Consider the following 71460-nt stretch of genomic DNA (forward strand, 5'->3'; position numbering starts at 1 on the left):
TGAAGCCATGACAGTAAACAATGCAACAAAAGTGAATGTTGATGCAAGGATGCTACAAATTCTAAAACATGGATGCTTCATAGACATCTTTAATGGAGCAACACTGTAAAGCCAAAATCACCTAGGTGGGCACCTGAGGTTATTGATATTAATTCAGTATATGATCAAATGTGAAATAAATTCACAACCTATCCTTCTTTTAATAAGTAATGGTTATGAATAAGTATTCTTGCACAATATTCTGACGTAACGGTGAATTGACCTTTAACAATTTGAGTGTAAAATGTCATCCCATGTGTGTAAAATGTAGAGCCGACTGATTTATTGGCAGGCCAGTATTACTGGTGAATATTAGCTATTTGCTGATCTATCAGTATCAGCATTTATAACTACCAATATATTAAAATGTGAAAGTACAGGGGAGACAGGAGAAACACCCTTCAATCATAAGTGTGGCTGTTACATGCTTTGTCCACCAGTGGGCACTCTGTAGCATCCCTGTTGACAACAGGTGTTTAAAACGCTACAAACACTCAGCCAATCTGAGAAGAGTCAAAACATAAATGAGCAAATAAATAATTATAAATATAAAATGTTAGGGGGAAAAAATAGCGATTTGTCAGGATATCAAATTTTTATATAAATTTTTAAACCACCAAACATCATTATTTATTATTTATTATAATATTTGGTGAGTTATTTGGTAAAATGGTACCACCATTGTTAGAAGATTACTGAGTTATAACCAAAAAAACATTTTGTCAAGGTGATCTTGACCTTCAAATACCAAATTCCAACCAGTTCATCCTTCAGCCGAAGTTCATGTTTTTGCAAAACAGTTTTTTTCCTGTGACTTTACAAGAATGCTGCCATGATGAGATATCAGCGACCCTGAGATTTGAGTTCATGCATGAGTTTGAGTGGATATTTGAGCAAGGTTGGAAAAGATTATCTTCAGGCATTCAAGAAAGACACATTTCTGTACAACCTAAAAACAGTCATAGGTGTCAAAGTTCAAGCTTCTGATTATGTTACATGAAAGTAAAGTGATAACCATTATGTTCTTTATTTTTGGTTGAACTCAACAAGTCCACAGGTGTCATTTTTGCCCTATAAAGTTGGTATTTTTCATCATCTTTTAATTAAAAAACATAATGAAGATATTAACCAATTTTGGAGGAAAAACACTTACAGTCCTTTATAAGAAGTTTTTTTTCACATTTTAATGGTTACGTGAGAACACGTGTTGGGGTAGTGTTACACTAAACATTCAGCATGCATAGTGTACTTATCGGCTGACTTCAAAGTTGCAGCTATGCACCTGTTTAATTTTGTAGTTCTTTCCTACCGGCAAATTACACAAAACATAAATCCAGATTTAACTTGTATCTCTCTAACTTTATGTATGAACAACATGACTGATTGGCTTTTATGTACATATGGAGCCAGTTCACAACAATAGTAGTCTCAAGGCACCTAAAGTTAAGCAGCGATGGCATATTTTCACTTCATTTCATTTTGTCTGCCTTGAACAAATAACTTCTCTGTTAAAATCATGAGTGTGTCAAGACCATCACAAGTTTCACACTTCATTTTTATCTTATTAGACAAATTTTAGATTTTCAAATTTGTTTATCTGCTGCAAATATCACATCTCAGCATGGCTTTGATCACAATTACAATCAAACTTGTTACATGCAGCCACATATAGATGAAACAGTGCTTTCATGTATTTGAGAAATATGTGTAACCGACACAGCACAACTTCTTTCGGTTCTTTATGGCAATGCCACTGTTATTGTTTAGAAAGCTGTACTTTAATATAAACAGATCACAACGCCATGGAGCCTGCGTCTCCTTACTGCTGCTGCCGACTATATTCTTGCACGAGCTATTTCTACTGTAGTTTAAATCATTATTTATTAATCTGCAAAAGTAGCATATTCAAGTTTAGGTTGGACATGTTTTCCTTGTTAATGTAACTTGTGACACAATAATACGCGCCACACGACTTAATTATTTCTAATGATATGTGCCTGATACAGACAGTGACATTGTGGCATATGAGCGAGAGCACTTTATGGTTAATAAAGTGTTTTGATCATCATATACAGGACTCGGGGAAACAGGTGCAGATGAAACAACTGGAACACATGGTGGAAGCCAGAAGCTCAGCACACCTGTTCCCTTCCTGCTAAACAGCCTCGCAGTGGATCGTCTCTGGAGCACAAAATAGCTTCCATCTCACACACACAGCACACATTTCTCCAATTCCAATTGCTCAGAGATGGAGAACAGACATTTGTCCCTTTTAGGGCCAATAGCAATAGTGATAAATGAAAGCAGGACTCTTTCTCTATGCTGCTGGAAGATCTTAATGCATTTTCCTCTGGTCTGTGTAGACAGAGCACTCCGCAGGGAGGGAGGGGAGGATAAGTAACTATAGGAGGTGGTAATGGTGTTGGTATCGGCTGGTGTTGTTTGCCCTAGCTGTATTGAAGTGATGGTCCCCGAGGAGCCTGGCACAGGGAGCTGGGTTTGTCAACCTTGTCTGAGGGACTTAATATGAAAACAACACTAATGAGAACCATTTCCATTGCTCTGTTTATTTTCAGAGATGCATTGAGCAGGGCATACGCACGGCTCAGTGATCGCACGTTGCATTGCATTCATTATGGGGCCCTGGATGGGCTACTGATACATTACACACAAACACACTTATAATTGCATTTTTTTATTGTTCAGTGCTACTTTTAATGCTGCACTGAAGCAAAATGGGCTCCATCTGACCAAACACAACCGTAACGTTATGCATCTGGCTGGCATCTTTTATCCTTTTTAGAAACACTTACTAAAAACTAAAAATCTGCCCAGAAAAAACCCCACTACGTCTGTACACTATGTCTGTCCATTCTATAGTATGTGAGGAGGAATTCTCTTCATCAATAAATGACAAGCTTCAGAAGACAAGTATCATTTCCTCAAGCAAAATGAATCCTCCCGCGTCCATCTATTCACTCACAGACATGCCATTTTGAAAATCTCTCTAAAGTGACATTACTCTAGAGATTGAAACCACTATTTCATTGAGCAGAAAATTGCTATTGAATTTGGGGCTGAATAATTGGAAGCTATGTTCCAATGCAACCCACAGAAAAGGTGGAGTTATGTTTTATTGTCACACTCAAACCAATGACATTCTGAAGCTGAGCAGCACAAATGGTATGGGTATTGTTGGACGGGACATTGCTCTCCTTTGTATATGAGCCATATCAAGCAAGGAGTTGGAAGGCAATTTGGAAAGGATGCAATTCACTTTGAGCTGAAAGAAGGCCATGGATGGCATGAAAAGATATCAGCATTTTAAGGGAAAAAATCTGAGCATTCAGCTGTGTAGTTCTATGTTTGTTAAAGCCTAGACCAAACATTCATTTTCAAACATGTTTGCTGTATTGAAAACCAAAGAGGGCAACATTTTTCATCCAAATATATTTTTTTCCTTGCAAGAAAATACATTGTAGAGTCTACAATTATAAAAGCCTGAATTAAATATTTTCATACATAAGCTGCTTCTGATTGCATGTATCTACATCAACAGCGGGCTCTACTCCTTAAAAAAATAGCACTTGTGAAAGCGGCCACCATTTAATAGAAGAATAACTGTTTCTGCTATCCTCTTTGCTGTATTTTGTTTTTAGTTTTGTGGCACTTCCTCTCCCTTCCTGCCCCTCCTTTTATCCAGTGATCGTTTTGTGAACCCTTTACCCTGTCATTGGTTTAGAGACTCCAAATGACTCTCTGTTTCTGCAGAAGACTAATTCATCCCCTTTCCTCCCTCCCTTGGCCACTGGCAATACTGATGACCACCAGAAAGACGCACACACACAAGCGTGAACACTTTTCATACAGCTAGACGTCGGCGCATGCACGTATACACTCACACATACACGCACACACTGATGGCTGCTGTGGTGTGCTGGTGTAATGTGCTTTGTTGTGTGAAGGTATCAATCAGAGGGGAGCAGATTATTAGAGTGTCTGAAAGAGATCAAACAATGTTGCCGTCTGCACCCACACATGGCTGATTTACAGGCAGGCAGATAAAGTACTGCAGCTCTCTGTCAGGGGCTACATGACGGCTCGCCGCGCTCTTAGGATAAATTATTGCAGAGGCCCGCGGTAATGTCTCTCCACCTAGCAACCAGCCGCTCCAGCCGCTGCCAGGGGAGCCCTGCTCGTCTGCCATAATGGCACTGTGTCCGGGGTCAGCAGTTACTGTATCGTTGCAGAGTAGGAGGGATATACACACATGCACGCGCACGCACACACACACACACACATATATATATAGAGAGAGACACACACACATCCTTGAATGCAAGCGCGTGCAGGTTTGAGCACTGTTTCTCGTTTGTCTCTACACCTGCCATAGGAAGCAATGCCAAAAGACACTCAGGGATGACTACAGGAGGACTGAGTGGACACAGGGGAGGTGCCGATGTCTCGCTGCAATTTTGCAGCAGAGCAACATTTTGAAAAACTGACACCAAGGTTCCAAACAAGACAGCGCTGAGGGGAGGGGGGTGCCATTATCAAAAAATAAAACTTGGCAAAAACATTACAGAAAGCCATTTGTAACACTAAGTCTGATCTCACTTGTGCGATTGGCCAAGAGGCAATTGTATAGACGCGTTATTTCATAGTACGCTCCAGCTGCTGCTGTCCTTAGGTTGGCATGTAGGCCGGCACAAAAACAATCACTTTGTGACTGATAAAAGCCTCAGAGGCATATTGACATATACCAGTGACTTTTAGAACAAAACACAGTACCTATTTGATCCACTTTCTGAAACAAGACTACATATTTTGAGCTGTGCTTTAGTAGACAGTGACAAAGATAGATACATATATAGAAATATATATATATATATATATATATATATAGACAGCAGGAAATTGAAATGAATAAGTCACTAACCTGAAGTGGATTTCACTTACAGATGACACATAACTATTTTATATGTCGCTGAGCTCCTGGCCTTTTATTTATTTCAAGATGGCATTTTTTTTTCTGAACACCGAGCAAGGTCAGAGTAAGTAAAATTCATCCGAGGAATTGGCAGGAAAGAAACAGGGCTGCAAAAAGAAAGCAGAAAAACTATAGTGAGATGCTAAAAGATAGATGCTGTCGATTGAGTGTAATGAATATTTTAGTGAGGTTTTCTCCATTAGAGCCTTTCAACAGTGTATTTCTATATAAAAAGAGGAGGGAAACTAAGAAATAAAAACACAAACAACTAAAAAATACATTTTTCCTTTTTCTTGAACCATGGCGGTCCACATCAGGAGTTCAGAAACTGGCTTTGGCTAGCCGCTCTGCCATTTCAGTGATGACTGGGTGATCGCCTCCTCCCTGCCCCCTCCCCCGTGTTATCTCGCTCAAAGCAGTGCCATCCCTCCATTGTAATAATGCCGCTTCCCAGCAGCCCTTGGAATGACCTTTCTTTAATTAACTGCATCTTGATGAGCAGATCTACATAGAATGTGAAGGTTAATTAATGAAGTATCACTGCTTAGTCTTAAAACCATCACCTAGCGGATGACAGCCAGCCCACCACTCTCAATTTTACCCCCGATCTCATTAGCGATGTAAGGCCAATGGACAGCTCGGCTCTGGCCAGTGGATCTCAAATAAATTGTATCAAAGATGGGCCCTTTGATATCCTTCATATGGCTACGTAAGACCATATTCTGACTCTACACTTTGAATAATATATGAGAAATACTCACAAATACACACTCACATTCTTGCATCACATAATGTGTTCATGTTTTTCTCTGAGGTATGAATCTAGTCAGCAAACGCATAAATAATTCAAATGAAGGTAAAATAATATTTCAATTAAGATCCATGTAATCTGTTTCCTGCAAACAAATACATGATGGATGGTGATGGATAATTCTTGTATTATTGCACAGTTTCATCTTGATAAGCTTTCGGTTTCCGTGTGATTTCATTTCAGGGCACATTTCAGCGTTGCTTATCATCGCAATTTGGAAAGAAGATCCACATTAGCGAATGTTGCCCGACGACTAAAAGTGTCTAAAGCTGGTAAAAGATGGGACGATGATGACTCGGGGTCTACGGTTACAGCGAATTTCCCAAAACTGGCTGCACTCACACAGCTTTTTGTCTATCCATATCCATCTATCACGCGGGAGGATGAGGTGAGCTATCGCCCACGTATGCTGAGCACTCCTAGCGCAGACACTAGGTGGACATGCAAGACTATCCATCACCGTGGAAGCTTGGTTTTGTTGCCGTTGATTACAAGATTTCCCTTCTGGGTATCACCGTCCAGGAAAGCCACCTGGGCTCACTTACCTCCCAACTTGCCCTGGACATTGGAAAAATGACCCGAAAGTATCCAAGATAAGAGAAGTTTTCTGACCCCTTTCATTCCGAATAAAAGCCTCATTCCAAAGGTGATGATTTCATTCATTCATTGCACCCAATCAAATGGTGCACATTATCCTGCTGTGAACATTATCCTGTTTCTTTCCGTGTAACGCTGTTGTCTATTTAGATGCACATGCAAATCTCCATCAGGAGAACCGCTACTGTCTCTGTATGAAAATTCCTCCTGAAAACAGAGAAAAATGATTGAAGCTCCCTCTGTAACCTTGTTCCAGCCCTAAAGTCAAAGCATTAATGCATGACTTGGCGTCGGGTAGCATAAGAAGCACAAAACAGCTTCCACAAAACAGCAGAGTTTGACAGGTGCGTGTTTATCCTTTTTATCCAATATCTGCAGGATAAAGAATAAAATATGACAAATATACTCAGGCCATCTGGATACGGCTAAACAAGCAAAGCTACCAGTCTCTATTTGTGTCTGTTAGCACTACAAAGTTATTGATTCTCACCATTTACCACTACAACCCTTTGACAGCAGACACAAGCTCATATGTTAAAACTGGCATGGCTGACTTCATGACAAGCTAACAAAGAGTGATAACCCCCTGGTGTCTTGTTGCTGTCTGTGGTTTTATGGAACACAAAAACAAAAGAATAACATATAAGCAGAAATCTCTCCACTGCTTTTATATCCGTGCCTAATCTGTATACTGAATGACAATGATTTCCAACCCTCATTTACGGATCGAGTCATGAAGAAAGACAGAGTGAAATCCCATTTTGTTGCCCTTAAATTGTTAAGATTTTGCCAGAGTAAACTCGATCCCTAATTGGTGTAGCTTTTTGCTACCAGTGATATAGTGTCACACCGTCACTGATGACTGTCAGGTAAACTTTCTATATAGAAGTATTTCTCCGTTGAAGCGTCTATCTGATTTCCCTTTCAGCACCTCGAATGACACCCCACTAAAAGCTGGCACAATACGCTTCCCGCACACAACGCTGTCACCAAAGACAACTTGGGAGAAGCGAGTGTTTTGAGAGTTTGAAACAAAATAGCTGGTGCAGCATTTCCCCATTTCCATCTGAAATCCTTGACACCAGAGGATTTACAGTGAAGTGAAGTGAGGTGGGTGCTGTATGGAACGAGCTGTGGGGGCTGCGTTAGCCGGGGTGGGGGGTGGGGGTCCGCACTACATTCGTGCTGACAGGGATCCTCCCTGTAGCGCATGCTTTTTTTCCATTAGTTCCTTACTCACTCTCTTGCCCTCCAGACCCACAGAGTGAGGAAGATTTAAGTGGCCAGTCAAGAGAAATCCCCAAGGTTTGGCAGGTGTGAGGTCTGGCTTCATTATCTACAGACACCTCTGTCCAATTATGAGCCTTGCTCCCTCTGTGACGATGATGATGCTGTGTGTGTGACTATAGGTGTGTGTGTGCACGTGCGTATGTGTGTGTGGAGGGCATGAATAAGCCGCCCTCATTGTTATCTGTCTAACTATCAAGATTCTCTCTTCCATTGTGACATCATTGACAATTTCACACAAAAAAATGTATGCACGCGCACTCATACTCACACATCACAACCACGGACACACACGCGCACACAGCATGCACATGCCTTTTGTTTAGATTTAGCTCCATAGATCGGCCTAAACCTGAAATATTCGGCCCATGGCCTCATTTCCTCCTCTGCTCTACTTGGAAGAAGAAAGCAACACCTGAAAACTACTCGTGCGCTCACAGTAACGGTCACTTCCCACCGAAAATAATTAGGACTCGCGATAAAGAATAACCAAAGGCCCATAATAAATTACACACAACAATCCTGTGATCAAAAGTCTCACTGGTTTTGATACATCTCCATGGTTTCTCCATTTTGCTGACCCACTGGTTCCAAAATGTCAGCTACTACAAACTGGAGCAGTGCCTTGTAAGCTGCTTCAAACAAGCACAGGGGTCTCTTTCTCTGGACTGCTTTTGGACACCCCCTGCTGACACTAAAGTGAAACACAACCTACAGAACCTTCTTTCCAAAGCAGACTGCACTGATAAACATGACAGAACAGATGACAAAAATATCATCTATTTTAAGCGACGTGCACCTTAAAGATGGAGAGAAGAAACCTAATTATTTATTTGCTACTAAGGCCACATTTGCATTAATGCATGCTACCACGCTAGATCTTAATACTTGACAATACAGACAATTCTAAACTACATTATTTTTAAAGTGGGGGGGGGGGGGGTTAACATTTTTGTCTTAATTTATATCCCAGCATGTTCCTTGGGATTGCACACACTCCTCCCAGGGCTATGGCCTGCTATTGTCTATGAAGCCACATGTACCCTCTCCTCTCTGGTTTGCATGCACTCATATGCAGCCCTATCATCTGCATCACTTGGCAGATACAAAGAGCATAGCACTGATTTGCGTGTGAGCATGTGCGCCTTTTGTGTGTAGCACGGCTGCACTTGCTTGCTGTGCAAATGTGTGTGTTTGTGCGCATGCTTGTGTACAGTGTCTTTTTTTTCTTATATGATAAAGTGGGAGTGTCAGAGGCATCTGATGGTTCCCAGACTTTGGCTCTGTTTTATCTGATGCTGAGATGGCAGCTGTTGACCAAAGGAATTCATACATGTGTGTATAATTTGTCTTATGGCTCAAAACAAACTCGGGACATGGGACATCTTTTAGCCATTCAATTTGACACGACACAAACCAAAGGTCGCCGTGCGTGTTTTGGTTTCCTGAGTTAAGGACTGTCTAGAAATAGAACGGACAACAAATCTATCTTATTTTCTTGGAACTGTACAAATAACAAATCATTAACATATAAGAACAAATGCGGGTTGAAGCAGGTTGCAGCACAGCTCTGAACTCACCAATTTATTTGCCTCCTCTTAATGATGATAATCTTAGGACTAGCGGCAGCAAATGAGCTTCGCCTGAAAAAAAAATTGCATGAATTAATAATGAGCAAAATTACTCAAACTCTGCACACCACAACCTGCCGCAGCACGGTGGGCAGTGGGCCCTAAGGTGACAAAGCTGGGTAAATATTTTATGTCTAAATATGATTTTGGGGTCCTGAGTCTTGTGTCTGACAATGCTGCCCTTATCCTTGCAGAACATGGGTAAACCATTAAGCTTAGAGGAGACTTGGAATCCATCGGCAGCTCTTATCTGGATGCAAGCAAGAGAGATCAGGTTTGCGTGCAGCAGTCGGCTTTTGAGGCTTATGTCTGTGAAGTGAGTCGACGGTGTTCTTTGGGTGCCCTCAGGTGGAAGCCTGGTATAATTGCTGTTGACAACCTACAAGTCATTGTGCAATTAAAGCATCTGCCGCTCCTGTGTGGCAGTGGGCTGTGATGCCTTGTGACAGCTCGTAGCCATTAAGCAACTGTAAGCAGCTGGCGTGCCTCGGTGGGGGAAAATAATGTGACAGAGGCACTCCCCCCTATTGTTGCCCTTGTCTCATTGGGGAAAAGAGGGACATTACATCACTCACCAAATACACGGGTGTCTCAATGAATGGGAAAGGGGCATGTCTACAAATTAGGACTGGCACAGCTGGATGTCCAAATGATAGTTTGTTTCTGAATGCAAAAACTGAAAGTGCTTTTATTGTTTTCTAACAAGAGATGGAAGCCTAGGGAAAACACAATCAAGACTATGCAGTGTGCTCAACCAGGAGCTATTGGAAATTAATCAAATAGTGAACTGATTGATTAGTTCAAGTGAAAACAATGACAACAATTAGATAATTCAGTTTATGGATTTTTTTTTCTTTTGTTTTGGGTTTTTTGGGGGGATGTAAAACAACAAATTTTCATTGGTTTCAACTTGTTACATGTTTTTCTTCTTCATATCACTGAAATTTAATATCTCTGGATCTTAAATTATTTTGAGCAGAAACTGAAACATATAAACTGGGAAAAACTGTGATGAGCACTTCTTGTTACTTTCTGATATTTCAAATCATTAAGTGGAAAAACGATCTGCCCAAATAATAAATGACTACAATTGTTGTTTGGGAATATTTTCACTGCGGTTATTGCAGTGTTTCTGAACTTAACGAAGTGACCAAACTGCTCAATCATATGAGAGAAAGAAGAATCCTAAGCTTCGAGTGTGAAAAGTGAGAAAAACAGATTTACAGTTCTAGATCAAAGTAGGGAGCATTTTGGCCAGTTCTTCACTGCTGGGAGAAGGGCGGGAGGGACATAAGTCTTTTTTTTTTATTACACCACCACTAAATCATTTGGGTGTCACATGTAAATGTGGTCTTTTGATGTACATTTAAGTATACTGAATTTGCGAGGGAGGGGGGGATTTATGTGAATGCAATTTGCACACTCTTTAGTCAGATGCAATTATTTATTTAATTAGCTCATTTTCATGTCTCCATGAAAACCTTCTGAGCTGTGTCATCAAATTTCAAACTGCTAAGAAAACAGTACTTTGTTAATAATATCATCAATACATTTACCATATCACTAACTGAACATTTATGGATTATACGTGAAATCATAAGTCAAATAGGGTGATAATCAACTAGTCACATTCATGTGGGTAGGCTATGAAAGGCCTTGCAAGTCTAAGTGTGTGTGTTCATGTGTCTAGTGTACTTAAATATGTGTGTGTACCTCCTGTCTGTCTCAAGGATTTGCTGTTTCAGCAGGGAAGGAATCAGTCCTATGCCTTTGCCATGCAGGAAAGTCAGCGTAAGGAAATTCCTGAGCTTCACAGTGGCAATCAGGCAGTTAAGGACCTGCCACTGAAAATGGAGCTGTATGTCAGTCACTTTCATGGCTTATTCACACTAGCACAACTGCTCTGGCATAAAAAAAAGAGGCATTCTCATTCACTCACACCAACAACCAAGCAAATTGCCCTTACTTGAAAATGGTAGAGCATGTATATTTAAGTAGCCTACCATCTGAAAGCTTACCTTGCACACGAGCAATACTCTATTAAGTCGCTGCAGGCACCACAGCAAGTGTTAAGGCAATATTCTGCTGCCTAGAGTAAACAATAAAGCTAACTGCTGATTTCCGTGCCTACGTAAGTTAGAATTTGACATTTATATGGCCCAACAAATAGTTTCAACATGCATGTAAAAGCCATCGTTGCCTCTCTTTGTGACATTTCTAATAAGTAGTAACCGTTTTGGTGGCTTTCTAGGAACAAAGAGGTAAGCTAATAGCTACTATCCTCTCCAAGTCAACTAATGCAGCTACTCGTTAAACCTTTAAATAATATACTTTCTGTTTTTAAAGAATTTTAAATTTTGAAATCAGATTTAGTTTTGTTCAGCATCTGGAAAGCAGAGCCTGAAGACCTCGAATGGGCCGGGGGCACCACCACACAACGATGTTGCGTTCAAGTGCTCATAAATACGCAATTTCAGCTTTTAAAATCCCGGTTTGCAAAAGAATTAACACAGTGTTAAATAGATATTGGTTTATTCTAAATAGGACAGTCAAACACTAAGTCAGATAGCTTTATTAATAGTATTATTTAATGACTTATAAGTTGATTTGGGTGATCAGACTTTGTAGTTTGATTTTCCCACGTTTCTCAAAGCAGCATATGACGACACCAGCAAAGTCTTGTGCGGTTGCCGCAAACCCAACGTAGAATGTCGTAAAACGTGGAGTCGGCAGAGAAGTGAAGTGCTAGTTCTATTGATATGCAAACCGTGGTAGATTTCGCAGTTGGAAATAGGTAGTGATGTTTCATTGGCTACTTTTTGACCCCAGTCGGCATGTTTTAAAACTACAATGGACGCAGCGAGGACACAGAAAATGAGCTGATCTCCAGCAAAACCACCTCGAAAATGGCTGCATACACCGCTGAAGGTAAAACAAAACAGTTGCTAAAATTCATAACTGGAAGACAAATCTATGATATCACGATTTAGCTCCAAATTATTGTAGCTATCTTGTAATCACTTTCACAGATGTACATTATGCAACGTCCTATGAAGTCGTTATTTCCTGTTTTGTGTTCTCTGCCATCCGAAGTGGCTGCAGGTCATTCTGTGGTGGTGGAGGTGAGCCCAGATATCCACATCTGTGGCTCCTGCAAAAAGCAGTACAATAATTATAAGGTCTTTCTCGCCCATAAGCAAAATGAATGTTTCCTGTCCACACCTGACACCCCAACCACTACTGCCACATCCACTCTCACAGGTAACATACTCATCTTTCTGCTTTTGCTGTCCATAATTTGAATGAAAAATTTACTTTGCCTGTCAAATTATTTTCAGACTCCAGCACTGAGTTTATTTTTGAGGAGACCTACCAGACCTGTGTTGTGAGAGGTGTCAAAAAGATGACCAAAGCCCCAAAGACACCTTCCAAAAAACTAAAACCTGCCCTGACTTCAAAGAGACACAGCTGCTGTTTCTCAGGTTGGTGCCTCTTGCTGCTGATGAACACAGATCTTCAATCTCTAACAGGAAGAACTGCACTTCCTGCCACTCAAGCCCCATACCATTAATAGCTGTAAAAAGTATTTGCCTCCTTCACTTTCCTGTTCCATATCATCAAACAAACTTTATTAAGTAAAATACGAAGAAAACCCAAGTATATACAAAATACAGTTTTTAAATGCTAATTTCATTTATTATTTATTAGAATAAAAAAAGCTATCCAAAGCTGCCCTGTGTGAAAAGATAATCAAGCAAAGTAATCCATAAATAACAAAATTACACCCAAGAGTGCATCGATGGAGCATCCAGGGGGTCACAAAAGAACCCATCTAAGCATCTAAGGAACTCTAAGCCTTACTTACCTCAGTTAAAGCTAGTGATCATTATTCAACAATAATAAAGAGACTGTGCAAAACTTGACTTTAGGAAAATATTCTGTGGACTGTTGAGACAAAAGTTTAACTTTTTGGCAGGTTTGCATCCTGTCACAGCATTTCATAAACAACATCATACCAACAGTCAAACATGGTGGTATTGTGATGGTCTTGGGCTGCTTTACTCCTTCAGGACCTGGATGACTAGCTATAATTCAAAGAACCATGAATTCTGCTCTCTACTACAAAATCAGTTTGGCTTATGCAGCAGGACAATAATCCAAAAAACACATTGGCAAGTTCAAAATTCCATTCCAGTTTTGGAAAGTGCTGTAAAACAGCCACCGCTGACACAAAATGCTGTGCATCAGCAAAAAATTGAAAAGAGAGGCAGTAAAGTAGAACTAAAATGTACAAAATGACACAAGTAAAAACAACCATAAAAGAGTTTTATAAACGCACCCCCACAAATTTATGGGCACAAAGCATCAACAGAGTGACAAATAGGCAAAAGAAGAAGAAGAAAGAAATCGGGAACTTTTTCACAGCACTGTATTTATTTAGTACAGTGTTGATTGGACTTTTCACAAATGCAGAGGCTGCACACAATTTAAGAAAATGTTTGTTTTGTTTTTTTTACAATCTACAGGTTGCACTTTCAAGACACAGTATGGCCAAAAAGACATGGAACGGCATCTTAAAACTCACACCGGTACGCTAATGCTTTCAAAATATGTTCTTCAGTTGCAAAACCCCTTTAGAGTAAGGTTTAACCCCAGTTGTTTTTCTGTCTGCCATCCAGGTGAGAAGCCATTTGAATGTGAACTGTGCCACAAACGCTTCAGTCGGCGGGACAAGCTGAACATGCACAGCCGCTCGCACACAGGTGAGAAGCCACACAAATGTAAACACTGTCCCTATGCAGCAGCAGACAGCAGCAGCCTGAAGAAGCACCTGCGCATCCACTATGATGAACGGCCATTCAAATGCCAGATCTGTCCTTACGCCAGCCGCAACTCCAGCCAACTTACCGTGCATCTCCGCTCTCACACAGGTAGGTAGCCAAAAAAATCCAAAATTGTCAGCAGCTGTGTGACAGTTGTAGCTTAGAGACTGGTATTAAAACTGGCTTTATTTTGTTTATGTATTTATTTTCTAAGGGGATGCACCTTTTCAGTGCCAACAATGCGATGCAAAGTTCAAAATAAACTCAGACCTGAAGAGGCACATCCGGATTCACTCCGGCGAAAAGCCTTACAAATGTGACTTTTGTGAGTACTGCTGCGCCATGAAAGGAAACCTGAAATCGCACATTCAGATCAAACATGGTACGGAGAACTCCTTTCAGTGCGTGCACTGTGATTTCAAGTGTGCCAACAAGACTGCTCTGCGACAACACTTGAGAGAACACCAACCCACTCAGCCCATTCAGTGTTCCAAGTGCACTTACTCCTGCTCCAGCAAGGGGGCGCTCAAGGTCCACGAGCGGATCCACTCTGAAGACCGCCCTTTCAAATGTGACTTCTGCAACTTTGCCTCTAAGCAGCGCAGCAATCTTGTCATTCACAAGAAGAAGTGTCAGTCGGATAAGCTTGAAAAAGGCAGCGGTGGGAAAGGAGGCAGAGGTGGAGGCAAAAATTTAGGCACCGACTCTCCGAAGCCTGTCAGCTCTCGGTATCGAGCCAAACTAGATGCAGCTCGAGCCTTTTGCTGCGACTCGTGTGACGCTTCGTTTGTGAGGGAGGACTCCCTGCGGAGCCACAAAAAGCAGCATCGGGACACTCAGAGTGTGTTGCAACTCCAGCTCTCTACCCCAGCAGAAGCAGTTAACTTGGTTCCCGTTACCATGTCACAAACCAGCTCTGAGCTCGAAGTTCCTATCCCGTGTAACCCAATGCCTCCTTATAGTAATACACAGCTTAAAATCATTGTATCTCACCCGTTAGGCCAGGATAACCCCTTGCTCTCAACTGGTGGGGATGGCCAGAATAAGAGCAACATGGTCTTGCTTAGCCCAGAAAACCAGGACATGGTAGTTAACTCCATGATCCAGCAGGTCAACCTGCTGGCGCCTGTACAACCACTCGGTTCATCCCAAACCACAGAAGCCACTCTTGAACCCCAGACTGTCCTCCTGACTCAACTCAGCACCGACGATGCCAGCAACCCGCTCCACCAGGCCCTGATGCAAACGGCCATAACCGCTCAGGACTCGAGCAGCAGCACACAGACGTTCATCACCACCTGCTCTGAACTGGAGGGGCTCAATGCTTTGATCCAGGAAGGTGGCACAGAGATTACAGTGGTTACGGAAGGAAACTCTGCTTTGGTGACCACAGCACCTCTGCCTGATGTGGACATGTCCAAGCCAGCAGAGATGGTGACGGTTGAGGAGAGTGCCTTACCCTGTGAGGAAAGTGCATTACTGGTGCCAAACATCAGCCTGGGCAGCCAGAATGTGGTCATCCACGGCATTCCACTTATAGTGTCTCCTCAGCAGAGCACGGTGGATCAGCTCTCCCCTCATGCACTCTATTCCAATTCACACACACTCGAAAGCATCCCACAGTGAACAGCGTTGTGTGTTTCTGAAAGTTAAAAAGACAGTAACTGCATCATAAGCTATTTCTCTGCTGATAGTAACTTGTAGATCTAACGGTAACCACTAAAATAGCAAGACTGTTGGCTTTGGAGGTGTCGTTTGTTTAGTCTTAACATTTTAGAATAAAACATCAATTTTAACATTGTTTCATGCACTGTATTTTCAAGTGTTATATTTGCAGGCATCAAAAATTGAAATTAAACCATATTTCAGTTACAATATTTAATTGAAATCAGGTTTAATTTAAAGCAACATCATACAAAAAAATAAAAGAATAATTCCGCAAATTAACAAAATGTGAAAGTGACTGAATGTATTTGTATGATGTATTTTTTATGTTTGTCCATTAGGTGGCAGCAGAGTGATGAGAGTATATAATGAAACTTGCTCTGCTTTATGGAGTATTCAGACTGTAAGTGTACTGCTGCCCCGTGGTATTGATTATACATATTCTGTATGTATAGCTTTTGTTAAAAATAAATATTTTTTTCAAGCCCTCATTCTGAATCTGAAAAAGTAGATGTCAATTGTAGAAAGCATTAGGCTGCATATCAAGGTCTTAGCTTCTAAAAGGCGACTCGCATTCCCGATAGATTTTTCAATAAAGAGCCAGTTTTTTTGCTTGCTGCTTTCTATTATTCTTCCTATTTTTACATTCAGACTTAAGCACTTAGTATTTGCAGAGAGCGGATGCTGCACCTGAATAGGATTCTCCTGTGTAAACACTTGACCATTGATTTCTTTCTGGTCTCTGAGCACTAATGGCTCTGCTGAAGCAGACTCTTACATTTTCTCGCTCAGCATGGCCACAAACTCAGATGAAGTGGTTTGATGGTTTAAAAAACATGTTTGCCAGCACTGTAGGTTGAGAGAGTTGGTGTCTGTTTTAGACAGGGGACTCTAGCTAGTAAGGGTATTACTGTAGTGTGTGTGCTTTAACACTGAAAATATATGAAGGATGGCTTTTCTATAATATCCCCATACTACTAATTTTCTTGAGAAATGCTGCACTTTTTTATACCATTGTGTTTCTATAAGATACGACTGCTACTCACTTGAAGGTTTTGTCTTTTTGAAAGTGCTAGCCAAGAATTGTTTGATATGAAATGACTGCTGTGTCTGTCAATAAAGGAGCAGGAGACAGCTACCTTAGCATAAACACTGGATATGGAAAACAGCTAGCCTAGCTGGGTAAGAAAGCATAGTTACTTATTTTGTGAATTCTGCTTTGAACTGAAAATTAAGGGTGCTAATTTGAGACATCCTTATGAAAGGGTTAGGCGTATTGTTTTAGAGACTTGGGTGTATCCAAACTATGCTAATTGTGTGCTGATTGGTTTGAGTGCTAGCTTTAGCCCACATTTGCTAATAATTGTTTTACGTGTGAATGCAGTATTTGACCTATCAAATTAAAATGCTACACTTATTTTCTGTTCACGCAGGTCCTCAAACAACAAACATGGTAGAAATCTAATCGTTTGAAATATAATCCATTGTATAACCCAGGATAACTTAAAATTTCAACTTCAATTATTTCCAGTGACAGAAAAAAGCTTCCATGGATAACAGTGCTAACTTTTAATAAATATGACGCCACCACCAGATGCCACAGAAACTACTACTAAAATCTTATTCGTAGATGGTGGTTACCATGTTTGGTTTTTGTTTGTGCATTTATGTAACTTAAGCAAGCTCTTTAGATTGTTTGCTGTGCTTTTTCTACTATTTCTCTATTTTCTACCTTGAAATTAAAAGACAGATCAAAATACTCATTTTGCTCCTAAATAGAAGGGAAAATCTGAAGTTAGGTTCTGTTTCTTGTATTATTTAAGCAACATAAAGCCAGCTTATAGTGAAGAATGTACCACAAAGAGAGCAGCATGCAAACACTAAATCTGCATCAGTTCTGCACTTGGGTTGCATTATGAGTGCCTGCACTCAAACTCAGATTTTTCGAACCACTCTGTGTCACCTCTTCTTCAGGTGGAACTAGGGGGGAAAAAATCCTGAAATTCCATTATGCATGAAGATGAGTGTTATGTGGGAAAACCACAAAGCACTCTGATGTATCTCTTTGATCTATTATCTAACAGACTTCCAGGCCATAATCCTAAGCACCCTTGAGGAGGACAGACCCTTTCTTTCCCCCTTCTCCTCTTCCACATGTGACGTCATAGCTGGGTTAAGTGCCTTTTCTATGGGTTACAATGTCTTAAGAGCCCTACTTGGGGAGAAGGTTTGAAGAGAGTTGTTATATTTATTTATTTTATTCTGTTTACATTTTTTGGAAAAATAGTGAATTGGTTACAGTATAAATCATACCCAATTTGGTCTCTAAGCTTGTTTTCATATTTCAAAGCTAACTAGAGTGCATTCTCTTGGCAAATCCTAAAGCTTTGCTTGCTTTTCTTTTTTTGATAAATGCTAGGATGAGTTTAAAATGAAGCTCTTCATACTGTATAGCACTTCTGTGTTCCTTCCTTCCTGTGTTTGAGATGCCAGCCTTTGAATGGGGGCCATAAATGGCTTCCCAAAAAGCAATTTCCACTCACAGCTGCTTAAAGAAATCGTAACTTGTGATGCATTCCTTCTGGACATAAATAGATCCAGAAAGGACCAGGTGATGGAAAGATGGACAACAACCAGAACAAGATGACACTTTGGCAAAAAACTGCCGGTGCTCTAAATAGTGTGAAAATGGTAGTAAAATAAACCTAAATGAATTGAGTTTGTCCACTTCTGTCATCAGAGGTAGCTATTAATCAGCCACCGAGTCCAAACAGTTTTTCATTCCTTCAGATACAATCTGTCCCTCGGTTCAACAGTGCATCTCTGACCTTTGGTTTGTTTGCACACAATTTGCAATCCCATCAGTAAATGGCATTGAATGCCTTAATGAAATTAACTGATTGGCGAAGTATTGATATGGATTTGTTTTTCCGATGCAGGCATCTTCTGGCTGTGACACTATTGACATCTTAAGTGAATTTTGATTTCTTAGTGCACTGGAGGCTTTTATCTTGTCTGTGTTCAATTCTTTTTGTCTTTCTGATAGAAATTCATGATGAAAGCGGTATGTGATCAGCCGAGGGACAAAAAGACACCTCAATTTGCTTTTCTGAATGCAATGTGATTATTTGCTGAGACATTATTAGGCTATTGTAGCGTCTACGAGAGGAATCAATAGTATCACTTTAGGGCAAACTCTGGATTTAAAATGACTTTGCCTCTGTGGGTGGTTGTATATTTCACGCTGCATGTTTGTTCTTCTTTAATGAACTCGGGCACAATTCAAAGCTGCTCATATTTGTTCCTGTGATTCTTGAGTTTTTCACACTCTCTCAAAGCTTTGACACTATTTTGTGGTATTTATTTAGCATTTGAGTGTTTGGGGTGTTGTTTTTGTCTTTTGTCGTCTATCTTGGGCTGTCAGGAAGCATTACTCTGACAGGCCCTTTTGTTGTTGTTACTTTAAGATTGAAAGCAGAGTTTAAAACCAGTCCTCGGGGTGGGGGCAGCAAAATAAGTATAATTTTGAGCCAATAGGCATGGCTTCAGTGGGAGCACAAGAGCCCATAAAAGTCCTTTAGTGGACAAAAGAATGCTACAGTATCTCCTGCTCTTCAACACAGAGCCAGTGCCTTTTAAAATAATGTCTTTTATTCCTCTGTGACAATGTGGGCTTCACCGTTTTGCAGCGATAGCTGCACGTAATCTTGTGAATGCAAATAACCCGGCTATCAGCTTTTGTGATTCAGGAACAAAGACATTTAGCTATTGTTTTCCTGTCTTGTTTCTGTGCCGCTAACCCTATACAAATGCATGTTTTAATGATTTTGGCCGTGCACATCAGTGCCGTATATTCAAAGGGAAACAAGCACTCAGTTGTTTTCTTTTATTCCATATATGGTCGGATGCAGGTTTTGCTGGGAACCCGAGCCAAGTGTTAGTCTTGGGCCATCAGGTTTGGCTCTGCGCAGATATGGGATTTGTTTTTTTATGCTCGGTTTTGCGACAACCTTTGATCATTCTCATATGTCAGCATGTTGCTTTGTGTGTTCTCTGTCCGCATAGTCTCATAGTTTGCAGAGCAGCACAGTCAGTTTTTGTGTGCTTCAACATTTGTTTTCATCAGACTGCCTTTATACGGTGATTTGATTGTTGTTAAGCATTCCATAATTGCAGTCATAGTAAGTTTGATAATAAGAGTATTTGTACAATTACTGATGTGTTTATTATAAGGACACACTGGTTGTTAGTCCCTGGTAGGAGTTGCTTTTTACACATGTGGCTTTTGAATCAATACTTATGTGTTAACTGTGAATATTGTCCTCAAAGAAGGAACAAAACTGTTGCATAAGCAAACAAACCTATTTACAATTTTAGAAATTCCATTGGTTCTCAGCAGATGCCTATGAGCAAGCAAAATATTTTCTCTGTTCACGCATGCCTTATCCTAAAACAACAAACACGATGGAAATCTAATCTTTTGACATACAAGCCATTGTTGTGTGTGCGTGTGCGCGCACATGCTTGTGTATGCGCTTAAGTCTTTGTTTACCATGTGTGCTTTCAGAGTGCTTAATGCGCACAGATACTGCTGCCTCAATAATTCTTACACAATGGGAAACACTGAAGCCTTTGGTGGATCTGAAACACTTCACCTGAGAAATGTGGGGGTTTTAAAACTGCATCCCCGTCAAAAATCTCCCCAGTTTTTATTCTTTTTGTGTGTTTGATGTATTTTACTTAATTAAAACATTTTCTTTTTAATGAACTGCAGAAATACTTTTATATTTCTAAATCTGTTGTGGTGGCCCTACATACATTTATTGCATCCTACCTATAATTTCTTCAGTGTATCTTGTTTGTGTAATAATCATTGTTGATCATTTACTGCACTGCAGGAGTCACTGGCAGAGCCATAGAAATGTTTGAGATGCTCAGGAATGGAATGGTGAAGAGATGAAGGGTAAGATTTAGACTCTTTACTAGTATTAATATTACAATTAATACGATAGAGAAGAAGACATTTCCAGTTTTACTGTTACTAGTGAAAAAGCTTTGGTGAACTGGGGATGGCCAGCCTTTTTTAACCTTTAAATAAAGTTGTCTTTGTGCCACCATAATGTCCACCCAACCCCATGGAAAGTCATAGCCTGTCCATATTTGATGTTTGTTTGACCCCATAAGGGCACGAACCTTGGCTGATCCTTCATCTGAGGACAAAGCTTATGTTTGCAGTGACATCATAAATGCCTGCTCAGAGAAAACAATGGCTGATGAATTTAGCTGGAGTCCAGCACACTGGACAGCAGTGACACAGAGCCGTTGGCCGAAACTTCCAGTGTCATAGAAATGTTTCAAACAATGACCAACACCTTGGCCAAACATGCAGAGTACTCCCAAAACGAGGGGAGCTGTAGTCTGAAGAGATCAAAATGCTGTGGTTGTTTTAGGGACAGTGGCAGGGAGAGCCTGAGCACGGCTGGGATCATCAGGTTATAACACCAAGTGTTTATATGAATCTTTGTGACTGTTGGAGACAGTCAGGGATGGGGCACTGCTCCTGGGGGAAGAAAGACACTTTGTTTTTATAGGCTGCCTGGAATGTGTTGAGGACTCTGGACATCTGCTTTATTAGCATATGTGAATCTACCCCCAGCTATGTATCTGCTGGTGGTCTGATAATGGATCTTACTGTTACTGATAAATGTAAATACAGACTAGGATGCCTGGTTTGCGTTTTTTGCGCCGTTTAATTAATGGCTTTATTTTCATAATAATGTTTAGACATTTACATTCGAACCCCTGACTAAAGCATAGGAGGCAGGCTTTGTGAAATTCATGCTTTTTTGAATGGAAGTTGGGTTTTTTCCCCCCTGTTTTCTCAGTTGCACTACTTTGCTGTTTCAGTCTGGCTCTCCTGCAGCTTATTGGTGTGAAAATTCCTCAGAAGCATTCTCAGAGTCATTCTCGGGTCGTTACAGATGCACCCCACCCATGCACTCATACCGGCTCGTGGATTACCATTTTCTTTGTTAAGCTAATTGCATTGCATTGTGTCTGTTTAAAAATCAAGCAGGGGGTATGTGAGCCTATGAATGAATGCACAAGGACTTATGGATGAGATGTATTTTCTTCACATGTAAATTAAATAATTGGCATTGTTGGATATGATTTTTAAAATGACTAATCGATTAGTTACATATTTTTTTCTTGCAGTTCTCTGCTCGAACTCGATTGTATTACCCTGTTATGAAGTCGACTCGGGTTGTTTCCTGCTATCACGTCTTCATGACAGAAAATTAATTAGTTTATGAATAATGCACCATTTCGCTTGCGATAAAGATCATGTGGCAAAGTGCCTTCAGACAGATATCATCTATTAAATAAACCAGGCTCGTGTAACCTAACACCTTGTGGGGAATGCACTCAATCAAGCCTATTGTTTCTGTTCACATACAGTTCCTTCTGTGAGATAAGTCTGACCTGGCCACGGAGATAACAACAATGCCCTAAAAGCACTGATGAGGCATTGACTGTCAGCGCCACAGTTAGCAAGATTTCCACCCAGATTCATACGCAATTCAGGTTAGGCAAGCAGCTGCGGTCATCAGAGGTGCATTAAATTAACTTAATAAATAATACAGGGAAAGTAAGCCATTGTTGCTAATATCACATTATCCCAGACTAATATTCAGACTCTTAGTCAGGATGTAATTTAGTGAGCTGGTGCCTGTGGTGTGATTCATGCAGCAATTTGATCATGCCACCATTTGAATAGGCAGCATAAATATTATGGCACAGAGGATGTGAGTCAGGACAGAGAATCCAGTTCACTGGGCCATTACTTGAGTTGAAAGGAAAAAGAGGAAGTTGGTTTGAAGATTTGTCACCATCAGATCTCTCTGTTTTAGAAAGGGGGTTGGCTCAACAAAGCTCAGGAATGTGAAGAAAGATCTGGGTGTTGGGAATGTTTGTTCCCATAAATAGGAGCGACTAGTCGCCAGTTTCTGGGTGGGAAGAACAGCTAATAATACTATTCCAGCTGCATTATTATAGCTCCATTATTAACTGATATAATACAGAGAATTTTAATTTAATTTACATAAAATATATAAATAAAATGATTTCATAATGTGGGACAAAATAGTGGTGCCAGTATTTGGTGGTTCCAATCAACTTTCTTTATTTCTAACAAAACCTGCTTCAAATGCCTGAATATGCATTATGTTTATCTTGATCAGCAGGTTTAGTCTGTTGCCACAAATCTGCAGTGCAACAGGTTAATCAAAACTGACCCTTTGTTTCGTGTCATCCTCCTAAAATGCAGATGTGGTTGTCTTGTTGTATGATTTTGGACCTAAATTCCTGCTAGAAGCTCCTTTGAGGCAGTTGTCCATGCTCAGCCACTCATCACTGGTGGTGGTTGATGTATCCATCTGTGCCAGCAAAGGGGAGCTAATCCCTGACAACTGCACGCCTCTGACACCATGTCTGTTGCACTGCTGGTTGTGCGATACAATAGCTTCTCCTCTTTTGTCCTTGAAATTGTTTTAATTAGCACCACAGCAGGGAGAAGTCGAAAACATAAGATTGAGACAGTAGGATGGACAAAAGTACACAAGTATGATAGTACAGTATTGCAAATGACAGTCAGTGATATAATTGAAAAGGTGAGTGATGTGAAAGCAGCAGTGAATCAACTTCAAATATTATAAAAGCATCTAAATGTTTATGGATAACTGAAACTTCCAAAGCACACGATGCCTTTTTAAATCATAGTTAATTATGCTTATTTTAAAATCAGCTACTCTTCCTAATAAAAATTATGACTTTTAGTATATTTTATTTACTTATTGTTCCATTAGAAGTATCGTCCTGTAGTTGAATAGCCAGAGACTAATTTAAGTGCGCATTAATGAGTATTTCATGAGCGATACACCCACTAGAAAGTTTTAAAAAGCAAATTACTTTAAAACTCTAGAACCTGTTATGCTTGCTAAACCATGCTTAACAAGTGCAATGTAGGTAGATGTGTGCATGTGGGGGTGTGTGTGAACATGCATGTGTAGGCTGAGATAAGCCACAGCCTCATGCGATCACACTTGTTCCACCACCGAGACTTGGTGGACCTCCCAGCAGCCGACGAGAGGTGCGCATGATCCGAGAGGATCATGTGACCTCTAAAATGCCGCAATAATCCAATATCCATGTCTGTTAGTTGTGCGCGTCACTTTCTGTTGGAAAGTTAATGCTCTGAATCTTTGTGGAATGCCAGCCTACGTGTTAACTTTAGATATCGATAAGGAGAAGACGGGGTCGTCATTTTAGGGCAAAGGTTGCCTTTAGTTTCTGTAGATTAAAATGGAGGTTGAAAAACTTAGATTGGCCATTTATGTAAATACTCAACCCCCCCCCCTCCCAGTTTCTGCTCTCCCAAGTCAAACACCCATCCCCCTCAGACTCTCCTCTTCTCCTTGCCCCATGAGAGGCGAGATGGTGGAGGGGGAAGAGAGACAGAGATCCCAAACCATCTGAATCCCTTTTAACTAAGTGGACTGAGAGCAGTAGGGCAATTATTCCACCATGATGCATTCCTTTTCAAAAGAGGATGCCATCACCGTGCAACAAATGGAATGCAAGCTGTGTTATGGCCAGTGAAGGAATGCCACATCCAACTCACAGAAAAGTACATGAAAGAAAACATTAAATCAGGTGCTTTAAAAAAACTATATAAGTTGAAGCGTTCTATAAATTTATTAGGACCACAATATAAAAACAGAACAAAACATGTAAAGCAAAAGACATTACTTGAAGTTAAGTAGTATTTATTATGCAGAATCTCCTCAGTCGGGATGCTGCTGATGTTAGCAAAAACAAATATCAATCAATCAATCAATTATGATTGGTTAAGATGGAGCACAACTAAAATGCTTGTTACAAGTAACTACAGTTCCTTTTAACCAATATGGTCGACTAAAAAGTAAGATGTTTTCCCTGAAACACTGCAAAAACAAGTGTAAAATAGATCAAATAGTGACATTTGAGTGAAAATCAAGTATATGGATAATAACTAAAAAAAATAAAACTTCTGTATAGACAACCACAGTCTGTAAATTAGGTAACAGTTACAATGGCTCAGATTGCTTTGTAACTGATTAATTCATGTTTAAAGCATATTTCAATAGATTCTCCCATGTTCAGAGCATGAATGCTTGGATAAACAGTGTGTGGTTTGTGGTAGCTGACCACAAGCTGTTAGTTTTCCTGAGATTTGATTATCTATCACTTACATTGTAGGCCAATTTCCTCCAACTATAAACACAGGCTTAATGATGAAAAATACAGCTGTGTGGTGTTTGAATGGAGAAGCCTACAATTAACTAAGATTAATAACAGTGTGCTGTGATGGAGCCCCCCCCCCTCATACTCGGACCCTCAGGCAAAAGTTCTGTGAGAAAAATTTTCTCATTTTCAGTCGCAGCGTCAAAAGGGATGTGTTTTTTAAAGGTTTGCCGATTTGTCTGTTTGGAATTTGAAGGCTTTATTTTTCTATTTCTGTCAATTTTAAACTTTATTTTACAGAAAATATAAGAAAAAAAGGCAATTTTTTTATGATAAATCATTTATTAACGCCTCAAAGCAATGTTTGCTTTTGTAGTTTATTATTGTTTTATTTATAATAACAATGCTGTTAATTCTTTAAGAAGATATAATAAAAAATTATACACTTTGTGGTCATTAAAGATATGATTTTAGTCTGGCGGGGGTTCTTTTCCCATACCCCACCTGTAGATTGTGCACCGCTGATTACTCCAGACACCCTTTCCAGGTCCACTTCTTCAGTGTTTAATGGAGCTCATCGTCCCCTACTAATTCTCTCACCATTTCCCCTGAAACTGGACACTCTGCCACATGTATCATCCAATAGCACCTTTCTTAGGAAGTGACTGGAGCATGGAGTGAGAGCTTTAGCACTTCTTTTAAAGAGTAAGACAATAGGAACAAGACAAATTTCCAACTGAGCAGCTGTGTGGTGGAAAACACTTGCCTTTGTGTAGTCCTTCCCACAGTCGCATAGGGGCTGTCATATGCTCAGCATTTGCTCAACTTTTTTAATGGGTTTTTGAATGCATGTGGGGTGAAACCAAACACATCCTTAGATGTGTGAAAGTCGCAGGGTATAAAGACAGATGTATGAATGCTCAGTTCCTATTCTCCCACCTCATCTCTGTAATGATTTAGTGCCTGTTTAAGAAGAATCGCCTTTTTTGTCATATAGCCACAGATGTTTCCGCCCATCTGTCTTTTATTTATGGCTGATAAAGCAGTATATTTACATTCATCCTTACAGAGTTAGATGACAGTAGTACATTTGTAAATAACAGTGCTTTGTATCTATATGCTAAATTGCTAGCTTGGTTCAGATCTGTAGGAAAAAACAATGTGTCTTTGTATGTGACCTCATTGTTCCTTGGTTGAACCTAAGTCCATCTGAAAGCCTCACCACTAAGCAGCCATCTTGGTAATTCCTCCAGGTATTTATTTTGAATATTTTTTTATTGTTAGGGAAAATCAGCCGCTCTTTCATAATCTCAATTCTTTATTTAGCAGTGACAGCTATTGAACGTGACACGCGAAATGAACGCAAATTAAATTTCATTTAATGATAAAAATGAAAATCAAGCGTTAGGATTTATAATATATACTATATATTATTTCAAAAAGCTTTAAATGTTTGGAGGGTTTTTTTAAATATACCTTGCTAGTTTTAATTATTTTTGCTAGCGTTAGCTGACAACCATCTTCTCTAAATGGGTCACTAATGTCTTCAAAAAGAAAAACAAAAATGTAGTGGCTTCCTTTTGGGCATTTCGTAGTGGCCAAAATGCCCCAAAGGGCATTAAAAAAGTATTTGAGGGTGCTTGTTTAGCTCATTGGGTTGAGCAGATTGCATAGATATGCTATAAGTCTGAGGTACCTGGGTTCAACTCCATACCAAGGCCAATCTGCTGTGTTTTTCCCCTGGTCTTTCTCACAGTTTTACTATTTCTTCCCCACTGTCAGCCATCAAAATACAGGCTTTAAAAACAGCTGTGAGGTTAATATGGTCTGGAAGTGTAGCTGGTCATTCTACTGGTCATTAGATTACAGGTGCTAACCCTGGTTACGACCCCAACTTCCACAATTATTCAGTGATATCTCAGTGGCTAAATGCCATCTTTTATATGCAGTTTGTTTGTTTACTTTGCTTTAACCGTTGGAGAGACTCAGCCAAACATATTTCTTTCTTTGTATTCATGCTAAGCTATGATTTATGCCGTAGCCTCATATTAACCTTACAAACATGAGTCAAACATTCAATAGTTGAGCAAGAAATCAAAATGTGTCCAATTTTAAGTTTGCAAACGGGAAACAGTAGCTTGAAATCTCTGCAGTCTGTGTATGAAACTTCCCAGTGTCTGCGTCGTGTTAGCAGGCAGTTTCTGTGTGTTGACACACAGAAAGCAGTCAGTTAAATGCGTCTGCGAGATAACTCCAGTCCGAGCCTTTCATCCTCTGGACATTTGGACGGAGGCTCAGACAGGTCAGGGTTAATGACAGGCTGTCAGTGCACCTTTAATGTACTACGTGTTGAGTAAAGGCCGTTTGCTCATCCGCACATAGATAATGGTTTTGAAAAGAAAAAGGTCAACACTGATAAATAACTGGATTTTGATCATCAAATATTGATGAAAAACAAATGATTCATGTCCCAACCTACACTACCCAGGTGAGTTCATATTTCATATCAGTGTAACAGACCTCTCATCTGTCCTGAAAAACATTTCCTTTAGGGAAGTCTGACTGTAATGGAATACTAGTAAAAAACAGAAGAATGTGCTTTAATTTGTCAAGGGGATCTGAGCTGACAACTTTAGTAAAGTCCACTATAACAACCTTCCAGGGCCCCTGACCTAGGGAGGGAGTGACCCCTGACCTTATTTGGGCCTCTTTTATGAGGACTTTTTTGGCTGAGCCAGATGGCTAAACTATCAAAGGGTTTTTTATGAGAAAAATCTGCAGGCAAGGGTGGAGTAGTATATTTATCTCATTGTCTGGAGGACCAAGCCTCTGTAACTTCCGACTAGATCGGGTAGAAAGAGTTGAAGACGAGTTACATAGCAGAGTGTGCACGTGGGAACCTACGCACTATCGATGAGCATACAAAATATGAATTTGTAATTATTGAACGTGAGCTCCATTCTCATGTTTTAAGCCACTGGAGGTGGTTCATTAGACATACTTTTATATTTATCTGAAAAACATATTCATGCACACAGCATCCAACTATACAGAGCGATGTGTTTGCAAGATATTTAACTGTCTGGTCTAAAATTTATTATTAGCAATTTCTTGTTTACTCAGTCATCCAGTCTGCAACCAATGCAAACAGCAGCAGCAAGCAAGGAAAAACGACTCAGCAGCTCAAACAACCTGCTGTCAAATAGCGACCGGCAGCAGAATGAAATGAACAGCCTGTTGTTGAAAGAAGCTGCTGCTCTTCTGAAACTTTTTACAAGTAATGCAAAACTTGTGTATGGACACATGTTGTAATGAATCCGATGTGTTGTTTACTAAAGATCAAAAATGTGTAGAAAGCAGGGGAATTTGCATGTTTGGGGAAGGGAAGAGTTGTGTGTCCCAGGGTCACTATAACTTGCTCTGCTCACATCACTCATGTTGCATCTTTATGAGCGATGGCCTGTTTTGTTGGATTGAGTTTCTGGGGAAGCATTTAGGGCCCGTCTATGAGCTGTGCAATACAGGAATAGATTCAATATTCCAGTAAATGTTTGACGGGACGTGAGCTGTGCATAATCCGGAGCACGTGCTTGTACGTGCATGAATCGGACTTGAAGCTAATCATAACAAAGCTACTTTATGTGTATAGTTACACAGGTGAAAATCCCACTCAGTAGCGCCTTCTTATACGCTTGGGTCGCACAGCTGTTGTAAGCATTACCAGTTTGTTGTTCTCTACAGAAACAAACTCAGCTGTTCCCTCTGAGCCCACTCATCATCATCTTTGGACTTCTGTATAGACAGAGGCACAAAAAAAAAGTAGACACATGTATCTAATGATTAGTAAGAAAAAAAAAACAGGAGTTTTAAAATAGATCTGAGACCAGATTAGTCATGTATATTCAATTAAAATATAATTTGAAGGATTTATATATAAGCATTCACAATTGTTCCCAGATTCAAGATGAATTATTTATGAATTAACATCACTAATGAATCATTTATGTTATCAATTTTTATAACAAGGGTAACCTAAGCTGTGGTTTGCCTGGTTGTTTTAATGTGGCCATACCTTCCCTTGATTGCACTCAGGGGTCGAGTGAGATCTAAAGTAACTGGAAGCAGTTAAAATAATAGGAGCTTACCATGTGTTTGAGGTTATAAGAAGAGGAGGAATGGCCTCTTTACACAGAACAGCCACACTGAGGACTGCTGATGTTTACTTCAACATTTGGAGGACCTGGAGAGTGTGAATGATAAAAGTTTCTTTAAAGGGTTTTCATCAGGCAGGTCAAATCACAGTGCTGCATTACTTTGCATTGTATCCTGCCTCTTTGTGTTAATTTTGCATTATCAAAAAGCTAAAATCAAGTAGTCAATAACAATGACAACAGCTGAAAAGCAGCCGCTGCAAACAGAAGAAAATCGAAGCAGTTTTGGTTATTTTCCTCTGTCAGACAACAACTCAGCACATGTACACACCCACCTGCATTCAAAAATAGTCATTCTTACATAGATTCCACATAAGCTGTCTCCTCCCATTTTCATTCACAAAGAGAAGCGTGGTGGTGGTGGGGGGTAGGGAGGCGGGGCTAATCTTTTTCCAAATTTGTATGAGTCACTGAAAGAGCACAACAGGCATGTGCCATGTGCTGCAGAGAATGCCACTTGTTTTCCAGCTACAGTGGGAAAAAAATCACTTAAAGTTTGACTGAAACTGTTCACCATACAGACGTTTTTCACTTAGGCGTCCTTTCAGTTTAGTTCTTCGCCATTTTGACTTCACAGTTTGATTTGTGTGTCTTGCAAATGAGCTAGAAACCAGATTTATGGGGGGGATCCTTCACCTTAAGAGGTTTTTTTTTCTCCTAGTTTCACTGTTAAATCTCCTAAAGTTTAGAACACAAAGACCCCTCGGCGCTGACCAGCCCACCCCGCAGATGGCCAGAGGATCAGAGACTGTCAGCACGCTTAAACGAGCCAAGAGTCGAGGTTCCAGCCCTGCGGGGAGGACGGAGCATGAATGGGGTATTTCCACCAACTTCTATAGCCCCCCGCTGGGCATTTGTAAAATGATTTGTGGCAAATTTGTTTAATCAATATGGATGCGGGGGAAGTCTAAAGTCTTTCTTTTGCCTTCTTTTCCTGCCTGTAAATGCATCATTGGTCACTACCTATGATGACGACAAGATTACTTTCTGTTTATCTGTGCTTGCATGTGTGTGTGTGTGTGTGTGCATGTAAATGCTAAATAGAAGCATACCTGAGAGAAAGCACTTATTTATCAGTAGTTAACTGGATAGGGCAGGGATTCAAACAAGCAATGCAAGTTTGAGTGCTTCATTGCAGAGAGTTTCTTTTTAAAACATCTATTGAATGTTTGTTCTGAAAGAAAAATCCACTTTCATGTGCTCTAGCTGAATTTTATCGTTTTCCCCTCCTTTTAAGTTGTATTTGTATGAATCAATAAAGTAATTAGTGTGATACGCTGCAAAGGTTGGAATGCAGCTTGAGAAAATTTTGTCAATAATTCGTGGAAAAAATAAATAAAACTGATGTCGAGAGCTTAATAAGCCCTGTTAATAATAAATCCTGTTTTTAGATTTGGGAGTTTTATTTATATTAGGAGTCACCAGCTTTGGGATCTTTTATGTGACTCTACTAAGCACTGTATTTGGTCTGCATGGTGTCTTTGCAGACACGCAGGTGGCTTCGATCCAATTCTTCCAAGGCTGCTGTCTAGAAATCAAAAGACAAAGGCACTATAGGGTTTTCTCCTTTCTATCCAGCTTTTAATTTACAGTTTTGCTTGTTAAAGAGTAACCCCACCCCTTTTCTCTCTATACTTCAAACAATTCCTTATATTACAGGAGAGAGTGAGGCTGTTTACATCCCTCGAATTCATTGTTTTTGCTAGAGGAAACATTAAAAAGTAATTGTACCATAAAATGTATACATTCAGTCTGAGAATAATAGATACCGTGACCTATGTCCTGCATTTTATCCTGGATTCTATGCAAAGTTATTATTCACAGCCCTTTTCAGATGCCTGTTACTGACTCTTCCTCTAAATTGTTTGCCATTATAAACCTTGCAAAGCTCATAAGACCATTTGTCACACACCTTTCAACTCCACTGACTCGAATGAATTCAGCACACTCTCCAAATGTTTCTTTTTTTTTCAAACTTTCTATCTAAACTGTCACAGCAGAGCTTACCACACCACAGCCCCTCCACAGATGTTGGCAGAATTCCTAATTTTATTCTCTTTCTCTCAGCCTGTCAGTTTTGAAAGGGGGAAGCAGGACAGAAAATAATCAGCAGAACATCCCATAAGTCTCTATGTGAGGGCGGCAGATGTGGGTGTGGAGGGGGGGAGTTGCCACTGGGCCTCCCCAAAGACCCATCTGACTATTGTTCAGCAGAAAAGCCATTTCTGTGGTTGCTATAACAACCATAATGCACCCTTATCCATGTTCCTGTGCAGTACTTGTGGTAGTATGAGATCTGATTTTTTTAAACTGTATTCACAAGAATGAGAATTAGCAGTCTTATTCAATTATTTTTTATTGTAATTTTTTAATCAGAGTGCTATTCAACATGTAAGCCTGCATGGGACAAGAGGAAGATACTTCTAATAAGTTTTTATGAGCACACAGTAATAAGAACTATGATATTTAGGCTGCTCGTCTTACAGGAAATGCGAATAGATTTTTTTTTTAAGTGCCCCCAAGTAAATACTATTGAATACAATAGGCAGAAGCCGAGGGGATAAACAGTTTCATTCAGTGCTCACAAAAAGCCGTCAGTACATCTGGTACGTCAGGTCCACGGCTGTCTTTGTCTGCAGCCACTGTAAACCTCCACCCAGAGACTCAAAGCCCACCAGGTGTTTTAAAGTCTGTGGGCCACCGCATTCACTGTCAAGTGCTATAGGCTGCCAGTTTCTTTTGTATTTAGAAAAGATTTACCCTTTCGATTCCCAAGGGCCCTTTAGAGTGCTTTCAGCTGATGGTAAATCTACCACTTAATTTGCATTTAATAATTTACTTATTTATTTATTTTTAGATCTGGTTGCATTGCCACTAGTAATGCAAAAATTAAAGGTTTATTCCCAGATATTTAAAAAAAAAAAATCCATGTCTGACAATGTCAGCATTATGGCAACACTCAGTTTTGTCTTCTCATATTTAAGCAGTTTTAGGTTAATATGATTTTATATGTTCAATAAGAAATTCCAGATAGACTTTCTGCTTTTTTGCAAAAACTGAGCATGTGTGTCCCCATGATATCATTGCTGACACACAAAGACGTGTTACAGTCATTAATGTTTCATTGGCACCATACCATACATGTTCTCATCCCCCATGAACCAGCTGAGTTAGTTTCGTCTTCAGGTGACACTGAAAACAATGTGATCTTCCAAAAGAACACAATAAGAGAAATGTTAGAATTAAATTATTTGTACATAGTTTTCCCTTTCATCCCGCCGCTTGAGAGTGATTATTCATTAACTTAAATGAACATATATAACCAAATTTGGATGGTGCGCTGTACTGCTGTATAACCATTATATTCTCATAAGCTAATTAGAAGTGCGAGAGGACTGATATCCTGCAGCCCCTCTGCTCACCACTTCCCACCCTGTAAATCTTTATGGCCCTGACCCAGATTGCATCTCAGATTTGAATGATTGGCCCCCTGTTGACTCACAGCTTGATGTGGACTGCCCAGCTCTCCCTATCTCTTTGTTTATTGTGTCGCAGATTCTTTAAGTTTCACCTCCTCATCCCCCAAACTATAATTCCTTTAGATAATCCCATCAAGATTTGTAAATTAAGAGTGCCTTATTGTAATGCTTTTCTCCCTGACATCTTTATTTTCTTAAACAGCGTCTTAAAAATGATATATCTGTGGTTGTGCATTAACTTCTTTAATGTGTAAATTCAGGTATCGAATCTTATTATTGCACAGACTTCTTTATTGTGGCTCTAACTAAAAAAAAACGAGAGTGAGAAGTGGACACAGTGGGGTTCTATTCATACAGTGAGCCCTTGTTTCCCCCAACACTCTATTGTTTATTGATGAAGGCAGTTGTCATAGTCATGCAATAACAAAAGCCTGACTATTGCTGTGTTTACATCTGCACAGGAACCACTGGGCAATTCTCCATTAAATTACAGCCATGTGTGGGCCACTGATCTCTCCCCTCACCCGCTAGCCCCTGTGCCACAGACACACACATTCACACAGATCCCACACTCAGAGTTGAGCTGGATATTAAACTGTTGCCATCACTGTAGACCAGGACTTAACAAATAAAACCAACACTGACTCATTTTGTGATGTCAGCGCCTGAAATTGTTTAAAATTGTGTGCCGAAACAGTTACTTCAGTTTGGGCAGAAACTACACCCGAAAGCTAAAATCAAAGAATTCACGAGCAGAGTAGAAGTTGTTTGTGGAATGCTGTAGCACATAATCTCCTCAGGCCCCTACCCCCCATCCTCTCAGTCAGTGGTGTGAGACAAATAAGCACTCATCTCGCTATCTCTGAAGACACAGATCTAGTTTAAAGAGTTTTTTTATACTTCCTGTTCCACCCAGGTGTCATAACAATTTCCGGTTAAACTCTTTACATGGAAACGCGTTTGTTAAATTTTAACATTTTATAATCAAGTACCCTCGATGAAATGGGGTTTTTTTTATATTTACTTGAAATGGTATATATTTGAAATTTTATTTGAAATGATATATTTTATATATCCCAAAATAATTAAGACACCTCTTAGAAAAAAAAGCTAGACTCACACTCAGTGGCCCATGAAGAATGCAGAATGCACAAATAAGTAAACATTCTTTGTTTAAAAAGCTTAACTGCTTTTATTGCACTAAATGCACACAGATGGGTCCTGTTTCTCTGAAAGGTTCACATGTCCACTGGAAATGTCAGGTTTCCACACTGCAGGCTGCATGTTGGACCTGGACTGAACCTGGACTTAACTTCACATTTACGACGATGACAGAGAAAAATTTCCCCCTTCAGCAAACAAATGTTAAAAGAGCCTTTTAGCATCCAGCTCTGCACGTACAATGTTCTGCACAGTGAAGGTCAAATTTCCAAGAAGGGTAACAAAACGTGCAGTCCATTTTTAAATAGAGAGACAAGTTGTTGTTGTTGTTTTTTTTAAAAAGAAAGAAATTATTGGAGACAACCCATCTACATCTATGAAGAAAATTAGCCAGCTGGTTTATCTAATAGGCTCTACATAAACAGAAACATTCACCGGGAAAAACAATATTGGCACAGCCAGCAAACATCCAATACCTTTCACCTCAGTGCCCTCAGCCTCTATTCTAGGCCGATGCTACCAAACAAAAGAACAAAATACACATGTTCATGAAAAGGAGGACATTGCAAAGGGTGTTTGCTGATCAATAACGAAAACAGTCGGACACTATAGTAATTGCAGAGAGCCACTATACTTGTATTTTCTAGATAATGCCATGTTTAGGTGATTGAAAATCAACAGTGGCAGGGAAAATGACTGTATAGTCTTAAGAAAAGGCACATTGATTGCCTTCAAGCAGCGCTCACGTTCTGATATGACAAATATGAAGGGGGAAATCACTGGACCTAAGTAACAAAAAAGGTCACCCAAACTGTTTTCATTTTCTTTTCCTATCCTCAGCGTTGCTTACCCTTTCCATGGGACTCAAGTCTTGCATGAAAAAAAAAACTATTCCCCTTTGTCCTTTGTGTAAATTTAATGACGTTATTTATGACTACAAGGGAGGAAATGTTTTAAGGGGCACCTGAAGAAAGCCATCAAAGGATAAAATAATAAAACAGGATCTGGGAAATACACTCATAAGAAATCCTGATGTCAGTGAGCAAGAAGCTAGTCAACCATTAAAAGACTATTTGTGGTGTCCTGCTGGTGAGAAAACATCTAAAAGGGTCAGACAGCCTGGCATGGTGTTTTTTTAGGTCTTTACATAGAACAAAAATGCCATTTTTCCCTTTTGCTTCTCCAGTAGACAGTTAATTATTTGCAATCTAACACGTGTAATGTCGGTGATTTAATCAAGGAGCTCGGGAATGACACTCAAATGTCATCAAGAGTGTTGATGAGGGTCATGTCAAAGAGATTCATAGCTAATGATACTGCGTAGTAGCTTTTATGTGCTATGAGCCTTCAGGTTTTATCACAAGAATGCACAATTTTACAAAATAATATAACCTCTACCTTTTATTTTAGACTTGAATATATAGAAAAAAGCCAAACGTGGTGTGTTTTCTTCAAACTCTGCAAGCTTCTGTTTATATCACTTTATTTGACAGCAAGGAAGAGTAAAGGTTTTCCAGAAATAAAGCTAAAAAACAAATCTGCTTGTTTTGACAGCAGCACTGATTGTCACACTGAGGTGAAATGGCTCACCCTTCCCCGATTGCTCTGTGCCTTTCATCTTTTACTGAGTCCTAAAAAACACATGTTCAATTCACAATTCCTGAGCAAGTGTCAGGCTGTTATTGTTTGTCCGCTGCAAGGTCGTCGTAAAGCTCATCGAGTGACACATCTGAGAAACTTAAAGTCTCTCTATCCCACAGCACTCTCTTGTGAAAAGACAAGGAGGGGGTGAAAATTAGGCCAGGATATAGAAAATAATAACTCAGTAGTTACTGTCCTGAGGCTGTTTTCAAGCTGCCTTGTTGGCCGTTTATGAGACCTTCTGTCACCAGTGTAGATATACTATTGTCAGATACATGACCTGGTCAAGGACACAGTATTAGGTTTGCTTTCTGCGTTCGCTGCCTCTTCTACTGCCGTTTCTCTTTTCTCAAAAATTACATAACTGAAACTGAACAGTGCAAAATGATCACTATAGATTTCAGGCACCAACAAATGCGTCTAACCTCAACACAAGGCCATTGAATCTATATGTCTCGATGGTGTATTACATTATACAAAGCAAGAATGTGTGTCGAATAGAAAACAGTTTTTAGTTTAATTCGCTGGTATATTTAATTATGATTATTTACTTATGGAACTTTTTTCCAAGCAGTCAGCCATTTTTCCAAATTTTACAACTGTGCACAGTTTAAGTTGTATAGATTGAATGTTGAAGAAGAGCGTATTGAAGTATGGTTTCTTATTGGGGCTATAAACTGTCTAGACAACACTCCCCTCTTTTTCACCTTCAGCAAGTCCCTTAAAGGACATTTGTTTATTTGAATATAATGCTGTGTCTTTGTCTCACACTTATCAGCTGTGGCATTATATAACACTTACTGAGGCATTTTAGAGTGATAGAGAATGGTAGAAAGGCCAGTATCACCAAGAGTTACTGAAACTTTGCATACTCCTGTCTGTAGGTCATTTAAATGATATTTTCTTAAATGAACATCAGCGCTTTCTCCTAGTATCAATCACTCTTTCATGCATGGAGCTACTTGTTAAAAGGAAAATCCAAATTAAAAATGTTTCCTGAACTTATCAGGGTCAAAAACATGTTTTGTATAAATAAATAAAAAATTGAAAGGATACAGTGCAAGCTGATCTGATTTTCACATAGGAAGTTGCATGAAAACCAGCCTTAACTACAGTGTTGCGGTTTATACTTTTGTTTTTTGCTTTTCTTAAAACTTTAACGTTCAAGCCTCAATCTATGAAGCATGAACACACTTGCCCTAACTTGCCTAATAGACTACAAGATCTGCATTTATGTGTCAATTGTGCTTCCACGAACAGTTTAATCCCTTTACAAGCTTTATATCTGTATGCCTGTTGCTTCTTTTCCTGTCAACATGCATAATTTTACCCAAAATACACTTTCGTCAAACTACAGTGACCTTCACTGTCCTCTATGAAAGCAACACTTTAGTATGCCCTTGGTATACCAATTAATGTCTGCATGAGTTAATCTGCGAAAAAGACCTACAAATAGAACTCCAAGGTTACACTACAACCATATTCTGCTATTCCTATACTTTGCCCCACACACAGTCTGCAGCAAGACTGTGTGTTTCCACCGGAACATATAGCACCCTTTAGAAATCTGTGGGTGACTGCTGTTGTGTGGTGAGCTATAAACATGCAAGAGGTGATCACTGTGCTCTGCATTAATAAAGGTTCCCCCTTTGTAAATTCTCCTTTGTGATGTGTAGTGAACTTCCTGGAATGTTTTTTCGGCACACCGACTGTGCCAACAATGTGAATGCTAATGTGAAGCAGGACCAACAGAGTCATTCCAGCATCATCCTGATCCCATAACAGAACCCCTGTTTTTTTTTTCTTCTTTATTTTGATTTCCCCCCCCCCCTGACAAAACAACATTATTATGGCGAGTACAGCAGCAGGAAATACAGTGACAGATTCAGCCTCTTTAATAAATAATACACCACTGCAAATGGTTAACCACACAGCAGTTAGGGACATCACCTAGCATCACAATAATTTATTGACCAGCTCCTTCAATGCAAAACCACACATTTTGAGCTATTTTGAAAAAAGAGTTGCGTAGTGGGGGAGCTTGACCGTTTGGCTTTCTCATTCATTCAAATATAACCAACAAGACGTTGTTTTCATTTCATGTTTGACTCTGTTTCCTGTTATGGCTCAACGGTATCCTTAGATGACTGTGTTCCCTCCATTAGTGTACATCCTTGAGACAAAACTACTCTAACGTTTCATATTTAGGAGATCAACATTTACTAGTGCACAATATTCTTTTTAAAAAAGATTAAAGGGAGGGGCACATATGTGCATGTACATGGTTATAGCCTATGTTTTGATGAGCATAAACTGACTTTCTGTAGAACTATTTTGCCATATTTCCCTGTAGGAACATCCTACTTAGTCTACAGTGATGCTATTGGATACAAAACGCTGTATGTAAAATATGTGGAGTTTCCTGGAAAGGGATGGCCAAAAACCCATAAACAATAAGTTGCTTTAATGAAAATAAATGGCATAAAGTAGGATCGGATCATTAAATTTCGCTGCTTTGAGTTTAAAGTCAAAGAAACAATATTTGGCTGAACTCTCGGTCGCCTTTGTCTTTCTGTGGCAGGCAAAATATAGTTTTCCTGAACAAGGAAAAGTACTATAAGTTGGGTGTTATTAACCCTGCCTCCATCCAGAGCGCCATCCACTAGCATGGCTCCTCCCGCCCCCTTCTGGCACTCTGCTCCGCTCATCAATAGGGAGCGCATTTAAATAATGTGTGAGCGCTTGGATCAGAGCCAATCAGCTGTCAGGGGACCGTGATAAATCGCAATGCATTATTGATAATAATAATTACGTTGACATGCGCATTTCTACTTCAGGGGTTAATTTTCCGAGCCGAAGAATCTGTTGAAGAAGGGGAGGAAATTTGTCTGTAACTCTTTGCTCCTGATGGTCGCACCATGTCGCGGCGCAAGCAAGCCAAACCGCAGCACATCAACTCCGACGAGCCCGGATCGATGGAAAATGGTAAGTTTACGCAAAAAGATGAGCTTGTTGGCAAGAAAAGTTAACATGTAGGAATGACACAGTATCGACATTTTATTTAAAAGTGTGGAGAGGGGCTGCTTTTACATTGTCCTCCTCGCACTTTGACCTGTTGCTGTCCCTCTCAACTGACCGGGGCTAAAACTTCGGTCGAGAAGCGACACATTTAGAAATCAGGTGCTCCACGAGGGGCTCTTTTAAATTGAAACATTGTAAGCTTTCTGTCTCTCTCTTTTTTGGTAAAAGCCGAAAAGCATCGTTTATTCTTGGCTCTGTTTTGTCTTGTTTCGTTGTTTATATTGACGGTTTGATTCTAATGAATGAATTGAGGTTGTTTCGCGGACTAAATTAAAGACGGTAAAGTACTTTGAACTTTTTGTTGATTCATTGAAGGGCACGTTGCTACATTTTGGATTGTTTACGCTTTTTACATTTAGAATAATTACCTAATTTGGTCAGGATGCCTGTCGTGTAACTTTATTTCATTCACGTATTGCGAGCTGGTTTTACTGTTAAATTTGAATCGGCTTTTTTAGATTTTGCGCAGTACCTTTGACTCTTTGTGCCGGATTCCCATAGGTATCGTTACAGTTTATTCTGCTGTAATTATAATTATCCGTACTTTCTGCCCCTTGTAATTAATAATTGTGTAATCTGGCGAGAGTTTATTTGCAAATCTGCGCCTCAGTTGGAAGTTTCAGACAAAGGTACCCAAAACTGTATGAAATATGACTCTGTAGTAAGCCGACCTAAAGGCAATAAATCCCCCAGTTTAATGCATGACTGTTTCCTTTCGTACATATGTGGAGAGGTGGGGGATGGAGCAGTGGCCTTTTTGTGGAGACTGGGTGGGGGTGCGTTTTGGTGTTGCCATAAGCAAACTTCAGCGCCGCTGTAGCCCTCATAATTAGGAAACTTGGGATGACAAGTTTTCCTTTTTTTCATGAACTGTAGAGCATAAAATGCCAAAAGGTTATGCATGAATCTTATTCAGCCCGCATAAGCTGAACGGTTATCTCTGACCTCCTCATGTTGTCCACCAAAGGTGATCACAGGAGGCTCATGCGCCGTCAAGTGGCGAGCGAGTGTGCTGCGTCCTGTAGTTATCTAATGATGGATCCGCTCTGATAAGGACTTTTTTTTTTCTTTAGTTTTAAATGCTGCTAAGCTGCATCATGGGTGCTTTTCCAGTCGACGTTAACAGTGTTGCAGAGCCATAGTTAGCGCTTCCTCATGGATCAGAATGTAATGCTGTTTGCAAATTTTTCGTGACACCGCCTCAGTGCCGCCTGGTGAGCAATTAACAAGTCCAGCAGATTCCTTGGGCAAATGCAAACAGGTGGTCTACCCCCCATTCTTCCAGGCATTAGCATTTAACAATACACCCAGTTGTGAAATGGTCTCTGGTTAGCACACAAATTAAAATGCTCACTTGGAGCACTTATCAATCTTTCAAAAGACTGAAAAATGCTTGGGAAGTGTTTTAATAAATGTAAAGCTGTCTTGTGTTTGAGCCATTCTCATTTATACAATATAAAACCTGCAATTTAGAGAAATTGTTTCTATTGTTTCTGGGGTTAGTTTAGTGTAAGGTGTTTCCTTTTTTGTGTGTGTTTTTTGGTGGTGGGGGGGGTCTTTTTTTTTTCTTTTTTTCTTTCAGAATCTAACTTGAGTGTAACTTGATACTCAATCTGTAGCTCTTTGTTTCTGTGGACATTGTTCTAGGTAGCCAAAGATAAATGATTGCCCTCTACAGGCCCTTTGGACAATAGAGCAATTCACAATTTTTACAGCCTGGTGCAGTTACCTAGAGAGAGTGGACAAAACGGGGGGGGACCCTTTTAGATGTGATGGTGTGAGCCAGTGAATAAGTACATTACACCAAATCAGCAAAATCTCAGATCTTGACAAATGAACAAAACATTGTAGCCTTTAATGTGTTACAGGAATTACATTATTTGATTTGACGAACATGGTTGTAATTGTATGAGAAGTATTAATGTAAATATTTTATTCTCTCGTTGAAGGGATTCATCAAGGTGATTCCACTGAGGAGATTGGAAATGAAGTAAAGAGGTTCAGAATGGATGAAACCAGAGTGTGCACCAAGTGCTGTGCTGAATTCTTCGACGAAGAAGAATTTCTTGAACATGAGAAAAATTGCACAAAAAGTCAGCAAGTGGTCATCATGAAAGATGGAGACGGCAGTGACGAGCCTGAGAAATATTCACAGGGTTCTTCTGAAGGCCTTGCCAGTGATCACGAAGACGGCCACTCCAGCAATCATTCTCCATCGCGTGCCAACACAGACCAGCTGGAAAGATTGGAGGAGGAGTCCAGTGCAAATGCAGATGATTCCAGACACCAGGATCGGGGAGAGATGTCTGCTAGTCCTGTGATGACTTTCCAACCCTCCCCGAAAAGGCAAGATTCAAATGTTACTCTTGAAACCATGGCTGACACTAAAGTGGCTGTTTCCCAAATTCCTTCAAACACTTCTCAGACTTCACAGGATGCCATGCAGGCCATTCCAGTAATCCTGGAACAGCTAGTGTGCCTCCAGCAGCAACAGCTACAGCAAATCCAGCTCACCGAACAGATCAGAATCCAAATAGCCATGATGGTCCCACAGAGTCTCCAATCATCAGTAGAGTCAACAATGGATCCTCTGAGAGCCCTTGGTGCACATCTCTCTCAGCAACTGTCTGCTGCAGCAGCACTGATAGGAAAAAGAACCGGCAGTCAGAGCCTTTCCATGGAGAAACTAAAGCAAGGTAAACTACCTCTACCCACTGGCATGTCTCCTGCTCTGAATGCAGGAATGGGCTCGATGACATCAAACACAGACCTTTTAAAGGGTGCTCCAGATCTAGCCGGACGTTTACCAGTACTCATGCCACAGTCTTCAGGTGTTCTGGGTTTCCCTAGCGTGTTCAGTGGAGTCCAGGCAGGGATCGATGCCTCCAAAAAAGTGAAGCCCAAGATGCTGAACATCCCACCGGAATCAAAGAGTGGGGACCCACTATACAAGCACAAGTGCAAATACTGTGGAAAGACTTTTGGCAATGACAGTGCCCTCCAGATTCATTTGCGTTCTCACACCGGGGAGAGGCCTTTCAAGTGTAACATCTGCGGAAACCGTTTCACAACCAAGGGAAACCTCAAAGTGCATTTCCAGCGGCATAAAGACAAATATCCCAACATCAGCATGAATCCTCATCCTGTACCCGAGCACCTTGACAATATTCCGACCAGCAGTGGGATTCCCTTTGGTATGTCCGTACCCATGGATGAGTCAAACATAACCGAAATGAAGCCTGTGCTAAGTCACCCAGCGGCTGTTTTCAGCCCATCATCCATGCCAGGGTTTAAAACATTTGATGGCTTTGGGGGTGATCCATTTTCCCAGAGACCCTCGCCATCAACAAGTAATGGCTCCCCAAATGTTTCGTCTGTGTATGGCCAAGACGTGGGCCTGGAGCCCAACCAGAAAGATGCTAAAGAGATGCTTGGAGCATTGCACCACATGAATGGTAATTCTCTCTTAGAGGAGCAAAGCTCTGGAACAGCAAAACTTCAGCAGATGGTGGATGGACTGGAGAAGAAGACTGGTGATCCCAATGAGTGTGTGATCTGCCATAGGGTACTGAGTTGTCAGAGCTCACTCAAAATGCATTATCGCACACACACTGGCGAAAGGCCGTACAAGTGCAAAATCTGTGGCCGCGCATTCACCACAAAGGGTAATCTCAAGGCTCATTATGGTGTGCACAGGGCTAGCACTCCTCTTAAAATGCAACACTCATGCCCAATCTGCCAGAAAAAGTTCACAAATGCAGTGGTTCTACAGCAGCACATTCGCATGCACATGGGTGGGCAGATCCCCAACACCCCCATGCCAGAAAACCAGTTTGAACCAGCAGAAGCAACTGTGCCTTCTCTCCCAGAAGAGAAGTCTATCGACGCCAACGGATTTGAAGCCAGCATGGAAGATCAAGAGCCAGAGCTTAACAAGACAGCAAATGACTCCTCCAGTTCCCTGCCATCTGCCGCTGAGGAGCAACCACAGAAGCTTGCAGCCCCTGTAATGTCCAGCCTAGATGTTTTGAAGAATCTCTCCAATGCTCTTGCACTGAAACGACAAAATAGCACTACTTCAGAAAGTGAAGGAACATCCAAAGAATCCCCACCAGCTCAGAGAGAGCAGGAGTATCAAAACGGCCGTAGTCCCTCCATCTCAGACTCTGCTGCGTCTTTTCGCTCCTCTTCTCCAGTTAACAACTTTAATGGCAAATCTCCTCAGCCTGCTCTTGATGAATTTCCCCAGAGCGGGTCAAAACCAGAGTCAGGTGACGCTAAAGATGAGTCAAGTGGCGCACTTGACCTCACAGCTTCCAGCAGCTTCACCCCAAAAGCAATTAAGGAAGAGCCTGGCATGTCTTTTTCAAATGGAGACTATGGTAAGTTTACAAGTTGAGTGAAGTGTATTAGATGCTGTCATCTTGAATGTGTAGACCTAATCTTCAATCTTTCTGTATTAGTAGCTTCCAGTAACATGCCTTTCATGAGGATACCACCAACGTTGGCCAGTCTAGAGATGAAAGTTCCCCCAGAGAATCCTCTGGGCCCTCACGGGTTGTTCAGCTCCCATGTGCCTCAGGGAACAGCCATGCCCTCCTCAGTCTCCCCTGCACCACGACGATCAGCCAAACCACATGTGTGCCATGTCTGTGGCAAGAACTTCTCCTCTGCCAGTGCCCTGCAGATCCATGAGCGCACACATACAGGAGAGAAGCCTTTCGCCTGCCACATTTGTGGCAGGGCTTTCACAACGAAGGGAAATCTAAAGGTGAGTCATCACTTGTCTGAGAAATGGTTAAATTAGGCATTAGAGTTCATGTATATAGATGATGTACTGAAAAATAAGTGTTTTGGTTTTTTGTTTTTTTTTTAAGGTTCATATTGGCACCCACATGTGGAACAACTCATCAAGGCGTGGCCAGCGTCTGTCTCTAGATAATCCCATGGCGTTGATTGCAATGACCCCAGATGCAAAGATGATGCCAGAAATGATGCAGGCCCCCAAAGAGCTGGTCGCTCCTCCGATGAACTTTGACCCATCTCTGTGGAACCAGTATGCGACTGCTACCTTCAGTGGTGGCCTGACCATGAAGACCAACGAAATTTCTGTCATCCAGGGAGGTGGCATCCCACTCCCTGGGAGCCCTGCTGGTGGGCCCCTGATTGGCTCCACTGGAGGCCTCATGAAGATTGATGGATCCCACTCAGGCTTGCCTGCCACCATGGCTGAAATTGAGAAAAATGGCTCAGACAGTGTGCCAAAATCACAGTTTCCACATTTCATGGAAGAGGGCAAAATAGCAGTTAATTAGTTTCCTTTGTCTTTCTTTCTTTATCCATCAGGTAATAAACACATTCACTTTTGTGAATGTCTCTCTTCTTTATTGAGGTACAATCAATATTCTGAGAAATTCTTGTTGATTTGCTGTTAAATTGGTTAAAAATGTCCAATTAACTTTATTGCAGCTATTTTCCTCCTGATCTCAGTGATTCTTAAGTGTTATTACTAGTCAAATCTGTATAACTGCTAGGGATGCATCAATACAGCAGCTTATTTTTTTTCAAGGACATTGACAAAGAAGACTTGCTGATCTTTCGATTAATGTCTGTCTATTGTTGCATAAACTTTGATGGCATGATGAAGAGATTTCTCTGGTTCCCTGGTACAGAAAGGGAGGAGAATGACAATATCCCAAGCTCATGATTCCAGTTGGTGCATCCCTAAAAACTACTGTAGTTGTATTTTATTTCATGTAATTATATATGCGGGTATTTGTTTTCTTTTTTTTTTCCTTTTTTTTTTCCCCCAGTGAGTTGTTTTGTTGTCTCTCCAGAAATTGAATGTATAACTTACTTGAAACTGCTTTAATTCAAGACTGTCTCCTTGATACTTTTGAAGGATTTTGACTTTAATAGGAAAATAACCTGAACGTGCCAGCCTGATGAGTCAGAAATAATGACGTATTTGACCACATGTGTCCATACTACTTCCCCCTCCTGTTGTGTGCCATAGGTTACATGATATTGTACATATTTGTAGTGGTAAATGTTATTAGCTTGTCTGTAATTGAAGAGGCGTTCTGATCAGATTAATGTAATGGGCAATGCAAAAATCTCTCAAAGTGCAACAGTTCAGTCATAGCTGAATTTTGGTTGCACTGGCGCCAGGATACAGTAGTTGATAACTTGTACCCTTTTCCAAGTGCCTAGTCTGATTTCATGGCACCATCTGGTTGTAACAAAGGTGCTGTTTGACTTGAGATATTGTGTTGTGACATGGCATGTATATCACATCTTTGTCAGCTTACTAAAATCATTTTTTACACCCACGTAGTCCACTTCTACAACTACGGAGTAAAATTTTGTTGGCTGAGCTCTGAAGGCTATCCCATGCTTAATGTTCTCATGCCTGCACTTTATTTAAGGTTTTAGTTTCATTTACATTGTATAGATACATTTACATCACTGCTTAATTGTACTGGCTAAAAGGGGAAGAGGTCAAGCCAACATTTGTATGTGTATTTCCTTCCTGTAACAAACAGCTGTTTACGGTAATATACAACTTGTAGCATGATTAATTTATTTATATTACACAGTGCTTGAGTTTAGGGGTAAGTTCTACCTCTCTTAGATTTTAGTTGTCCCACATGCCCCTTACACTCAATGCAATGCTCTGTACGTTTCTGGGTACATTGTTTAGTTTAGTTTAGTTTTTCCGATAATGCGATAAGATTTCTCACTCTCAACCTGCTGAGTTGAACAGTAATGAATGTATGTCTGACACTTTACACAACTCAGAATGGTCCAAGTGCTTTGTAGGTCCCTGCTGTACATTCCTTATTGATATGCATTTGCCAAGTTGTGCCTTTCTTTAGCAACCATGTCAGAAACTGCTTTCAAGTTGTCTCTACAGTTCAAGTAATGTTGAGCCAGTTTGATCCGTTTACAGTGTAAATATTTCTTCTTTTTTTTTTTTTTTTTTTTTTTTTTTTTCCCCAAAGGTTTCCTTCACATAAATGTTTTCTGATTTTTGAAAAATAAAATCAGGGTGACTTTTTCAACATTCCTCCTGTCATTACTTCAAAGATCATCGAACTTTAGCGATGAAAATAAATAAATACATTTTTAAAAAGCCTTAAGACTAGACAGCATTGTGCTAGCCAGACCTCTAGGCTAATATTTATGGCTACACAGGCTTGTTTGAATGTACATAAAATCCCTTATTTACATAAATTCACCCTTCAATAACTACTGGAAATTTTCTTTTCTTTTTCTAAATTCTCATTTCCCAACAGGAGCTATTAATCCTTTGCCAGTTTGCATTCTCAACGAAAAACTATTTGCATCCCCAACTGAAGCGTGGTATCCAATCGTCCATTTTTGGTAATCAGCACAGTGGCCTCTTCCTGAGGAATTTTGAAATGATCCATTAGTTTGCATAAGTCTCCCTATGGAATACAAAGTAGTTCCAGGCAAACAGAGTGAGCAGATATACAGAGAAACCTGTAATGCAAAAATACAGAATGGCAATCATAACCGTCAGATGTCTTTGTTGAGAGTTGTTTGCATGTCAGCTCATTTTAATAGTACCTTTTATGCAATATCATTTTAGATTTTGTAAGGGCTAACAAAAAGATGGCTCTGTAGTGTTGTGGTTTACACATTCACCCTACCAAGCAAAAGCTCCCCAGTTTGAGGATACACAAATCCCTTTGGGGATGTGTCAGGAAGCACATCTAGTGTAAAAATCTGCCAAATCAAAACATGCAGAGCTACCTGCTGGGAAAAGCCTTGTGGTTAAGGAAGCAGCATTACAGACAACAAAAAGATACAAAGATAGTGCAATGTTTTATGCGTATATCTGAAACATGACGCACGATAGATGCTTTCATAGTGGCTGCCTTTTCGCATCATTTTTTCAATCGACTCTTTCTCTGTCACAGGCTGAGGTCAAAGTTGTGGGATGCAAATTTAATTGCTGTAGGTTAAACTCATTATACAAATTTTACAATTTGCTACAGTCGTTTAAGTTTACCCTTTTGTCCTTGCTCAAGCCTTTTTAAATAAGCACTTTACAGTCTTATGAGATCTCTTCTAATGTGCTCAAAAATGCCCCAATAGGCTGATGACTGGCCCATTTGACTGCATTACACTGGGGTGTGTTTTAATATTGGACGCCTGGATGGAAGGATGGATGGGTTCGATTCAGTTTTATTTACATAATGCCAAATCACAACAACAGATGCCTCGAGGTGGTTTTTATTGTAAGGTAAAGACCCTACAATAATACAGAGAAACGCTTTTGACAGGAAGAAACCTCTTAGAACCAGGCTCAGGGAAATGGCCTTCTGCCATAGATGGATGGATTGAGCGATATGTGTTAATCACATTACAGTCTATCAGATCACATCACTTTCTACTCAGATTGTTTGTGGGTATTTTGGAAAGATGCTGAAATTAGTGAAAAACAAATCATTACCACTCTAGTCTTAAGAACCATGCTGAATAAGAATAGTGCTAGCAAATATGGGTCATAAAAACTGCACAAACCTGTGTTTGGAGAAAAGCCTTACTGTCACCCAAACCATACCCCAACTGTAAAGCACAGTGGAGAGAACAACATGGTTTGGGGCTGCTTTGCTGCAGGCTTTGCGGTCATCAGGTAGCATTGAAATTAAAACGATAACATTTTAATAAACATATAAACATTTATCAAGTAAAAGATATTGTACAGCTGAGTATCAGAGCAGCAGTCCTTGAGATGGTCCTATCAACATGTCAGAAAAATGACAGAAATAATGAAAAAGGAAAAAACAAGGGGTTGGAAGAGTTAATAATAAAGCCAATAATTTTTGATTAAAAAGAGAAGACTCCTCAGTCAAGACAGTCCAGAAATACTGTATGAAATTCAACAGCTTGTTTATTTTAATGTCAAATAAAATCTATGACACTTAATTCAGCTATTTAAACTTTTTAGTGCCAAATTTCACTTGATAACTGTTTGCTAAAATTTTTTGTCTCTCTCGATTTTCTTTAAAATATATATATTTTTTACTGTATTTATTTCTAATGTAATGTGTCCTGGATTTCCTGTACTCCTCACTGTGTCTCGTTCGTTTTTGGTCTTTCCTGTGCCACCCCATTGAAAAAAAAAATACTATTACTAGTACTATACTATTAAAACTAAAACACCTTATTTGAAAAAAATAATACAATAAGTAATTATTAATGACACGAGTGTGGTATAGTACTCCAGTGGAAGATTGGTTTGCTTGGTGTAGCCCTGTCCCAGCTGTCACTCAGGGAAGCCTCCGCCCAGCAGCTCCACAGCCAAGCGGACTCCTTCCAGCTTCCACCCGCGACAAGGGGCTGCAGGAATGACCGACAATATCCCTCTACAACCCGTGAGGCGACCGAAAAGACACGACAGTAAACACAGAAATGGGTAAGGGCGTTATACAGCTCGGTATTATCACTGTGAAGCCATTTGTTTACGTGCTTCGCTCGTCGCATCTCCTGCTGTCACTGTAGCGGTTAAAGTGTTTACAGGAGCGCGTCGACATTGTCTCAGAAACCAGCTAAGCAGCTTTCTGGGTAAAATATATCAGTACGGAGGGAAACATAAGGACGAGCAGCCCGTAGATGTACTAATAAATATGATGTAGCTATTCATTGTAGCTTTGAAACGGCTAATGTTAGCCGGACACATCCTTGTTCCGGGGTTGCAGTAGCAAGTGCATATTAACGCCCATTGTCAATATTTGCTCGCCTGACATTAAGTTCAGGCTGTCTGCCCTGATTTAAATACATTCTGCCCCTAATTTTTACATACGGACGAAGTGATCCTCTGTAGTGTTATTTGACCACCACAAAAAGGGGCAGGCCTAAGAAATAATGATGGAGAAAGTGGAGAGACACAGTGCTGAAATGCTTCCAGCAGACTGATCAGGCTGCCATGGTGATGTCACCTCCTGTTATAAAGACCCAAGATCCTCGAACGAGCTATGATGTTGCAGAAATAAAGGCCTGCATATATACAAGGATGATGGGTGTATGATTTCTAGCTGGCAGTGTGATATATAGTGACCATTAGTGCAGCCAGTGCACTTTCTTTGCCTCCTACAGAGTGAGGCATGCCAAGGCGAGGGTTTATTTGTATAGCACACTTGAATAAGACATTTGAGGGCCTTGCATAAGTCTTTAATGATATCAAAGAAACACGTATACGTTGGATTTGGTGTAATAAAGTAAAATGATTGAGGTTTTAGTTTCATTTGCTTTCTGTCTAACATTCACACACATTCCAGTGGATGCCCAAAACATTATACCTATCAGCTTCTCGTTGTTTATGAGCTCTGTGTTTTTGAGATTATGTTACATAAAGAGATTTTGTTGTTTTCCATTAACTAAATAATCTAGAGCCTTTAAGCAAAGGTGGATCATGACTTTCTTTGTAAAGCTCCTTAGTAATTTTTTAATTAAAGATATCAACAAACTAGTCGGTGCTGTGTCTCAGGAGGTCGAGTGGGTCTTTATAAAAACACTGATGGAGTGGGAGAGCTCTGTATAAATCACTTACACAATTAATTTGTATTAAAAATTCGGGATTGGGCGGATTGTTTGTTTCCCCCATTTGTGAAAAAAGGTTAAAAAATAATATGAGAAAAAATAATTAATATAAGTCTTTCATCTCTCCATCACGCTATCTTTGAACTTTGTTCCGGCACATAGTTCATCCAGCACAACGGATAAACATGGCAGCCGACATCAGGAAAGGTCATCTCATTGCTGATAACAGTCCACATTTAGGTGTCCCATTTATTAGTGAATAAACAGCCACTCTAACGGTTGATGTAAATATAGAATTATACAGAAAGACTAAAAAGCATTAGAAAAATAATCAGTTGATATACAGTACTAACCTGTATTTTGATAACACGTACATGTAACACTCATTAACATAAGGGAGAACATTTTGAATATGTCAGCTTGGGTGTTTTAGCTACTTTTCACAGGTTAGCATAATGACTGCTCATTATATATGCCTGATACTACTCTAAACAGTTAATTAGGAAACACAGTATTGCATAACAAATACAATTTAAATTGTCTGGATGGGTGGGTTTGAATTGCCATTGCACCAAAGTCAGATTAATGGCCTGTGTTATGCTTTCCATGTTTATTCTTTCTATGTCTGCAAGTATGAGGGGGTCTACTTGGTTCCAAGTGACGTAAATATTATCACTGCAGGGTTGTTGAATTATTGCTACGGTGCTATGATGTTTTTCTTTTAATTTGTCAGGCCTGGCAGACAGGATATTGTTGGCATCTAAGACTTGAGTCATCTGCCATAAAAGTCAAATATGTTGTTTACAGTTAGGTTCAATTATTAATCGCAAAGCCACTGAGCTGTTCGTTGGATTTTACGAAATGCTTTGTTTTCTTAGTCTGAAGGGAGTGACCAGCTTTTCCAAGATAAAGTTAATATTTATTTTTCAGGGCATGATCTTTCCAGACACCTTTGGTCATGGGTCTGTAGCTCAGTGCAGTGTGCGCTGTGGGATTTGGCTACAATAAGCAACACATTAACAAGAAGATGTGAGAGGAAATTCATTAGGGTTACCTCAATGCAGCTCTCTCAGGGTGTGGAGAGTGAATTCAAATACTTCCCAAATATTAATTGTCTTTTCGTCACATAATAGTCTTTGTCTTTGCATCCTTACTACAGAATCAAACACTGGAATTAAATGTGAAGTGTTACTTGTGTCTTCCATCTCCTCCTCCTCTCAGGTGCTGCCCGTGGTCGAGATGCTGTGGCATGGGTGACTTCCGTCCCCGCACCGTGTGGCTCGGCCACCCAGAAAAAAGGGAGCAGAGGTACCCCAGGAATGTCATTAACAACCAGAAGTACAACTTCTTCACCTTCCTGCCTGGGGTTAGTGCCAGTCAAAGGTCACCGCTTCACCTGCCCTTTGTTTAACCCCCCGAAGCCGTCATCCAGCTCTTTCCTCCTGGTCATGATTCACTGTCTGTTTGAGCGGCACATTTTCAGAGCATCATAGGATATGTCTGTCTTAATTGATATTTTTTAAATCCTCCCTGTTGGTTGCTTGTAATGTAAGTATGCAAGGCATTGATGCTCATTTCAAATTATCCTTCTTCAGAGTATCAGGTTTGGTTTAGTTTGGCCTGCAGCTAGTAGTTATTTTTAGCATTGGTTGAAAAATGACAGTATTAATAAAAACACTAAATAGAGTAGGGTGTAATCTGGGTTCATCCACCATAACCAACTGTGAGTATTTAATGTCATGTTTTGTTAATCAACCAAAAGTCACTTTTACAGGAGTAAGCAATAAAAAAAAAGCAGAAAATAGTGAAGTGTTTGTTTTATAAAAACAGCTGACTATAAAGAAAGTGACCGAGTGATGCATCTCCAGATAAGGTCAGGTCCTTATGAATGACAAGTGCTTTTTTGGTTCTTTAGTTTCCTATAAGACAGGGGTGCCCAATCCCGGTCCTCGAGAGCTACTATCCTGCAGCTTTTAGATGCATCCCTACTCCAACACAGCTGAATCAAATGGTTTGATCTCTTCAGCATGCCATCATGTTTGGCAAAGGCCTGATAACAAGCCATTCATTTGATTCAGGTGTGTGGGAACAAGGATGCATCTAAAAGCTGCAGGACGGTAGCTCTCGAGGACCGGGATTGGGCACCCCTGCTATAAGAGTACTGTAGTCTGTCTTTATGCTTACACTAAACCTAACCCAAAACATTGGATGATACATGTGAGGATATGAGAGATGCACTGTTTGTGCGGTCTTAGCCCTGATATGCAGGACGGGCTTGGTTTGTGAATTCAATATTAATTACTTTATTCCGATTGCATCTAAGTAGTATAAAGAGATAATTTGCCATTTTTAAACAGTACAATGTTGCATATTCGAATGAATGAGAGATGCATCATAGTTTCAGCTACCAGCTGACCAGCGCCTGCGCAGCACCAGGTCTTATACAAGCACTTTCTTGATATTGCGTGACAGATGTGACTTTGGTTGGATATTGCATGGAAGGCAGTTACCGAGCTATGTGCCTTTGATTTTTGTATTTTCCCTAACTTATTTACATATGCATTTGTTTTCCAGGCATTCAGTTGTCTTAAGATCTTATTTTTGCTTATGGAGTCAGACGTTGAAAGTAGCTCAGATTTGTTTGTAAAGCAAAAGACAAGAGCAAAGCCTTTTTGCATTGCAAATCAAGATGCTTTTTATTTACTTTGGTTCATGTGAAGAACTTCTTTTCTCTAGATCATATTTAAAACATATTTGTTGCTCATGTGCTTTCCTCTTAGAGGAAAAGTTTTTCTGGTAGTAATCTCACACGCTGATGGTAATGAAACTGAGCAAAGCTGTAGTGTGTGTGTTGAATTTTAGACTGACGCTGGCAGATGAAAAGTAGCCATATGTGTTTGCACATTGCTCCATATCTGTTGGTTCATGAAAAGATTTGTACGCCTAACTGAAAAGTGTACTTCTTTAGTAAGGGTGCGTGAGATGCTTATATGAGCTGTGAAATTATACACCTATAGATGCTGCCAGATTTGCTGCAATGCTACGTCTGTAGTTGGTTTTTTCGAATATTGTGTGTAAATGTGGACAATGTTGCAGTTAATTGTGGTGTTTTTAGTTCTAGATTAACATCTTTTAACTTTGATTTTTAATTCACTCAAAAGGATACAATTGCAGTGTCAGATCATTTTCATTCTTTATTAATTTAGCGTGTTAACATATTGCCAGTTAAACTGCTATTTTTGCCACTTTCAACTCTGTGTCGTTGCATTTCCTAAAAGGCAAGCCTTTAGCTGTTTCTACTGCATCTCCAGGCTGTTCTAGACATTCTCGGACAGAGGTAATATTCGTGTAATTACACAAACGGTCAGACATTCAATGCTTTTTAACCTGCCAGCTATGTGGAAAAGATCCAGGTGATGTCTGACTGTCCCAATTTATGGCAAAGGAAGACTACTGAAGATAATAGGCCAGCAAACTCACAGCTAGTGGTCTTCCTATGCTCTGGTATACTCAGATTGCATCGTCATCTCAACCAAGAGAGCATTTCCGTTAGAGAGAACAATGTCTTGCTGGGTGCTGCATGTCAGTAATAGTGAAAGATGAATCCAGCGTCCGTGACGTCACCTAATTGGTGGCGAGTCCACATTTTGAGGCCTTATTTTTAGTGTTTTGGATGCGCCCATTGTCGTTTTCTAAGGCTAAAAATCATCATGTTTGCAAGAGAGGGTGGAGTGCTAAGTGCTGCATTTGTAAACTGGATGAGTAAAAAGTACTGATGCAGATACCTGATGATTTATAAAAGTAGAAGACCGATAAAATACAAGGGTATCGCTCAACAAAGCTGAATCACAAACTTACTGGATAAGCTGTATGACAAAGCAGCTCATAGTGTTTGCCAGAAAATCCTGTTAAAAGTAGAAGTGAGGTTCTGCTCAGTGAATTAACTGAGATGAGGCCAAGGAGACAGCAATCAGCTATAGCTGCTTGTGTGGGCACACTTGACAATCAAAGACTCCACAGCTGGGATTTTAAGACTTAGCAGCATCCAATATGGATGTGTTATTAAAAGATTCATGCAGCACACATTTGTTATGGAGGAAAAGCTACTGGTTGAGACCATAACCAGTTTTTGTTCAAGCTTGTAAACGTACTTTGTAATGTAATTTTTAAGATGGGAAATGACTCGCTTTTGTAGCCAGCCTCAAGTGGTCATTAGAGGAACTGCAGTGAAAACAGATTTGTTTTAAATAACATATTATACTTGTTACACAAAACTAAAGATAACGGAAAGAAACTACAAAAAAAATCCTTCAGGCATACTCAAAGGCATTTTCATTGATGATCAGATGACAAATAAATTCTCTATTAAGTCACATACTGTCAAGCAGGAAAGTAGACTTTTGAGGGGGAAGGTTGTGACATTGGTGTATGGTTGAGGCAGTGAGTGAGCATTTTCCTGTTTTGTTTTGTTTTCTGGGAAATGGCAGCACATGTTATTTTTGGGTAAATTAAACCCTATTTAATATGAAAGCTGCTTTTATCTACTCCCTTATTCACAAGAGGTCCTCATATCTGAGCAGCATTTTAGCAGATTTTTACACTAGATGCCCTTCCTAATGCAGCCCCCGGGGGATTTGTGCCTCCTCTCGGGATCCAACTAGGGATTTTTTGCTTGCTAGGCAAATGTGTACTACACCATGAAGCTCCTAAACCCTACTTAAAATAATACTTGGAATTCTGTTTGTCACAGTCCTGGTTATTATTCTTTGTGGGAAAGCCAGAAACTGAAAATCGTGTATATTCAACAACAGCCTCCATATGCACATTGCTTTGCGAAACTGTGAATATTTCACTCTTGATCCTTTGCCTTTTTGTTCTCAGGTGCTGTTCAATCAGTTCAAGTACTTCTTCAACTTGTACTTTTTGCTTTTGGCCTGCTCTCAATTTGTCGAGGAGTTACGCTTAGGTGCTCTCTACACCTACTGGGTCCCTCTGGTATGTGGCATTTCACTTACTGTTAATCATTAAGGTCAATCAGCTTCATTTTCCATTATTTGTGTTCCTCTTCAATGCTTTTTTAAAATGTACTTTTGCTGAAAATTAAGGTTTAGCTATTTCTTTTCACTTCCACGGTTGCAGCACTCACATAAACTTTATTAGTTACTTTTTCACTGTGACTTGTCACTCTCCAGGGTCTTGTTTTGATCATTACCATCATGCGAGAGGCAATTGAAGAAATTAGGTGCTACCTTCGAGACAAAGAAGTGAACTCTCAGATTTACAGCAAGCTTTCAACAAGAGGTAAGAACTGAAAGCAGGTTTTACCTGCGTCGATTTCTGTGTTGCATTTTTGTTTTCTTAGCAAACATGTCTATTAACTGTAGGAGGTTGGTCCTGTTAAAACTTATTGGGGCTGGGGGAAATGGTGGGTAATTCAAAGCAGAGATGTAAAAGTGTACATAAGAGGCCTTGGTATAAAGTGCTACCAGCAATAAAAAGCATGGGACCTCTTGTGGTTTCCATCACTTTGCCTCTTTGATGTGGCAGCTTGTTTTACCCATAAACACAATGACTGGTTGCCTCCATGGTGGCAGCCCCTCTGCATATTTTGTGGTTTATAGAAACTTTATGGTGTCAGAACTCGGTGTACTGGTTGCAGTTATTTTGTCTAAGTTCCTTTAAATTGTATGTTTATGAATACACGTGCATGAGATATTGCCATATGATCAGTCAAAACCATCTAGAACATTTCATCACTTAATGCTTTTCTGCTAAAAGCTGTGGTGTGAAGTGTTACCGAATAGGTCTTTTTTGTGTTAGCGTGTAAAATGTAAAATGCATTTGTAGAGTAAAGTTCCATGAACCCGAATGCATAGCGATATTAATGTGCTTTAATGTCTTACATATGCAAAGCTCAGAGGTCACGGCAGAGTTCAAGGGTCAGTGATCTCTTCCAAACAATTTTGCCGTTCATTCCAAGTGGAATGAAAGAAAAGGCTCAACTCCCCCAGCATTCTTTCAAATCTTCATGGAGACTTACTTTCCCAGATTCACTCAGGTGACTAGTGAGCCATGCAATTCGCCCAGAGGTCTGGGTTTTGTGAAGACATATTTGCTGAAAAAATACCACATTCTCTCACTAGCTTATAATTAGGGAAACTTTTAAGACAAAAATCTAAATGTTGGGTGGTCTAGATTCCATTTAAATTCTTAACTACATGACTCACGTAAAAGTTTCAAATAGCTTTGTGTATGTGAGACTTTAATCAACATTCAAACTTGCCAAACACTTAACTTTATGTTTTCTTCTGTATTTCAGGCACTGTGAAGGTTAAAAGCAGCGGCATTCAAGTTGGTGATCTAATAATTGTGGAAAAGGTTTGTTGAAGTTTTTTTTTTCATCCACATCTGTGAATAGTTTTGCTTTTTAGACCTGTCAAGTTACCGTTTATATGACAGCTAGTAATGAGGGGGTTGTTAATCTTCTGTGCTCCGCTGGTGACTGAGGTGAAAAGAGTTAGTAAAGATTTTGTAATCTTGTGATCAATGCTGAGTGTCGGCCTGTCAGACTCGATGCGCGCGTGGCATATGTGAACATGAAATGCCTTTTAATTAGATCTGAAATACAAATTCAATTAAGCGCTTTAGTTTTATCTCGAGATTTCATTTATAGTTTCTAGTTCGATATCTGTGTGAGTTTTGGATCTGCTGTGTTGCTCCCCTCGCGGACAGACTGGAGTCCCTGAGGTCTTTGTACATGAAATGTGAGAAGCGCGTTCTGTCTTCAGTTTCCAGCGGAGGGCTTCTCTCTGAATCACTCATTAAGTGCAGTTGAGGGAAAGGTCACACATGTTGTCCTACACATTTTGCTAATATGACCGAGTGATTCCGAGTCATCTGGGTTACAATTCACAAAGTCATCGGTGGAGGTGATGGCAAAAGTTTTCAAATAAATCTCACTTTGAAAAGCCATGCGACTTGCTTTGTTAAACTGCTATTAATCACGTGAACTAAATCTAAACAGTTAGATTTTGCCAAAGCGGTCATGTGAATTTAATGTGTAATATCTTGAGTGAAATGGCCGGGTCAGGCTGAGTGTAAAAGCTGGCTTGGGTCCTTTTAGGGCCATGACAGAATGATTTGCTGAGGGGCTTAATATTTTTGACTGACTGACTGTTGGTAATGTGGCACATGAAGTGAAAAAAAGTCACAAGAGCATAAGGAGGTAGAAGGAAAGTATAGAATCAGGATGTAAGGTTCACGCCATTTTTTTTCTTTCTGCCTTTCTTTGTAGAACCAGCGTGTTCCTGCTGACATGATCTTTCTAAGGACCTCTGAAAGAAATGGTAAACATCTGCCGGTCATTCATCCATATATCCACAACAGGCCGGCTGGGGAAATGAGTTGTTTAAAAAGGCGCTGAGGTGCAGGGATTAGCCCTGAGCTGCGACAGGAAGTCCTACATTGTATAAATCGGAACCGTGACCACTACTAAGTTATCACTCAAAGTTATTGTGGCGAGTTGCCACGGCCACATAGACAAAACATTGTTTGATTTTCATCTTTGTCTCTGACTAATTTTGTCTTTCAAATGAGAAGATAATGAAAAGGAAAATCAAGGGACACAAAAAAAAATCAAATGCAAAGAACAAAAAGAAGACAAGAGGGGAAGATCCCTCATCTGAATAATCAAATATGGATTAGTGTATCATTTGTGGGAGATGACACCAAACATTGACTAAGGCGGTTTAAATTGAAATGCACAGGCTGCTGCTGTTTTATTTATAGCCTAGAAATCCAAATGTGACTAAGAAAGAAACGCTACATGCTTGTTGTTGTTGCGTCTTCCTGTTGGGGGAAGAAAAACATCAACTTTGTTTTACTGGAAATAGTGCTCGGTTATCTCCCATTCCATGTGGAGGCCATTAGGTCAATTATGAAGGGCCTAGGATAGGATTTAGAGTTTTGGGCAGGATGACTCATGCTGGCCAGTGGGGGGGAAGGGGTCTGGTAGACGCTTCCACTTCTACCCCAACAGCAATAAACTGCTCAATCCTGTTCCCAGTAGTCAGTGTTCATCTGTGACCCCATGTTAAAATAAATTCACACATAACATTAACTTAAAAAATTGATGTTTATTAGAAAAGATGAGAATATGATGAACTCGCAGTCTAGCCTTCAGTATGGTTGATAATCTGCTGTAGGCAGTGAAGTGATCAATAATGGAGCTTATGAGTTTCCTTCTTTGAAATAAAAACCTTTCTGTTGTTGCCCCCTAGAGGTGACTGTTTTCATATGGCGTCAGTAGCAGCTCTTGTCCTCTCTTTTCCAGGCTCCTGTTTCCTGCGGACTGACCAGCTTGATGGAGAGACGGACTGGAAACTACGCCTCCCAGTGGCCTGCACGCAGAGACTACCAACTGCTGGCGTGAGTTGTAAACTGTAGATGGAGGCTGGCAGTAACGATTCGACTGGAAACTGAATGTTTGCCCTGTTGTTGTTTCTCTTTTTCTTTTTTTTTATAACAACTAATAAATACAAGAGTAATTTGAACTGAGAGAAACAAGTCTTTTATTTAGCCACTACATGCTAAGTTAAGTATGCAATCTAAACATTAAATTCATTAATAATTGTTGCATGTACAATGTTCTGCACCATGTAGGACTTGTAAAGCCTTTTCTTTTCTTCTTCAGGTAATTTTAAGTCATGTTGTCTAATCTCTCACAGGACCTTCTCCAAATCAGATCATACGTGTATGCAGAAGAGCCAAACATTGATATCCACAACTTTATCGGAACCTTTACCAGGGTAAGTGGTTGCATTGTTACGCTGAACCCTAATCTCCCTTCAGACATGTTAATCTCATCTCCAACATCTGAGTCTTTGTCACTTTTATGCTCGAGCTGTAACAGAAACCGTGCTGAACTGAGTACAGTGATATCAGTGTTGTTAAATACCCCTCAACAGAAGCATGCAGAAAGAAAGATGCTCATTGAAGTGTATTTGTGCTCTCAATTGTTGTCTTATAGAACACAATTTATTGGTTTCATCTATAAAAACTGTGAAAGTGACACTTTTAAGTTGTTGAATGTCTTATTTTAGATCAGGAGCTGTGATACAATAGTGACCTCTCCAGATTGTACCTCGCCTGTCGCCCAGTGATAGCTGGATTAGGCTCCAGTTTCAGCAATCCTGAATTTGATAAATGGTTGAATAGATATTAGATCAGACTTAAAAATGAGTTTCCTTAAAGCGTTTGAGGACCCCACCGCAACAATCACTCAGCTACATCGATAAAAAGTTGAAATCCTGCAAAACTCTTAACATATAGCACACCCCAACAAGTAAAAGAGTCCAAATTTAACTCCCTAGCGCTTGCTGTGTTATATGTTCTAATGTCTTGATGCATGCTCAATCATCCAGGTAAGTAAATCTCCAAAAGTTGATTCTGTTCATCTGACGTAGCGTTTTGTGGGAGAAATATTTCGTCACTCATCCAAGTGACTTCTTCAGTCTCAGCTGACTACTAAAACATTGAATGATAAAACCGATTAATAGGTTATCTGTGGCTCAATTAGGAGAAGCAGAGACGAGCTGGTTTCTGTCCTTAGTAATCATTCTGCATGTCTGTTGTATCAACTGTTACAGGAAGATGGAGACCCACCAGTTAATGAAAGCCTCAGCATTGAAAACACCCTGTGGGCGAGCACTGTTATTGCCTCTGGTAAATATCTGACTGGTGGTGCATCTATAAAGCTGTTAATATCCAAGTAACCAGGACCTGCGTGTTCACTAAAGCACTGATCCTTCATAGCTGTTGATTTGATGGTGTATCTAATCAAATCTACACTCTGGAAAAAAGCCCAATGAGGTAGCCCTTTCTAAAAAAGCAGAGGCACCGCTAACTATAATTGTAAAGAAAGTGTGCTTCGTCTGTGGGAGAGTGAATCCACTTTAACCGGCACAAGCATGTGTTGTTCATTAAGCAATTAGAAATCTGCGTCCTCCATTCAAAATGTCATTCTTCATTTGGAAAAATCTATTCATGTCAAGATTATAAGTCTGGAAAACGTCTTCCTGACATGCTGTGTTTTATGTTGTACCTTTACTATATTGCCCTGAGGCCGTTTTTTTTGGTCTTTTTTTTGTCTCTGCCTCACTTACTCCAGGCACAGTGGTGGGGGTCGTGATTTACACAGGCAAGGAGCTGCGCAGTGTCATGAACACCTCCAACCCTAGGCACAAGGTACAGTAGTGTAAGCCAGAGCTGGAAGACAGAAGTCTGATCATTTAATTGCATGAAGGTGTTTTTCCTAGTATGTGTTTTTTTTATACAGTATATGTGTGATTGGATTTAACTTAATTATTCAGATAAATTAATTTGTTGCTTCACTTATTTACATTTGCATTTTGTCAGTACACAGATCTTTTATATTTACAGTAAGTAGATGCTTTATGTTTGCTTCTCTTATAGGTTGGTTTGTTTGACCTAGAGGTGAACTGTTTGACTAAAATCCTGTTTGGAGCCCTGGTTGTGGTGTCACTGGTCATGGTGGCCCTCCAGCACTTCGCCGGCCGTTGGTACCTGCAAATCTTTCGCTTCCTGCTGCTCTTCTCCCACATTGTGCCCATTAGGTCCGACTTAACGCTCTTTTTTTAATGGCATCTGCAGTGCTATGTTATATTTACATGTGAGGAATGAAAAATTGCGTGCTTCCTTGTTTTATCTGATGCAGTTTGCGTGTAAATCTGGATATGGGAAAGATGGTTTTCAGTTGGATGATTAAGAAAGACTCAAAGATCCCTGGGACAGTGGTGAGGGCAAGCACCATACCTGAACAGCTCGGACGGATCTCCTACCTGCTGACTGACAAAACGGGTAACCTAGCATACCGTTTTTTGTTGACCTAGTTGAGCAGTAACACGAGAGGATAAAGTGGTGAGGATTTTCCTAGGAGGTATTCTGTAAGACAGAGTTTAGCTGTTTCCTACCCTGCAGCGTTGCTATGCGGTGGGTTTCTTGCTCCCTGAGACTTACAGGACCTTTAAATCATAAAAAATCAAAGTCTCTCATCTATACACACCTTTAGAGCATAACACCTCCACCAGTGAACCTCCACAGGCAGGAGGTGTTACTCGTCAGATTTACAGCCCTCATGCCTAATAAAATGATCGGCCATTTCCACATCCAGAGAGCGATAAGGCCAGTGGGGTCTTCAGGTCACACTAATGTATGTGTAAGTCCCCTGAAGTCTTTTTGATATACTGGCAGAAATGCTTTTAAAGTAAGTGTGAGGATACGGAGGTTGTGTGTAGTGTCAAATGCTTCTGGCATTTTTCTGGTCACCATATGTGGCTGTTACAGGTGACTGATTGTTGTTTGTTAGTTAGATAATTGAATCTCTACAATAGGGTCATAATTTGTGCTGTCAAGCGTGATAACTTTTACTGTTTAAATGTCTGTAATGTAACTTTCAACAGGAACTCTTACCCAAAATGAAATGGTGTTCAGACGGCTCCATCTTGGAACTGTGGCATATGGGATGGACTCAATGGATGAAGTACAGAGCCATGTGTTCAGTGCCTACACGCAGGTGAAAGGTGTTATGTGTATCTTAAGAAGAAAAAGTGACTAAATTGAGCAAACTGTGTCCCAGTATTCAGAAGAAGAGATTCAAATTTAAAAAGCTCTTGAAAGGATTAAAAAAGCAATTTTTTTTTTACAAAATGTATTAGTTTGTGATTATTGTTCAGCTGAATGCTTCCTGACCTCAAATGACATTCTTTATCCCTCTTGACACCAGAGGTTAGTAGAGCAGGAAACAGGATTAGCCCACAAGCGAAGCACTGACCGGACTCCTTTAATGACACCATCATTAACCCTGAGAACATGCAGCCTTCTAAAAATAGCAAATTCACAATGCAGAAGCAAATAGTTCATATTTACTCTACACATCTGGTTATGTTTACAGGCTGCTAACATAGCAATAATGGAAACTGTTGAAATGAAGAAGCTAGTTCCTCAGTCTGTGAAACATTTCAAGTGTTAATGCAGCTTCCTCACAAACTCTCACTAGTGGCCCATGGTTTTTTGATCTTTTTTTTTTAAGTTGACAGTACTGATAATTAGCTCTGTTGGCTAGAATACTTCCCCTCTCTTGACAGCTGGCAACAGTGAAAGACTCACATAAAAGAAGTCTGTTAAAACGTTTATATTCTTTGTTCTTCTTGCACTAACAGTACCTTCTCTAATTCTCTTCAGCCCACCCATGACCTTCCAGCCTCCAGGGCTCCAGCAGCCACTAAGGTTCGAAAAACCATCAGCAGTAGAGTTCACGAGGCTGTGAAGGCCATCGCCCTGGTGCACAACGTAACACCCGTGTACGAGTCCAATGGCGTGACGGACCAGGCCGAGGCCGAGCAGCACTACGAAGACACTTGCAGAGTCTACCAGGCATCCAGCCCAGATGAGGTATCCAGTCCAAGAAAATGCTGTTTTATAAAAACCTATAAGGCATATAATGATATGCACATTATTATTGTGTAAAACAGGGGTGTCCAACTCCAGGCCTCGAGGGCCGGTGTACTGCAGGTTTTAGATCTCACCCTGGGTCAACACACCTGAATCAAACGATTAGTTCATTACTAAGCCTCTGGAGAACTTCAAGACATGTTGAGGAGGTAATTTAGCCATTTGAATCAGCTGTGTTGGATCAAGGACACATGTAAAACCTGCAGGACACCTCACTTTGATCCGTACACAAATGATGACTCTAAAAGACTGTTTTCATATCAACGTGCTGAAGTTGAAAGTGTGATTAGACCTTTATTATTCATTCATCAGATGATATATGTTAATATATAAAGCTGAACTCTTATTTTTTGATGTTTCAGTTTGAAATGTTTAAAATGTAGTTACTCTACCCAAACCTAAGACCAAGAGCAAAACAGGGAAGCAGATTTCTAAGCATATAAGATGCGTAGGTTTGTGTTTTTGGTCAAGGCCATTACAAGAGTGTCTGTATTTCTTGAATAGGGAGAGTCTCACAGAAATGCAGTCCACACTGATGTCCTTGATCAGTATGAATTCTTTTGAACGTCAGGAAAAAGGCTGTGGACTTCGACTCGATCCATTTCCTGCCATGTAAATACGGATTTCCTTAATGTGCTCCTCAGCCCATTGCACTTAGCCCCCTCTGAGTTTCCTTTTTTTTTTTTTTTTTTTTTTGCATTTTAATAGCACCCAATACACTATGTGGTGGTCACCAGAAAAGAAAAAAGAAAAAAGTCTGGCGTCGGTGGTTTGCGTTGTTGGTAGGAAATGGAGCCGTTTTATTGTTTTAGGTCACAATGGATAAAACAGTTGGCTTTGAGTTGCTGAGACCTGAAAGTTGCATTCAGTCAGTTTGATACAATCGAGGCAGATTCAGTTTGCTTTGCAACAGCTTTCAGGAAGTCTTATTTATAGATCTGGTTTTGTGTGTGAGCACATTAGATGCAATGTCAGTGACTGTTAAATGTATGGTTTCTACTACTGTAATGTAAACTGACAGTTTGCCACCATCCGCATGCAGATGAAAGTAGGTTTTTTTTTTCTTTGTTTTTTTTTGTTCAACATTTATTAAAATTTTAACAAATGTTCGTTTGTATGGTTTGGTTCAACGAGGAGTGAAATCTGAATCACTTTGCTTTCTGGCTCATAAAGAACATGTCAGCCATGTGGTGTTTGTGAGTCAAGCCATCTGGGTCAAGCATTATTCAGTCCAGTTACAAATGGGCCGCTAACTCAGATGCTTCTGTTATAAGGTAGTGCTGTTGTGGCAGACACCCGATCCCAAAATTCCTCCACAGTGACTATTTCTAGACTCTGACTAAGCATAATCTTCATACTTCCCAACCTGTATGACAAACACTTCAGTAGTCAGAGCTTTGATGACGCTAAAGTGTTTCTGGTCAGACATTTTTAGGCTATGTGGTGCATATTTCCAAAATAAGTAATTTTGGTATCCCAGAATCTGTGATTTTAAAGTTGTTGTAGGAGCAGAGCAGTCTCCCTTATTGTCTCTTATCTGCATCTGTTTGGCTTCTCTGCTGTTCGTCCTGGCAGAAGATGGATGATGAATTGGGAATGTGATCTGGTTTCTAGTCTGGAAGTTATTGGGCAATGCCATCTCCCCTCATTCTCTCTCCCCACACACACACACACACACACACACCACCCCCGCACACATGCTTCTATTGTATTAATGGATGTCGTCTGTTGTGTCCTTCAGAAAGGAACAAGCAGAAACTATATTTTCAGTTAAGAAATGGACATCTTCCCAGTTTTTCAATCAATAGTCTTAAGTGCTGAAAATGCTTGAGCTATTGATGTTCTCTGACAGTCTACTTCAAAGTGGCCTTCGCTGTTTTCTGTGTAATTCAAGTAATGGAACATTATATTGACAATGCTTTTGCCATGAAAATAATAAAATGACCCAGGCAGAGGTCACTTTCTCTTAATGGGTTCTTGAATGATGATAATATTTTATTTGGTAGAAATATGTGTTATTAGCTAAAAGCTACATATTTTGCCTTCTTATTGTGCTCTATATATATTTAGTGTCAGTTGTGCATTTTAATGACCGCTCACTAAAGCCTTTACACTGTGCTTTTGATAGGTGTCGCTGGTGCAGTGGACTGAGAGCGTCGGCCTTACACTTGTAGGAAGAGACCAGTCATCCATGCAGCTGCGGACCCCTACTGGCCAAATACTGAACTTCACAATCCTTCAGATATTTCCCTTCACTTATGAGAGCAAAAGGATGGGAATTATAGTCAGAGTGAGTGCCAAAATTAATATTATTACTAGTTGTTAGTGTTAGTAGTGGCTGCTGTCCATCTTGCTCAATATATTTTGATACAAAGGAAATGTACTGATTTCCTCACATCTCTATTGCTTAGAAATTACTTTCAATTACAGTCAATGTAGGTCAGTGGTTGTTGCTATGATGTTGATTCTTGCTTGGTGCTGACTTTAACAAGGAAAACAAACGAAAAACAGATTTGTGCTAAAGTGTATAATCTGAGAAAAACCTCACCTTGTGACCTCTGACTAAGTCGGATGACTAACTTTATTATTGCTGGCTGGGATATTGCTCAGGAAGCCAGGGATTTTTAAAGTTGACTTCCTCCTGATAATATTTTCAAACACTTTTAAACTCTCTTGTGGATACCAAAATAAGTTATGAATTTCTAGGCAACACTAAATAATAGAATGGCGCACGTGCACTTTGGCTTGTGCACGCTGAGTAGAAATCCCCCTGCGAGAAGCACGGCTGGGTAATCATTGTACCAAATATTAAATACAATTTTATGTACCGTTTGCACATGATAAAGCACAAATCAATGTTTTTCTAGGATGAATCAACAGGAGAGATCACTTTCTACATGAAAGGTGCCGATGTGGTGATGTCAGGCATCGTCCAGTATAACGACTGGCTGGAGGAGGAGGTATGTTTCTATGTTTCCCACGAGTCATGCCGCATACCTGATGACACTGATTTTATTCCTGTTAATAGTAAATCACAAACTTTTAGATCACATGCAGATGTTGTCTGTGTTTTCTAGTGTGGGAACATGGCGAGGGAAGGTCTGAGAGTCCTCGTGGTTTCCAAAAAGTCGCTGACAGAGGAGCAGTATCAGGATTTTGAGGTAACAGCCCTCCATGAAATTGACCTACAGCAATCTAAGACAGAGCTCAGAGTTGGGTTTCAGATTCAAGTATGAGAAGATGGGGCTGTTGAAGTGTGCTTAGGTTTACGAGCGTTGTTATACATGCATTGTTTGGTCCCTGTCTAGTAAAACCATTACAGTTTCAACAGTGTGATAGTAAAACATGCTCAAGTTACATTAAGCATCTGTCGACTGACAAGCATTACACATGATATTGATATTTGGAGGAGACATGTTCAGCATTTCTAAATGTCAAAGTGTGTCCTTGGGTAATTAGACTAACCTCTGACCCCCCCTTCAGTATTTCTACCCCACTGTTCCTCACATACACCAGGCCCCCCTCATTGTTTGAGCAGGGCATGGCTGTCTTCCCTGCAGTTGTTAGCCCCAGGCCTATTACTGAAGTGTATAATTGAGTGAGCAGAGCTGGTGGGCAGCAGTGAGTCACCAACTGAGTCACACACAGAGTTTATGTTTCTGTATGAGTCACACTCAGATTGTTTTTGCTTTATCTCACTCACAAATTGCCCTCGAGCTGAAATGCTAAAGATGGGCGTTAACTGATTGATTATGTCTGTCCTGTATGCTGTAAGTACAGTGTGCTGTATGTATAGCTATTTTGTTTAACAAAGCTATATTTATAGCTTTCAGGGCTGCTTGACAGTTTACATTTATACACAGATTTTTGTATTTTGCTATTTTTGTATTTAAAGTATCAGTGCATTTAGGATGGTATATAGTAGGTAGACTGCAAATTTGGCCTTATGTATGCACAATGCATGACATATTCCTAGCTCATTTTATTCCTTATTTGTTTTTCTTGACTCTCCTGGCTGACAGCCACATTCCTGTTTTCTTCTTTTATTCCTGGCTGTTTCACTTCTTGCAGTAATTTCACAGTATTTAAACTTTCTTATCCTCCCACTACGACTCTCCAGGCACGGTACGTGCAGGCCAAGCTCAGCGTCCATGACCGCTCTCTGAAGGTGGCCACAGTGATTGAGAGTCTTGAGATGGAGATGGAGTTGTTGTGTCTGACTGGGGTGGAGGATCAGCTCCAGACTGATGTCAGGCCCACTCTGGAGATCCTCCGCAATGCAGGCATCAAGGTCTGTGGGGTGGGGTGGGGTGGAGTGGGTAAATGGCCTTACAGTGCACAGTAGCAACAAACTAAGAAGACAAGCACATATGTTTTTCATATTGGCTGTATGTATCTCAATACAGCCTTCATTTTTTCCATCCCTTAAACTTTAAAACTGACACTTTAGTTATTTTAGATGTTCAATTCAGGCGACGTCCACACTAGCCCGGATAGATTTGAAAATGGCGTTTTCGTGAAAACGTTCCGTGTCCACACTATCATTTTCAGTCGTTTTCACAGAGTTGTGCGTCCACATTGAAACGGCCAAAAACGCTTACGTTCCAGTACTGTGCTTGCGTGAAACGCACGACGATTCGACCTACCTCATTTCTGTCAGCCGTTTATTTACTTTCTGGCTCTTTGAAACGTCTTTTGAAACGCAAAATATTGAGGAAAAGCACCGAGTTTTTTTAAATGGACTAACAATGAGGTGGAGTTGTTGCTGCGAGTAACACAAAAACAGCGTTTTCAAATGTATCCGCTTTGGAGAGCGTTTTCAAAACGCTGTCTCAGTGTGGACGGAAGGCTAAAACGGAGAGGAAAGATTCGTTTTCAAACGAAAACGTATTAGTGTGGACACAGCGTCAGTCTTTGAAAAGGATGCTCTTTCCCAGTATGCTCTTCATAGGTGCTAAAGCACAAGCGTAGCTCATATGTTTCACACCAAAAGGTAAACAAGAGGCACTTAAACTAAACTTCAGAAAAAGTAACAAATCTCAGTTTCTCCGGTTTATTGTGACCATGGCAACAAATATGATAACGATTCAACTTACAGTCTTAAGTCTTTACTCTAAGCCCGTTTTCATCCTCTGCTTTAGTACAGCAGACAGAAATAGAGTCAAATTTCTTTGGGTCATGGCATTTAAAAATTTTTAAAAATCAGCGGCTATGTAGTTTTCCAAAACTCTTGACAAACTACTGAACATGGAGTCAGTTTCTTCTTTAAAAAGTCATCCAATAAAAAAATAAATGTGTGTGTTTTATAAATAAACCACACGAACAGAACATTGCTTTTTAAAAGTTACCACTCATGTAATTTGTTAAAATGAAATTCAGCTGTGTTTGGGTGGAGTCAGAAATGTCAAGATCTGAGGATAAAATCCCCCCAAACCTTTTTTGTGATATTGATGAATCAGCCATGTCAATTCTCTTATATGCAAGATCCAAAATACTAATGAGAAAGAATTTGGATGCTGTGATACCAGTCTGTGTGATGACTTGTGTTATTTTTGTTTGAAGCACAAGATCTAAACTAACACTGTTTTTATTGGTAAAATTGCTCCACAGGCTTTGTCTTAAAAGCCCGTGGAGCAATCTTTACAGGCTTTTATTATCAAGATGATTCTCAAAGTCTTATATCTGGGTTTAAAGACACTGGAGTGGGATTTCTGTCTCTGTTTCCTGTGTAGGTTTGGATGCTGACCGGAGACAAGCTTGAAACGGCCACGTGCACTGCTAAGAACGCCCATCTGATCACCCGCAACCAGGACATTCATATCTTCAGACCAGTAAGTCCAGGAAACAGACCCGTCTTTCTCTTGTGCACATATCTAGTGGGTAATAGTTGATTTTACTCCAGGGCTGATGTCAGTTCAAAGCTGCCCTGACAGTTTCTTGAATCTGTCAACCCACGGGCATCCAGGCTCTGTGACCAAGGCCCATTAGCTAGTGGTCATACAGCCCAACACAACTACGCATGCAGGCCGAGCCAGCATCCACAGCTGAATAAATCACCTCCCACCAGTGAAAGCATCCAAGCCACTGTCAAAGAGAACAAACAGCCCTTCGCTCAAACAGAGGAGAAACCAGCTGAACCACTCCCAGAGGGAACATGCAGAGGGCTCACTTCCTAATTTGTTTTGCAGGTTTCAGGCACTGTAGCTGCTTTGATAGTCCCCTTCTGCCTTAACCTCTGGATCCATGCCAGAGCAGAAGGAGCGTCTGCCATATAGGAAGGTTAGAACTTGCGTACAACTGTGGTTACTGGAAGAGAATAACAATGGTTGGCAGTGCTTAAAAACCTCTGTCACCGGGGGACGGGGGTGTGCTGACTGGGCCTGCTACACACACATCTGGATTAGTTTCCTGGTGGCCACCAATGGCCTGAACTGGACTGACGTATGAATTGTCAGTGGTTGAAGGATATTCATTCCAGAGCATAGCTTTTGTTGACAGATTAACACCATGCCTTGTCAGTGCTGAATTTTTGGAGAATTTGAGTCTATATTTGAACCTGACACAACTGTAAAGAAATTCTGTTTATTTTTTCAATTTTTTTTATGCAGGATATTATCCCGTTTCCCCTTTCCATTTTTCTTTTAACACACCCTTTTAATATTTGCATTGTAATACATCAACAATACACTACAGGCTAGTTGTGTGCAAATGTAAGGACAAACCCTGAATAATTTGCATATGCATAATTTTCATTTTAACCTCCTCTGTGGTAAGTTTAAAAACATTTTTACAATAGGGTGAAATTACCTTATGCCTTTTTCGTGTCAACACATGCCTCTTTAAGACACAGTGCTCAGCTAAAAGGTCAATAATTTTACTTTTTAATTTAATCTGAATGATCTTATGTTCTTTCAGTTCAGTCATTTACAGTCTAGTTTTTGTGATATTAAAATCTTCTAATATTTCTAATATTTTCTAATATTACAATTTTAAGGTTTTTTGTACCAGCCTTGCCTGCATCTGTGGACTCAGTTACTTCCTTTTCAGGTCGTGTGTCACTCCCATTCTCATAAATGCAATAGCTTTTGATACCTTTGGTGGAATTTAATGAAATATACTCACTTGGACTCAGAGAAAAACTACTTATATTTTCATGGGAAAAGGTCAAAGTCGCTTTGACGTAATGTTCTGAGTAATTACATGTGGCAAAAACATGTAACTGTACTTGAGGTACAAGATCAAAATTGGCCTAAACTCAAGAATTCACAATCTATTTATGGTAAAATTTTATGCACTTGTCTAACAGTTGCATTTTCAGTCTGTGCGGTGTCTTTTAGTTGATTACTTGGCTGAACCTCCTATGTCTTTGTGCTCTTCTCATCTGCTTTGTGCTGCACATTTTGTATCCAAATGCTCACTTTCACTGTGACATCATCTTGTTCTGCAAGAAAAAGAAATCGTGCAGTTATTCACCAGTATAGCAATATTTCACATGTGGTCAGATGCTCAATTTGTGTCACCAGTATTTGATTCTGACCTCTCAATTAATAATCGTAACTAAAGATATTTTGTAAGGATGGACAGGCGTGGATATAAAGTGGAACTTGACGGTTGGAAACAGTAAGGTTTTAAACTGAGTGAAGTTTCAGGCTCATCCTGCTCTTTACTTCTATTCCCTACATCAACCTGATATCCGCCTGTAGGCTCCACAGAAACATTTAATTGTCACTCCAATTTTATTTCAAACACAAGTAGAGATAGGAACCTATATGCCGAATTATACTTGCTATTCAGTAGCTACATGGTGCTGTTTAATAAATTAAACATTTGCATTTATATAGCGCTTTTCAAGGCGCTTTACAATTCCACTACAATTCCACTATTCATTCACTCTCACATTCATACACTCAAGCTACAGTTGTAGCCACAGCTGCCCTGGGGCAGACTGACAGAAGCGAGGCTGCCATATCGCGCCATCGGCCCCTCTGGCCATCACCAGTAGGCGGTAGGTGAAGTGTCTTGCCCAGGGACACAACGACCAGGACAGAGAGCCCAGGGATCGAACCGGTTACAGATGCGCTTCCCAACCCCCTGAGCCACGGTCGCCCCCTCAGTCACACAACTCACACTCGTGAGTTGTGTGACTGAATTCTAGTGTATTTAGCTAGTTGAATGTCAGCTAGGTGTTTGGTTGCTCTAACATTTGTCATTGCTGCAGTTGGAGAGAGACAAGCTTCCCTTCTTCTGTCTGATAACAGAGAGACAAACATGCAAAGCCTGGCAGATTTTCCCCTGTGATAATTCTACATTAGAGTGTTTTGTTGGGGCATACAAGTGCATTTAATAATGTGGTTGCTATTGGTATAGGTGACAACACGAGGGGAAGCCCACCTGGAGCTCAACGCTTTCAGGAGAAAGCATGACTGCGCTCTGGTGATATCGGGGGACTCGCTTGAGGTAAGTGTGCCACTCAGACTGTCTAACCCACATCCCATTAACTTATATCTCCTTATGAAACTTTGACATATATTCTGCATGAAGCGTGCACAATATATCACTCTGGAAGTGGTGTCTGTGGTTAGAGTCACTATCTCAACCACAATAGGAGCTAAACTGTAAGTTGAGTGGAGGTATTCGAGCGCCACAGCTGAAAGCAGTTAAATGTGGGTGCCTGAGTGTTTTATCTGTCCATTATGCTGGTTTTCTTGCAGGTTTGTCTGAAGTATTATGAATATGAGTTCATGGAGCTTGCGTGCCAGTGTCCCGCTGTGGTTTGCTGCCGATGCACCCCCACTCAGAAGGCTCAGATAGTCCGACTGTTGCAAGAGCGCACAGGCAAACTCACCTGTGCAGTAGGTGAGTGGAAAATTTAAACTGGGCCAGCATGTTTTTCATTTGTTTAAAGTTCTTCCTTGCACTGTTTTTTTGCTGTTGTTGTTTGTTTGTTTTAGTTTTAATATGTGTTTCCAACTTTATAATGTTGTTATGCTATTATAATAATGAATAATAATGAAAAAAGCTATATCTCTCTCTATATATAAATCTACATCTCTCTCTCTCTCTATCTCTCTCTCTATCTATCTATCTATCTATCTATCTATCTATCTATCTATCTATCTATCTATCTATCTATCTATCTATCTATCTATCTATCTATCTGTCTGTCTGTCTGTCTGTCTGTCTGTCTGTCTGTCTGTCTGTCTGTCTGTCTGTCTGTCTGTCTGTCTGTCTGTCTGTCTGTCTGTATATACATACATATTAATTACATACACACATTAGGGGTGCAACAATACTCGTATCGATATTGAACCGTTCGATATAGTGCTTTCGGTACGCATATGTATCGAACAATACAGTTTCTTTTATTTATTTTATCAACTTTTCTTCTGACGATGCTGTCTGTGTTGAGAGCTCAGTGGATCTGCGTTCGACTACTCCGCCTAGGCTGCACTGTTGAGTGCAGATCCAATGAGCGCAGTGCAAGCTAGCAAGACAGAAGCTAAGCTCGTTGCAACATGGCAACTGCCTCAACGCTACCCAAAATTGAACCTCCCCCACTCTCATTCAGATCTGGCGTTTGGAACCATCTTGGTTTTCATGTGCCGTATGACCCTGATGGTAAGCGCATCATGGACAAAAGTAAAACAGTATGTCGGACG

At 40.2% G+C, this 71460-nt stretch overlaps 3 protein-coding genes across 6 annotated transcripts in view; all 3 read left to right on the forward strand.

Annotated features, from left to right (window-relative positions):
* The first annotated feature begins 12053 nt into the window (after positions 1–12053).
* zfp64 (zinc finger protein 64 homolog (mouse)) lies at positions 12054–16485 on the forward strand. Of its 2 annotated transcripts, none has more exons than XM_080898188.1 (6): positions 12054–12283; positions 12553–12616; positions 12694–12837; positions 13882–13944; positions 14035–14286; positions 14393–16485. In XM_080898188.1, the coding sequence occupies exons 3-6, from the start codon at positions 12759–12761 to the stop codon at positions 15802–15804; spliced, it is 1806 nt and encodes a 601-aa protein (XP_080754314.1). In that variant the 5' UTR covers positions 12054–12283; positions 12553–12616; positions 12694–12758; the 3' UTR covers positions 15805–16485. The 2 variants fall into 2 exon arrangements, with proteins under 2 accessions (XP_080754314.1, XP_080754313.1); XM_080898187.1 differs by having other exon boundaries at positions 12449–12616; positions 14393–16480.
* A 13325-nt stretch (positions 16486–29810) lies between these two features.
* sall4 (spalt-like transcription factor 4) lies at positions 29811–44527 on the forward strand. Of its 3 annotated transcripts, XM_080899482.1 has the most exons (5): positions 29811–30153; positions 38455–38602; positions 40648–43080; positions 43162–43469; positions 43576–44527. In XM_080899482.1, the coding sequence occupies exons 2-5, from the start codon at positions 38536–38538 to the stop codon at positions 44011–44013; spliced, it is 3246 nt and encodes a 1081-aa protein (XP_080755608.1). In that variant the 5' UTR covers positions 29811–30153; positions 38455–38535; the 3' UTR covers positions 44014–44527. The 3 variants fall into 3 exon arrangements, with proteins under 3 accessions (XP_080755608.1, XP_080755609.1, XP_080755607.1); XM_080899483.1 differs by lacking the exon at positions 29811–30153 and having other exon boundaries at positions 38312–38602; positions 43165–43469; XM_080899481.1 differs by lacking the exon at positions 29811–30153 and having other exon boundaries at positions 38313–38602.
* A 3447-nt stretch (positions 44528–47974) lies between these two features.
* The window catches only part of atp9a (ATPase phospholipid transporting 9A), a 35090-nt gene continuing 11604 nt past the window's right edge, over positions 47975–71460 (forward strand). The window contains exons 1-21 of the mRNA XM_080899896.1: positions 47975–48146; positions 50492–50636; positions 54152–54265; positions 54463–54571; positions 55590–55648; positions 56565–56616; positions 57603–57697; positions 57997–58077; positions 58918–58993; positions 59439–59515; positions 59744–59904; positions 60006–60148; positions 60751–60863; positions 61532–61741; positions 63930–64091; positions 64669–64761; positions 64879–64962; positions 65922–66092; positions 67534–67632; positions 70169–70258; positions 70513–70657. Of these exons, the coding sequence (XP_080756022.1) occupies positions 48079–48146; positions 50492–50636; positions 54152–54265; positions 54463–54571; positions 55590–55648; positions 56565–56616; positions 57603–57697; positions 57997–58077; positions 58918–58993; positions 59439–59515; positions 59744–59904; positions 60006–60148; positions 60751–60863; positions 61532–61741; positions 63930–64091; positions 64669–64761; positions 64879–64962; positions 65922–66092; positions 67534–67632; positions 70169–70258; positions 70513–70657 (2347 nt within the window). The 5' untranslated portion in view covers positions 47975–48078. The remainder of the gene's footprint in view (positions 48147–50491; positions 50637–54151; positions 54266–54462; positions 54572–55589; positions 55649–56564; positions 56617–57602; positions 57698–57996; positions 58078–58917; positions 58994–59438; positions 59516–59743; positions 59905–60005; positions 60149–60750; positions 60864–61531; positions 61742–63929; positions 64092–64668; positions 64762–64878; positions 64963–65921; positions 66093–67533; positions 67633–70168; positions 70259–70512; positions 70658–71460) is intronic.

Source organism: Rhamphochromis sp. 'chilingali', assembly GCF_963969265.1.
Source record: "Rhamphochromis sp. 'chilingali' genome assembly, chromosome: 12".
Lineage (NCBI taxonomy): Eukaryota > Metazoa > Chordata > Actinopteri > Cichliformes > Cichlidae > Rhamphochromis > Rhamphochromis sp. 'chilingali'.

Coding starts and splice junctions, on each gene's coding strand:
- zfp64 (XM_080898187.1), top strand. CDS start 12,262: ATGGCTGCATACACCGCTGAAG. Junction 12,617..12,693: donor TGCCACATCCACTCTCACAG/GTAACATACTCA, acceptor AATTATTTTCAG/ACTCCAGCACTGAGTTTATT. Junction 14,287..14,392: donor GCATCTCCGCTCTCACACAG/GTAGGTAGCCAA, acceptor TTATTTTCTAAG/GGGATGCACCTTTTCAGTGC.
- sall4 (XM_080899482.1), top strand. CDS start 38,536: ATGTCGCGGCGCAAGCAAGCCAAACCGCAGCACATCAACTCCGACGAG. Junction 38,603..40,647: donor GCCCGGATCGATGGAAAATG/GTAAGTTTACGC, acceptor CTCTCGTTGAAG/GGATTCATCAAGGTGATTCC. Junction 43,081..43,161: donor TTTTTCAAATGGAGACTATG/GTAAGTTTACAA, acceptor TTTCTGTATTAG/TAGCTTCCAGTAACATGCCT.